The following is a 72,089-nucleotide window of genomic DNA, read 5'->3' on the forward strand; positions in this document are numbered from 1 at the left end:
AAATGGGAGATCAGGAGACTCAAAAAGAGAGGAAGACATCAGCAAATACCTTTTCCATGTCATTGTGACTTTTGTGTGTCTTCATGTGGTAGAAGTGACATAAATGGTCCATCAGTAAATCTGGATTTATATCATTATTAATCATTTGCATAAAGCAGAACATACTTATTACCTAATTATTTTCAACTGGCCATATTTTTAACACCATCAACTTAGTGTACATGTTTCAATGTAAATTTTGAGACAGCATTAACATTAGAACCTAATACCATGTGAAGGGATATAGTGCCTTATGCTATATCCCTTGAAACAATAGTTATGAAGATTTTGAAGCATCTGATATGCCCAGGGATATTACATTTTGACTTAAGTTTAATACTTGTATCATTATTAGCAAGAACTAAAATATTCAAGGCAAGGATCTATGAACACAAATATTTATTAGTGAGATAAGGGAGGGGAAAATGCAGGGATATAAGGTAAGACTCATAGATTTGATTAGGACTTGTTAAATGTATATAATATAGACTGAGGGCAAGGAAAACAATGTCCTTATACTTAAACCATACATTATGTTTTTGTCTAGTTGCTATAATAAACTATTGCAACAAAAGAAATTTAAGGGAGAAAGTTTACTTGGGATCACAGCTCAGGAATCAGGCCCACCATAAAAGAGAAGTCATGGCAGCAAGGGGTTGAGACATCTGAACATGTGGCAGTTTTAGTCAGGAAGCAGAGGAACTTGAATGATGGTGCTCAGCATGTTTCTAATTTTTATGTAGCTCAGGATGACTCAAACATAAAGCAGAGTGCTACCTCTACTTTTAGGATGGTTCTTCCCACATTCATTATTTTAATGAAATAATTTTCAACATGTGTGCCTAGAAGTTTCTCTCCTTGGTGATTCTAGATCTTATTAAACTTACAGTCAATACTACTCATCACATAAAGCTTATGAGCTAGATGTACACAAAAGAAAGCAATTAATAGTATATGCACTTCTATAACAAAATGTCTGATAGTTATAATTCAGTGTATAAATTCTTACATTCATAAGAATTTTGTAATAGTTATAAGTTTATAAAATCAACAAAGTCAAATAGTAGAAGCTAAATATTTCATGTGGGCTTTGATTTAACATTGTTTTAGCTCCAGGTAACAAAAAAAATTTTTACAATGTAAGTAAAAAGTGAGGAGCTTAATTCTTTCATTTCAAATGAAATGCCTCAGGTAAGGAAGTTCGGATATGGTAAATCCGGCTTTAACTTTGATTCCCTGTAATTTCATTAATTTTATTTAATGTTTTTTGTATTCAGCTTCAGGACAGTAGTAACAAGAACGATTTCATGTCACTGTCCCATGGAAACTCACAGCAGTATTTTTCTAAAGAATACAGGTAAGATGTGCATGTATGAGCAAGTGTTTGTGTGTTTGAATTTTTTATTTTTTTGTGCTTGTGTTCCTTTGTGAATTATACTGTATGAAGTAGATATTTGGCAGTGTATGTTTGCACATCTATATGCAGAAGAACAACATGAGTGTGTGTGTGTGTGTGTGTGTGTGTGTGTGTGTGTGTGAGTGTAGCTGCCAATCTGCCAATCCACGAAAATGATGGCAAGTATCTTTCTCTGATCATATTTTACTGTATTTTTGAAGCATGACCTCACAATATGCCCATAGCACATTAATCCAGCTAGACTAGCTGCTTAATGAGCTTCAGAAATTCCTGTTTTTTTCAAAAAAAAAATCTGAGCTTACAGACATATACCATGATAAGTAACATTTTACAGATTATAGAGTGTTCAAAGTTGCAGCCTAATGCTTACAGAGCAGGTACTTTACTAAGCCATTTTTTTTTTTTTGAAACAGGATCTCATTATGTAGCTCTGACTGTCCTGGAACTTGCAAAATAAATAAAACTGAACTCAGTCACTGAAATCCACTTCCCACTGCCTATTGAGTACCAGAATTAAATGTATACTTCACCATGCCCAGGTTCCATTATAAGAACGAGGAGAATTTTTTCTCTAGAGTTTACCATCTGACTATTGTACAAAAATGATATCACATACCATTGAATTTTCTAAATCAACCATTATTGGAGTGGGTTAATTTCTATAATAACTTAAATTATAGAATGGGTTTTTGTAGCCAAACAAAAACACATTGAAAAGACATGTTAGAGGAGCTTAATTATTGTGACAACAGACAAAGAACTGATGACTTTGAGATGAAAGAAACAAGGAGGAATTAATACCAAAATAATTAACATTTAATTATTTGAAGTAAAAAATTTTCTCGTTTGTTTTTTATTCTTTAACATTTTGGACAGTAGAGAATTTATTCCTCTTCTGCTCCACCCCCCACACCCACCCCCACACACACAGACCTCCTCAATCCCTGGGGACCCAAGTCTCTTGAGGGTTAGGTGAATCATCTCTGACTGAGTCCAGACACAGCAGGCCTCTGCTATATATGTTTTGGAGGCCTCATATCAGCTGGTGTATGCTGCCTTGTTGGTAGCTTAGTGTCTGAAAGATATTGGGGTCCAGATTAGTTGAAACTGCTGGACTTCCTATGGGATTGCCCTCCTCTACAGCTTCTTCCAGCTTTTCCCTAATTCAACCACAGGGGTAACCAGCTTCTGTTTATTGGTTGGGGTAAATATCTGCATCTGACTCTTTCAGCTACTTGTTGGGCCTTTCAGAGGTCAGTCATGATAGGCCCTTGATTGTAGACACATTATAGCAACAGTAATAGTGTCTGGCCTTGGGGCATCCCCCTGAGATGCATCTCAATATGGGCCTGTCACTAGACACCCTTTTCCTCAGGTTCTTCTCCATTTTTATTCCTACAGTTCTTTCATGTGGGAACAATTCTGGGTCAGAGGGGTTTTTTTTGTTTTGTTTTGTTTTGTTTTGTTTTTGTTGTTTTGTTTTTGTTTTTGTTTTTTTTGTTTTGTTTTTTGTTTTTTGTTTTTTTGGTTTTGTTTGTTTGTTTGTTTGTTTGTTTGTTTGTTTGTTTGTTTGTTTTTGACTGTGGAATGGTAACCTCATCCTTCCACTTGACTGTGGGAAGGTAATCTCATCCTTCCTGTCATTGTACTGGAAGTGGACCCTACAAGTTCCCTCTCCCCACTGTAGGACGTTTAATCTAAGGTTCCTCCTTTTGAGTCTTGAGAGTCTTTTACATCCCAGGTCTCTGATACATTCTAGAGGGTACCCCTAACCTCCATCGATATTCATAAGGGAAACTGGACTGAAGTTTTCTTTCTTTGTTGGATCTTTGTATGGTTTAGGTATCAGAGTAATTAGGGCTTCATAGAATGAATTGGGTAGAGTACCTTCTATTTCAATTTTGTAGAATAGTTTGAGGAGTACTAGTATTATGTCTTCTTTGAAGGTTTGATTGAACTCTGTATTATACCCATCTGGTGCTGGGCTGTTTTGGTTTGGAGACTCTATTGCTGACAGTTTCTATTTCCTTAGGGGATATGGGACTCTTTAGATCATTAATCTGATGCTGATTTAACTTTTGTACCTGGTATCTGTCTAGGAAATTGTCCATTCATCCAGGTTTTCCAGTTTTGTTGAGTACAGCCTTTTGTAGTAGGATCTGATGATGTTTTGGATTTCCTCAGGCTCTGTTTTTATGTCTCCTTTTTCATTTCTGATTTTGTTAATTAGGATATTGTCCCTGTGCCCTCTAGTTAGTCTGGCAAATGGTTTATCTATCTTGTTGATTTTCTCAAAGAACCAACTCCTGGTTTGGTTGATTCTTTGAATAGTTCTTTTTGTTTCCACTTGGTTGATTTCAGCCCTAAGTTTGATTATTTCCTGCTGTCTACTCCTTGTGGGTGAATTTCCTTCCTTTTGTTCTAGAGCACTTAGGTGTGCTGTTAGGCTGCTAGTATATGCTCTCTCTAGTTTCTTTTTGGAGGTACTCAATGCTATGAGTTTTCCTCTTAGGACTGCTTTAATTGTGTCTCATAAGTTTGGGTACGGTGTGGCTTCATTTTCATTAAACTCTAAAAAGTCTTTAATTTCTTTATTTCTTCTGTGAACAAGGTATCATTAAGCAGAGTATTGTTTAGCTTCCACATTAACATTGGCTTTCCATTATTTCTGCTGTTCTTGGAGATCAGCCTTAGTCCCTGGTGATCTGATAGGATGCATTCGATAATTTCAATATTTTTGTATCTGTTGAGGCCTGTTTTATGACCTATTATATGGTAAATTTTGGAGAAGGTGCCATGAGGTGCTGAGAAGAAGGTATATCTTTTTGTTTTAGGGCAAAATGTTCTGTATATATCTGTCAAATCCATTAGTTTCATAACTCCTCCTAGTTTCACTGTGTCTTTGTTTAGTTCCTGTTTCCAGGATCTGTCCATAGATGAGAGTAGGGTGTTAAAGTCTCCCACAATTATTATGTGCTGTCCAATGTGTGCTTTGAACTTTACTAAAGTTTCTTTAATGAATGTGGGTGCCCTTGCATTTGGAGCATAGATATTCAGAATTGAGAGTTCATCTTGGAAGATTTTTTCCTTTGATGAGTATGAAATGCCCCTCCTTGTCTTTTTTGATAATTTTGAGTTGGAGGTTGATTTTATTTGATATTAGGATAGCTATTCCAGCTTGTTTCTTTGGACCATTTGCTTGGAATTCTTTTTTCCAACCTTTTACTCTGAGGTAGTATATGTCTTTGTCCATGAGGTGGGTTTCCTGTATGCCGTAAAATATTGGGTCCTGTTTATGTAGCTAGTCTGTTAGTCTATGTCTTTTTATTGTGGAATTGAGTCCATTGACATTAAGAGATATTAAGGTAGAGTAATTGTTGCTTCCTGTTATTTTTGTTGTTAGAGTTGGGATTCTGTTCTTGTGGCTGTCTTCTTTTAGATTTGTTGAAGGATTACTTTCTTGCTTTTTCTAGGGTGTAATTTCTGTCTTTGTGTTGGTGTTTTCCCTTTACTATCCTTTGAAGGTCTGGATTCATGGAAAGATATTGTGTGAATTTGGTTTTGTCATGGAATACTTTAGTTTCTCCATCTATGGTAAATGAGAGTTTTCCTGTATACAGTATCCTGGGCTGGCATTTGTGTTCTCTTAGTGTCTGTATAACATTTGTCCAGGATCTTTTGGCTTTTATAGACTCTGGTGAGAAATCTGGTATAATTCTAATAGGGCTGCTTTTATATGTTACTTAACCTTTTTCTCTAACTGCTTTTAATATTCTATCTTCATTTAGTGAATTTGTCGTTCTGATTATTTTGTGTCAGGAGGAATTTCTTTTCTGGGGCAGTCTATTTGGAGTTCTGTAGGCTTCTTGTATGTCCATGGCGATCTCTTTCTTTAGGTTAGGGAGGTTTTCTTATATAATTTTGTTTGACGATATTTACTTGCCCTTTATATTGAAAATCTTCATTCTCTTACCTCTCAGGTCTCTGGTGCATTCTGGAGGCTCCTCCCAACCTTCTATTTCCCCGAGTTTGCGTTTCCCATTCCTTCTTCTGGCCTTCAGGGCTTCAGTCCTATTTTTTCACCCAATACCAGATCAGGTTCCCCTCTCCTCCCTACTCCCTACCTTGTCCACTTTGCCTCCCAGGTCCCTCCCTCCCCTCTTGTGATTGAAGGAATAAAGGAACCATGTTTTCTGATTCTTTTGTTGTGGGATATCTGTGTTTTTTTCAGCTTCTGGCTATCACAAATAAGGCTGATATGTACATAGTGGAACACCTGACCCTGTGGCATGGTGGGACATTTTTGGATATATGCCCAAGAGTGGTATACCTGGGTCTTCAGGTAGATCTATTTCCAGTTTGCTGAGAAACCTCCAGATTGTGTTCCAGAGTGGCTTTTCTACTTTGCAATCCCACCAGCAACGGATGAGAGTTACTCTTTCTCCATATCCTCGACAACTTAGAACTTGAAGTAGTATATTAGACAGGTACAGGCAGAGTGGGCATCCTTGTCTTGTCCCTGATTTTAATAAGATTGTTTCAAGTGTCTCTCCAATTAGTTTGATATTGTTTGTTGGTCTGATGTGTATTGTTTTTATTATGTTTAGGTATGGGCCTTGAATTCATGATCTTTGCAATAATATTAACTTGAAGGCCTGTTGTATTGTGTCAAATGCTATTTCAGCATCTAATGAAGTGATCATGTGATTATTTTCATTGAGTTTGTTTACATAGTATATTATGTTAGTGGATTTTCATATATTGAACCAAACTTGCATCCCTGTGATGAGGTCTACTTGATCATGGTGAATGATTGTTTTGATATGTTCTTGGATTCAATTTGGTAGAATTTTATTTAGTATATTTGCATCAATATTCCTAAATGAAACTGGTATGAAGTGCTCTTTGTTTGTTGGATGTTTATGTGGCTTGAGTATCAGAGTAATTATGGCTACACAGAATGAATTAGGTAATGTTTTTTTTTTTTTCAGTTTCTATACTATGGAATGGTTTGAAGAGTGTTGCTATTAGTTCTCCTTTGAATGTGTGATAGATCTTCACTCAATCAATCTAGCCCTGGGAGTGTTTTGGTTTGGAGGTTTTTAATAACTTCTATTTCCTTAGAGGATATGGATCTTTAAAGATAGTTTATCTGCTCTTGATTTAACTTTTGGTATGTGTGCTATCTGTCTAGAAAATCATCCATTTCATCTAGATTGTCCAGTTTTGTTGAGTATATGGTTTTGTAGTGGAATCTGATGATTTTTTTAAATTTCTACAGTTTCTTTTGTTATGTCTCCCTTTTTATTTCTGATTTTTAAAAATTGGACAGTGCCTCTGTGCCCTTTAATTAGCTTGGCTAGGGTTTTATCTGTCTGTTGATTTGTCTCTAAGAACCAGCTTTAAGTTTGGGTGATTCTTTGTATCAATTCTCTGTTTCTATTACACTGATTTTTGACCCTGATTTTGACTATTTCCTGCTGTCTACTTTTCTTAGCTGTGTTTGATACTTTTTGTTCTAGGGCTTTCAGGTGTGCTTTTAATCTGAAAATGTTTTGATCTCTTCAATTTCTTTATGAGAGCACTTATTGATATAAATTTTTCTCTTCCACTGCTTTTATTGTATCCCATAAGTTCAGGTATGCCCTGTCATCATTTTCATTGAATTCCATGAAGTCTTTAATATTTTATTTCTTTCTATATTTTCCTAACCAAGATATCATTGAGTAGAGAGTTAGTCGGGTTCTATAGGGATGTGGGTTTTCAGTTGTTTTTATTGTTATTCAAGTCTTGTGGGAAATTGCAGGTTGGTATCCAGTCCAGCTGAGGTCTGAACCCCGGTGGTCATAATTCACCATCATGACATGGTAGGTGTTCCCTCATGCTCCTGGAACTCTGGCCCCTTCCTAAGTTACCACCTCCCACATGCCCCACAAGAGAAGCATGGTCAGTAGTAACAGACAATTGCCCAAGCTTCTGACCTTCAAGATAAACTCCTCCCCAGTTACCTAGCAATAGTAAAGACCATAAAAAGGGCTGTTCTATAGGGATGTGGATTTTCAGTTGTTTTTATTGTTATTGAAGTCTTGTGGGGAATTGCAGGCTGGCATTCAGTTGAACTGAGATCAGAACCCTGATGGTCATAATTCACCTTTATGAAACGGTAGGCATTCCTTCATGCTCCTGGAACTCTGGCCCCTGCCTAAGTTACCACCTCCCACAGCCTCCACAAGAGAAGCATAGTCAGTAGTCATGTAGCCAATGGCCCAAGCTCCTGACCTTCAGGCTAAACTCCTCCCCAGTTATCTAGCAATAGTAAAAACCATAAAAAGGGCTGTTCAGCCCCCATCTAGCTCTCTTACTCTTACACTCTTACTTCTTATCCCTCACTCTCTCACCCTCTCTCTCCCCTCTCTTTGTCTTCTCTCCTCTCTCCTTTCTTTTTGTCTTCTCCTCTCTCCCTCGTACACTCTTTCTCTCTAGCCTTCTCTCTCTCTCTCTCTCTCTCTCTCTCTCTCTCTCTCTCTCTCTCTCTCTCCCTTCTCTCTTTGCCCCTGCATTTCTAAAATAACGCTTTTAAACCATAGAGAGTCTCTGCTCCCTCAAGATCTACTGTGCACTCAGGTCAGTGTTGGGAACCTTTTCCCTTATCCCTCTCTCCTATAGCCCTGGGACAAGAGGGTGTTGCCTCACGATCCCCAGTCGGGGGCTGCCCTTTGTCCACCCCACACTGAGTGGGTTCAGAGGCTTAGATGCCCACCCAAGGCCCAGAGGAAAGCACCTGGCAATACTTCCATGTCAGCCTGCCCAGAGCACGGGTACTCTGGCCGGACATGGCCTATTTCTCCCCCACCCCTTCTTCCCCAGGGCCTTACTAGGCCCCCTCTTTATTTTGTTCCCAACAAAGTCTAGCCTTATTCCCTGTTGATCTGATAGGATGCATGGGATTTATTCAGTCATGAACTGGTTAAGGCTTGTTTTGAGACCAATTATATGGTCAGTTTCTGAGAAGATTCCATGAAGTGCTGAAAAGAATATATATATACGTGTATATATATATATATATATATATATATATATATATATGAATGAGAGAGAGAGAGTGTATGTGTGTGTGTGTAGTTCATTTGCTTCATAACCACTGTTAGTTTCACTGTGTCTCTGTTTAGTTTCTATTTCAATGACCTTTCCATGGAAAAGAGTAGGGTATTGAAGTCTCACACTATTATTCTGTGGGTGTAATATGATTGTTGAGCTTCAGTAAATTTTCTTTTATGAAAGTGGTTGCCCTTACATTTGGTGCATAGATGTTCAGAACTGAGGCTTTTCTCTTGGTGTTTTTAACCTTTGATGATTATGAAGTGTCATTTCCCATCTTGCTTGATAACTTTTGGTTGAATATCTATTTTATTGGACATTTGGATGGCAACTCACGTTTATTACTTAGGATTGTTTGCTTTGAAGACATTTTTTTTCAGCCTTTTACTCTGAAGCAGTTTCTATTTTTGCCATTAAGCTGTGTTCCTTGTATGCATGAAATGCTGGATACTGTTTGCATATCCAGTATGTTAACTTATGTCTTTTTACTGTGAAATTTTGTCTGTTAATATTGAAAGATATTAAAGACAGATGATTGTTAGTTCCTGTTGCATGTTGTTGTAGGTGAATTAGGTCTATGAGATTCTTTCCTTTTGGTTTTGTTGTGAGATAATTAATACATTGTTTTTTCTTTGGTGTAGGTATTTTTGTTGTGTTTGAGTTTTCTTTCTAGAATCCTCTGTAGAGCTGGACTGGTAGATAGATATTGTTTAAATTTGGTTTTGTCCTGGAATATTTTGGTTTCTCCATCTATGTTGATTGAGAGTTTTGTAGTGTATAATAGACTGGGTTGACATTTGTGTTCTCTTAGGGTCTGTATGACTTCTATCCAAGATCTTCTGGCTTTTAGGGTTTCTGTTGAGAAGTCTGCCTTTATACGTTATTTGGCCATTTTACCTTATGGATTTTAATATTCTTTCTTTGTTTTGTGCATTTAGTGTTTTGATTATTACATGATGAGTGGATTTTCTTTTACAGTCTAATCTCTTTGCTGTTCTGTAGGCTTCTTGTACATTTATGGCTGTCTGTTTCTTGAGGTTGAGGAAGTTTTCTTCTATGATTTTTTTTGAAGTTGTTTACTGGAACTTTGAATTGGGAATCTTAAATCTATTCTATTCCTCTTAGGTTTGATCTCTTCATTGTGTCTTGAATTTCTAGGATATGGTCTCATAGGACCCAAGGAGTTATTTCAATCTTCTTTTATCCACTGAGGCTTGCTTTGTGACTAATTATATGGTCAATTTGTAGAATGTTCCATGAGATTCTGAGAAAAAAAGTTACATTCTTAATGTTTGCGTGAATAGTTCTGCAGGTATTTCTTAGGTACATTTGTTTCATAATATCTCTTATTTTCACTATTTCTCTGTTTAGTTTTTGTTTAAATGACCTATCCATTGGTGAGACTGAGGAGTTGAAGTCCTCCACTATCATTGTGAGGGGTATAATGTATGATTGTTATGAATGTAGAGCCTTTGAGTTTGGGGCATAGATTTCAGAATTTAGACTTCACCTTGCTGGATTTTTTTGATGAGTAGGTAGCATCGTTCTGATACGCCCACTCCAGTGAAGTCTTCTTGACAGGTTGAGAAGTCTGGACGCACTCACGAGGCAGAGTTTCAAGGAAACTATGCCTCCTGGAACCTTGGTATTCCTATAGCCCTTATGTCCCTGTGTTAGTCTGGTGTATGCTCTTTTTCAGTGTTGTTTTGAAAGAACCTAGTGGGGAAACCCCCACTCTGTTCCTGATTCAGCGTGCACCCAAGAATCACAAACAAACAGACCGTCTTGATGTAAAAACATGAAGTAGTTTAATGGCGGAGCTCCGGGTCAAAATGTGTCTCAAGCAGGAGACAGTGGACTCGACCATGAGTTTTGGAAGCTAGGGGTTTTTATAGAAAAGGGGATGGGGCTAGGGGAGGAATTGGAGCGGTTTCACATGATTGGTTCATTTAAACATCAGCAGACTGTACATGCAGATAACATTTAACCTAGGTCAGAAAGGTGGGAAATAAGGAGGGGCCAGGCCAGTCGGGACATGTCATTCTCTTTATCTTTATGGTCAAGCAGCCTCAGGAATGTCTTAATGACAGGCTTGCCCAGGCCTGTCCTGACCTATTGTGCTATATTCTCAGCCCCACGTTTCAAAGCTCACAAACAACATTTTGGGCTATTTGACATAAATTACATGAATCACAGGTCTCAAGTTTTATTTTCTTTCAGTTTTATTATAAGTTCCTTTAAAGATTGATTTTTGACATATAGCTAAGCCTCCACCAGTGTTCCAGGGGCTCCCAGAAAATCTTTGAAGACAATGGTGAGCTGGGAATTCAGTAAGAATGTTACCTATTCAGTAACATTCAAATTCACTTCTAGTAGAGACAGTGAAACCAATTACGCATTACAAAGAACAGAGCCAGAATAGCTCAGGGCTAGTCTGCATAGTGATTACTTAGGACAATAGCTAAGTGTCACCCAAACAAGGGAATACACAAAGGCCTAGTGAATAGGTGGGTTAACCACAAAGAGTAGGTGGAAGGGAATTCCCTGGGACAGGTTTCGTCACTAGGCCCTAAGGAAGAGCTTAATCAGGTATTTACTAAAGCAGCCCTGGTGGTGGGTTTAACAATAGACTAGCATTACATCAATACATTCACCTGGCTCCATTTTATGTGGTAAATGTGGCCTGGTCCCCGCCACCTTTCGATGTATGCATTCCTTTTTTTTGTGTCACTGTAACTTGGCAGATATGTCTGCCTGGCTTTTCTTGTTTTTCTTCTGTATTAAAAGGTCTGGTTTTCATTTGGGCAGTACATTCAAATCCAACACACTCTCTTGTGTCTGAGTCTGTCTGTCAATTCTTGCCAACTCTATGCCGATCTGTCCGAGACTCTGATTCCTATGGATTGAGGGGGGAAACAGAGCCCCCGATCCGTGGCATCCTTCCTTGTCTCTTTCAATTACTTTTGGTTAAAAAAATCTATTTTTTTAAATTAGAGGTCACTTCATCATGTTTCATGGGTCCATTTGTTTGGGAAACCTTTTCCCAGGCCTTTACTCTGAGATGGTATCTATCTTTGTTTCGGAGGTGTGTTTCTTATATGATGCATTATAACCGATCATGTTTGTGTATAAACTCTCTTAGCCAGTGTCTTATTATTAATGAATTGAGTCCATTGATGTTTTGAGATATTTATAACCAATGACTGCTAGTTCCTGTTATTTTGATGTTGGTAGTGATTGTGTGTGTGTGTTTCCTTTCTTTAGGTTTTTCTGGCATAAAATTAGCTGTTTCTTGTGTTTTCTTGGTATAGTAATCTTGACTGGGTTGGAGTTTTCCTTGTAATATCCTCTGTAGGACTTAATTAGTAGAAAGATATTTTTAATTCTTGTTTTGCCATGGAATATCTTAGTTTCTCCTTCTAGGGTGATTTTAAGTTTTGCTGTGTATAGTAGTCAGAACTGTCAGTTGTGGTCTCATAGGGTCTGGAAGATATCTGTCCATAACATTCTGTCTTTTGGAGTCTCTGTTGAGAAGTCTGGTATAATTCTGATGGTCTGCCTTTATATGTTTCTTGGCCTTTTTATCTTGAAGCTTTTAATATTCTTTCTATGTTCTACACATTTAAAGTTTTAATTTTTATGGGACAGGAGAATTTTCTTTTTATGTCCAATCTATTTGGTGTTCCATAATTTTATTTTATGTTTATACCCATCTCTTTTAGGCTACGGAATTTTCTTCCATGATTTTGTTGAAGATGTTTTCTGGACCTTTGAACTGGAAGTATTACCTTCTTCAATTCCTATTATTCTTAGGTTTGATCATTTCATAGTCTCCCAAATTTCGTGGAGCTTTTTTTGTGTTATAAACTTTTTATACTTGTTATTTTCTTTGACCAATGTATTATCTTTTACACCTGAGACTCCCTCTCTCTTCAATCTCTAGGATTCTGTTGTAGATACCTGTATCTTTAGTTCCAGTTCTCTTTCCTAGGTTTCCCATTCCCAGAGTTACCTCTGTTTGTGTTTTCCATATAGATTCTATTTCAATTTTCAGATCGTGAACAGTTTTATTCATTTCCTTCACCTGTTTGATTGTATTTTTTATATCATTAAGGGATTTATTGATTTATTCTTTAAGTACCTGTATCATCTTTGTAAGATAATAAAGTCACAGTCATATTCTTGTTCTTCATGTGTATTTAGATACCAAGGGATTGCTGTAGTAGAGGAGCTGGGTTCTGAAGTTACCATTTTAATCTAGCATTTGTTGATTGTAACCTGGAGCTTGCCTTTACCTGGTTAACTCTGGTGCCACATGACCTTAATCCCAGCACTCAGGAGTCAGAGTCAGTAAGATCTCTGTAAATTTAAAGTTCACTTAATCTTATTAAGTACGTCCCACAAAAGCTGAAGTTCCGCAGTGAATCTTTCACAAGAAACCAAGAAAATAAAATAAATTTTAAGAATAAATAGAAAATAACACATACAACATATGCAATACTTAACAAGACTATTAATTCAATCAAAAGTGATATTTGTAGAATATTTTCTTAAGCAAATTAGGTACATAATCACCTCTTTAAGTATAACATAGCTAATTTCTTACTTAGATATCAAATTATGAATTGTTTCTACCCAAAATTGGAATTTCTGTGTAGTAGACCACTTCAACAACTATTCAGTGTAACATTAGAAAATTTACCTTTGGCAAGAAAGTACAAAATGAAATGAAAGGAACAGTGATTTAAAACAATAAAATTTAACCATTTATACTTATAAACATATTGTGATTATAAACAAAATAACAAAATGTGTGTGGCATATTGGTGTTGAAAATAAAATCATAATGAAAGAAACTGAAGTGTATTGTGAATGAAATGAGACATATCATGTTCACTGTGTAGAAAAGTATAAATATTAGAGCTCTCAAATTGATATCTGAATTCAATATAGTCAATACAAATTTTCTACAAAAATTCTAGATATAATCTTAACGAAAAACTTCAGAAGAGTTTTTGTTGTATATAATCAAAACAGATATATAATTTATATAGAAATGCACATGTTTTAAAATTACCAAAACATTAAAAAAAAAAGAAACAATTCAGAAGATTAATTTGAAAAAAGTTTCAACATTTACTGGGAAGTAATGATCATGGCTGTGTAATAGTAACACAATGGTAAATATGTTGGTCAATGAAGACAATGAAAGACCAAGTACAAAATTATACCAAAGTGTCTTTTTTTTTTTTAAACTAAATTGTAAGTTCAGTAGAGAAACTATAGGCTTGTCAACAAATAGCAATGGAACAATTAAAGGTTCACAGGCAAAACCAAAATAAACAAATTGATCTATGGCTTCTATCTTATGAAAGCATAAAGTCAGAATCAATTCACAGTATAAATGTAAACTGTGAAACCTTAAGTCTTCTACTAGGGAATGAAGAGAAGGTTCAGAATTTAAAGAGCTTGTTGTGCAAACAAGAGGATCAAAGTTTTCATGAACAGAATCTATGTAAACATAAATTCAGGGTATGTATGATGCCTTGCCTGAAAATGTAGAGTGAAACACAATAACAGAGCCAGGGGACCTCCACAGAAGCTGGCTTAGGATTGGAAGTAAAGTAGGTTTGATTAAGAGACTTTACATTAAAAAAAAAAAATTATGTGGAAAAGAGAGGAAGAATCACATTATCAAGCATGAGCCTCCACATACATGTTCATTTATGTTTAACTTCACCTTCATGCATATATGAATACACATAAACATATACATTCAAAAATAACATTTTTCATAACAGGGAAAATAATGAAAAATGTTAGAAAGACACTCGCCTTTAGATAAGGACACTCTATAAATGCAAAGCACGAAAATTGAGATAAGTGAGCAATAATGGCACTTTCTTTAGATAATTATTTCAATTATTCATAGCTAATAATCTAGTTTCTTATTAAAATAAGAAAATTGAAGCACCCTAAATAAAATGAAAGCTCCTTCCTCCTAAATTTCCTTCCTGCTCCTTACACCTATACTTTTCTAAGTTCAAGTCAATAAGCTGTTCAGACTGTAAATTGAGATCATTCACTGAACTTCTGTGTAAGATCTAATCTTTTTTTTTTTTTTTTTACCCTACTCACAAAACCTCTGATTGAAAATTTGTCCTACAAGATGTGCAGGGATAATGATGAAGCAGAGACTGAGGAAATGGCCAACCAATTACTAGCCCAATTTGAGACTCACCCCACGGAAGAAAGTCAACATCTGACACTATTAATGATACTCTACTATGCTTGCACACAGGGACAAAGCACAACTGTCACCTGAGAGGATTCATCTAGCAGCTTATGGAAGCAGATGCAGATACCCACAGCCAAACATTAGGCAGAGCTCAGAGAGTCTTGTGGAAGAGTCAAGAGAAGGATTAAGGGAGGCAGAGGTGTCATTGAAACTCAAGATGACCTAGAGAGCGAAGTCACCTAGGCCCATGGAGGCTCACAGAGGCAGATCAACCAACCAAAGAATATGCATGAACTTGACCTAGGACTACTATACACATATAGCAGATGTGCAGCTTAGAATTCATTGGCATCCCCCCCCACACACACACACACGATGGAAATGGAGTGAAAGCTATCTCTGTCTCATACACTCTTGCCTGTCTTTGGATAAGTTTTGCTAGCTGGGCTGCCTTACCTGACCTCCATGGAAGAGAACACACTCACTTTTGATGAGACTTGATGTGTTAAGGTGGGTTGGTATTAATGAGGATAGGAGCCTCCCCTACTCTGTAGAGAAGCGGAGGGGAAATGAGAGAAGAGGGTGGAAGGGTGGATCTGGGAGGAGAGGAGGGATTGGGATTGCAATTGGGATGTAAATGAGGAAAGAAAGAAAGAAATGGAAAACTGCCTTATAGAAGTAGAAGTTGGCAAAAAGTATCACTCTTAGGGAAGACAATAATAGCTGTTGGGAGAAAAGGAACTTAATATTATTCAATGTGATTACACTGGCATATCAATCACATTCCCATGCCCCCAAATAGATGAAGAACAAAAAATGAACTCCTTCTTTTTGTTAATTTTTGATTTTATTTTTTATTTTTTTAAATAATTAATTTTCTATACTCCATATTTTATTCCATCCACTTTCTAACTGTTCCACATCCCATGCCTCCTCCCCACCCACCTGTCTTCATGTGGATGTCCCGAACACCGGCCCCACCTGACCTTTAAACTCCCTGGGGGCTACAGTCTTTTGCGGGTTAGGGGCATCATCTTTGAATGAACACAAACCTGAAAGTCCTTTACTCTATGTGTGTTGCGGGCCTCATATGTGGTGAATGCTGCTTGGTTGGTGTTCCAGTATCTGAGAGATCTCAGTGTTCTAGGTTAATTGAGACTGCTGGTCCTCCTATAGGACTGCCCTCCTCCTCAGCTTCTTTCAGCCTTCCCTAATTGAACAACAGGGGTCTGCTGCTTCTGGCCATTGGTTGGGTGCAAATATCTTCATCTGACTCTTTCAGCTGCTTGTTGAGTCTTTCAGAGGTCAGTCATAATAGATCAATTTTTTTGTCTGCTCCATAAGCTCAGTAATAGTGGCAGGCCTTGGTACCTCCCCTTGATGAGGATCCCTTTTTGGGCCTGTTACTGGACATTCTTTTCCTCAGGCTCCTCTCCATTTCTATCCCTGCAATTCTTTCAAACAGGAACAATTATGGGTCAGAGTTGTGACTGCAGGATGGCAACCCCATCCCATACTTGATGGCCTGGCTTCCTGCTTATAGAGGTGGTCTCTATAAGTTCCCTCTCCCTACTGTCAGGCATTTCATCTAAGGTCCCTACCTTTGAGTCCTGAGAGTCTGTCAATTTCCAGGTCTCTAATCACTAAGGACTTTGAACATTTCTTTAGTTGCTTCTCAGCCATTCCAGATTCCTCAGTTGTGAATTTTTTGTTTAGTTTTGTACCCCATTTTTATTGGGTTGGTTTTTTGGGGGGAGTGATTAACTTCTTGAGTTCTTTATATATTTTTGATATTAGATCTCTATCAGATGTGGGTTTAGTGACGATTTTTTTCCCCAATGTGTAGGTTGTGGGTTTCTTATCAACTATGTCATTTGCCTCACAGAAACTTTCCAGTTTCATGAGGTCCCACTTATCAAGTCTTGATCTTAGAGGATGAGCCATTGGAGTTCTGTTTAGGAAATTTCCCCTTGTGCCCATGAGTTCAAGGCTCTTTCCCACTTTCTCTTCTATTAGTTTCAGTGTATCTGGTTTTACATTGATGTTCTTGATCCACTTGGACTTGAGCTTTGTACAAGGTGACAAATATGGGTCTATTTTCATTCTTCTACATACAGACAACTATCACCATTTGTTTGAAGATGCTTGCTGTTTTCCATTGTTTATTTTGGCATCTTTTCAAAGATCAAGTGTTCATAAGTACATGGTTTTAGTTTTTTAGTTTTTATTTTTTGTTTTTGTTTTTTTGTTTTTGTTTTTGTTTTTGTTTTTTTAGTTTTTTTGAGACAGGGTTTCTCTGTATAGCCCAAGCTGTCCTGGAACTCACTTTGTAGACCAGGCTGGCCTCGAACACAGAAATCTGCCTGCCTATGCCTCCCAAGTGCTGGGATTAAAGGTGTGTGCCACCATTTTATTTCTGAATCTTCAATTCTACTCCATTGACCAACATGTCTGTCTTTGTACCAATAACATCTAGTTTTTATCACGTTTGCTCTGTAGTAAATCTTGAGGTCAGGGATTGTGATTCCCGCAGGTGTTCTTTTGTTGTTAAGAATTGGTTTTACTATTCTGATTTTTTTTCCAGATGAATTTGAGAATTGTTCTTCCCATATCTTTGAAGAATTTTGTTGGGGTTTTGATCGGCATTACATTGAATCTATATATTGCCTTTGGTAAGATGGCTGTTTTTACTATGATAATTCTACCAATCCAGGAGCATGGGAGATCTCTCCATTTTCTGAGATCTTCTTTGATTTCTTTCTTGAGAGACTTGAAGTCATTGTCATGCAGGTGTTTCATTTGATTGGTTAGAGTTCCAAGATATTTTATATTGTTTGTGGCTATTGTGAAGGGAGTTGTTTCCTTAGTTTCTTTCTCAGCCTGTTCATCCTGTGTATAAAGGAAGTCTACTGATTTGTTTGTGTTAATTTTATATCCAGCTACTTTTCAGAAGTTGTTTATCAGCTGGAGAAATTCTCTGGTAGAATTTTTGGGGTTGTTTATGTATACTGTCATATCATCTGCAAATAGTGATACCTCTATTCTTTACCAATTTGTATCCCCTTGATCTCTTTTCATTGTCTTATTGTTCTAACACTTCAAGCACTATGCTGAATATATATGGGGAGAGTAGGCATCATTGTCTTGTCCCAGATTTCAATGGGATTGCTTCAAGTATATCTCTATTTAATTTGATATTGGCTGTTGGTTTCCAGTAAATTGCTTTTATTATGTTTATGTATGGGCCTTGAATTCCTGATCACTCCTATACTTTTATCCTGAAGGGTTGTTGTATTTTGTCAACTGCTTTTTTTTTTTTTTTTTTTTTTTTTTTGCATCTAAGGAGATGATCATGTGATTTTTTTTCTTTGAGTTTGTTTATATAGTGGATTACTTTAATGGATTTTCATATATTAAACCAACTTTACATCCCTGAAATGAAGCCTACTTGATTGTGTTGAATGATGGTTTTGATGTGTTCTGGGATTCGGGTTGCAAGAATTATATTGAGTATTTTTGCATCGATATTCATAAGTGAGATTGGTTTAAAGTACTTTTTTGTTGGATCTTTGTGTGTTTTAGGTATCAGAGTATTTGTAGATTTATAGAATAAGTTAGGTAGTATCCCTTCTGTTTTAATATTATGGAATAGTTTGAGGAAAATTGGTATCATGTCTTCCTTGAGGTTCTGGAAGAATTCTGTGCTAAATCCATCTGGCCCTGGGCTTTTTTTGGTTGGAAGGTTTTTAATAAGTTCTTCTATTTCTGTGTATGATATGGGCCTGTTTAGATAGTTTACCTGCTCTTGATTTAACTTTGATATGTCGCATCTGTATAGAAAACTATTCACTTCATTTAGACTTTCCAGTTTTGTTGAGTATAAGCTTTTATAGTAGAATCTGATGACTTTTTTTTAAATTTCCTCCCTTTCCATTGTTATGTTTCCTTTTTATTTCTGATTTTGTTAATTTGGGTACTGCCTCTCAGCCCTTTAAGTAGTTAAGCTATGGGTTTGTCTATCTTATTGATTCTCTCAAAGAACCAGCTTTTGGTTTTGCTAATTCTTCATATTCTTTTCTTTGTTTCTATTTAGTTGATTTAGGCCCTGAGCTTGACTATTTCCTGTTCTCTATTCCTCTTGAGTGTGTTGGCTTCTTTTTCTTCTAGAGATCTCAGATGTCTTGATAAGTTGCTAGTGTATGATCTCCAATTTCTTTACCATGGCATTTAGTGCTATGTACTTTCCTCTTAGCACTACTTTCATTGAGTCCCACAAGTTTGGGTGTGATGTGTCAACATTTTCATTAATTTCCAGGAAGACTTTAATTTCTTTATTTCTTCCCTGGCCAAGATTTCACTTAGTAGAGAGTTGTTCAGCTTCCACATGTATGGGGACTTTCTGTTGTTTTTGTTGTTTCTGTTGACCAGCCTTAGGCCATGGTGATCTCATAGAAAGCATAGGATTATTTCAATCTTCTTGTATTAGTAGAATGTTGTTTTGTGAACAATTATCTGGTTGATATTTGAGAAGGTACCCTGAGGTTCTGAGAAAAAGGTATATTCTTTTGTTTTAGGGTGAAATGTTCTGTAGGTATCTGTTCAACTCATTTGGTTCATAACCTCTCTTAGTTTCTCTGTGCTTGTATTTAGTTTCTGTTTCAATGACCTGCCCATTGCTTAGAGTTTGAATTATCTGAATTTGTTTTGGACTGGAATACTTTGGTTTCTCCATCTATATTTATTGAGAGTTTTGCTGGTTATAGTAGCCTGGGCTGGCATTTGTGTTCTCTTGAAGTCTGCAGGACCTCTCACTAGGCTCTTCTGGCTTTCATAATCTCTGTTGAGTATTCTGATGTAATTCTGATATGTCTACCTTTTTATGTTACTTGGTCTTTCTCCCTTACAGCTGTTAGTATTCTTTCTTTGCTCTGGGCATTTAGTGTTTTGATAGTTATATGACAAGAAGATTTTCTTTCCTAGTTCCATTTAGTTGGAGTTCTATAGGCTTGTTGTACGTTTATGGTCATCACCTTCTTTAGGTTGTGTCTGTTTTTTTCTATGATTTTATTGAAGACATTTTCAGGTCCTTTGTGCTGGGAATCTTCATTTTCCTCTATTCTGATTATTCTTAGATTTAGTCTTATCATTGTGTGCCACCGACTGGACTCAGTTGGTCCTTCTACTCTCGGGGAATCAGGATTTCAGTAATCAGTTAGGCAAGAAGTCAGTGGAATAACAAACAGACATGGACACCAGAGAGAGTGCTATACCTGAATGTAATTTCTCAAAGCAAGCATCAGATTTTTAATACAGAAGAAAATAAGGAAGTAGGTGACACATCAGCCAAGGTACATTGAGGTTACCAGATGCTTAATGATTCTTACACAAAACAGAGGAATGTAAACATAAAGACTGGCAGGAACTGGGCAATAAAACAACTGAGACAAAGTCAGCTCTATCTAAGGTCAGCTATATTCTTAGAAGCCAGGTGTGAGGTCTTTCGACTCCCAGGGCAAGATCTTTGATATCTAAGCCATAGTTTTAATTAGGGAGTTCCACTCTTGCTAACCTTCTCATGAATAATGAGAACTCTAGTTCCTCCTTAAATCACAGCCCAATCTACTTCCTAAACCAAACCATTGTAAATTCCTGTATATGGGAGTGACTAGGCTTTCATTCTAAGTGATTTTATGGGGAGCTTTCTTCTATTAAGTAATGTAGTCTGCCATACAGGACTATAATAAGAATTCTAAACTTATTTTGCTAAGCATGCCCTGAGATTTCTAACTCTATGTAGTAGATAGTAATGCCTGATTTCTTTCACTATCTCACTTCTTTCACTAGAGGTAATTCTGAATGTTACTGAATAGGTAAAATTCTTACCCAATTCCAAGCCCAGGGTCAGCTCAAGGACATTGGTGAAGGCCAGGAAGCAAAGTTTAATTTTGCTTAGGTATTTGACAAATCATTGATTGGAGGCACCTATAATAAAACAATACTGAAAGAAAGCACACAGAACCATTCACCAACTAAATCAAGGATAGTTTTGGAGCATTTGTGCTACAAGATGCCAAGGTTCCAGGAGACTAAATTTCCATGAAAGTTTTTGGCTCAGGACTGTGTCCAAGCTTTTGGGCCTGCCATGCAGTCTTCACTGGAGTGGGTGTGGGAATTGTGTCCTAAATTTCCTGGATATTTTGGGTATGAAGTTTTTTATGTTTTGAATTTTCATTGACAATTGTGTCAATCTCTTCTAATTTATCTTCTACACTTGAGGTTTTCTCTTCTATTTCTTGTATTCTGTTTGGTAATATTTACATCTTATTTCCTGACCTCTTTCCTAGGTTTTCCATTTCCAGATTTGCCTCCATTTGTGTTTTGTTTATTGTTTCTACTTCTACTTTTAGGTATTGGATCACTTTATACAATTCCTTCACCTGTTTACCTGTGTTTCTTTCAATCAGTTATTGATATTCTCCTAAAGGACTCTATTATCTTCATGAGGTAGGATTTTAGGACAGATTATTAATTTTCAGTTGTGTTGGTGTATTTACAATGTGGTGGGAGAACTGGGTTCTGATGATTCCCACCTATTTTTCTTTCTGTTGCTTATGGTCCTGCTCTTGCTTTTCAACATCTGGATATCCCTGGGTCTTCTGGGTCTGAGTCACTGTCTGGAGTCTGCATCTTTTGTCTCTGGGTTGCTTCAAGTCTCCTGTTAGGCCTTCAGCCCTGTATATGTCAGACTACCTGTGGGGCCTTCCAACTGGGTATTCTTCTAGGGGCAGAAGAAGATGCTGTTCTGTTGCCCTGGCAGTAGTAGATCTTCTGGGATGCCTTTAGACTGTTGGGTCTTCAGTGGAGCAGTCAAGCTGCTGTCCAACTGCCCTGAGTGCAGCTGATCCTCAATTGCTCTGAGTGCAGAGGGTCCTCAACCTCTCAACTGCTCTGAGTGAAATGAGTCCAACTGCTCCGGGTGCAGTGGGTCCTAAACTGCTCGGAGTGCAGCAGATCCTCTAGAATGTATCAGGATATGCTGTCTTCAAGGAAGCAGACCAAATAGTAGACTGACCCAGAGGCAAGAACCAGACAGAAGGGCTATTTTTTTCCTTAAGAGATAGTAAACACATAAATCTGAAAGACTAGAAAATTAAGAGAAGATTAGGCAGTAGCTGAGAGAGGGAAAAGAATATGATCAAAATATATTGTGTGGACGTCTCCGAGTTAATAAAAACACTTTTATTATCATAGGAACAATTATATCTTATGACTAAGCAATGGTGAATATATTTCCTTTCATATTTGAACATAAAATAATTGTTTCAATGATCACATAATTTTTAGAATTCTAATTTTACATATGTGGTTTTCAAACTTACTCCTTTATATTGTATACTTTTCACCCAATTATAAATCAAATTGTATGTAATTGTCTGAATGAAATTAAATTTAACTTATACTGTCTTATTAAATGCTGGCATGTGTCTTGCAATTTTTCCAAAATCATTTTTGTGTATTACATGGATTTTACATTTGCATGATCATGTTATTTGAATATGGAAATATGATTATGGTTTCTTTCTTTATACTAATATAATTTATTTGACTTTCCTACCTATATTCATTTTCTTGGAAAGCCATCAAAATCATATATTGGTTGGCTTAAATCACAACTATGGATAATAGAAAGTATAGAAAAATTGTTTATGGTTTTGGCTTCTTCTTGGATACATCCTCTAGCATTGTTAATTGCATTCTACAAACTGCTATATGTTCATATGTAGTTTTGATATGGTGTCATTACTTAAAAGTTTTTCAATATTTTCTTTCACTCAGCAAGTTTCCTTTAAAATTGGTAGTTTTTTTCTGTTTGATTTTGGTTTTGTTTCATTTTGTTTTTTACAAGCAGAAAAGCATTGAGATCAATCTTGCTGTAACTACCTCTCTGGTATACACATCAGTGTATTTTAAACTTGTCTTTGTTCATGATATTTGTTTTGCAGAATTATAAAAGTTCATAAAACTGCTTCCTTGTTGGAACATAAAATTTGGGGTAACCCAAATCTGTGTTCTTGGGCAGTAGTCACACATAGTTGAAGTTGAAACTTCTAGTTCTTTGAAAAGTTATGTCAAATGATGTTTTACTGGAGCACACAGGTGAAAGGATGTCTTGTTAAAACAAACGTGTGAAAGACTGTTTTCCTGAAGCAGATACAGATGAAAGGATGTGTGGATATAACAAATACGTGAAAGGATGCTTAATGGAAATGTATAAATATGACCCTACAGACAGTGGGTCACGAGCACTGAGCCTTGGCTTGGATTGCTCTGTCTCACTATTCCTTGCTAAAGACAAGCATGCATTGGTTCTCATTACAAGTTGACCTCTACTTTGGTAATGCTGCCATTGAGAGAAACTAGCCCAAGAACTGCAGGCAAAGTTACTGAAGCAGCTTGGTGCCTCCATAACCTCAGCTTAGGCTAGTTTGTGAGCCTCATGGTTTCTTCAGGATTGAACTACAGTTGCTGGTTCTTACCTGATGTCTGCTTGCTGAAAGGACTGGACTGTAGCTGGTGGTTCATGTGTAATGTCTGCCTGCCTAGAGGAATAGTCCACAGCTGCTGAATCATATTTGGTGCTTGCTACAGGACTGAACTACTGCCAAAGAATGTTGAGCTTGCTCTCAAAGAAGTATTGTTGAACAGGTTCATTTTCCCTGTATTCTATTACTTTTTCTCTTCCACTACCTTTGCTGGGTTGTGGGCTAGAGAAGAGGTTGAACCCTTATTAAAAGTAGTTTCCAAAACATATATTGTATCCATAATAAATAAACACTTACTTCCTTAAACATCTTTTTTCCAGAAAAAAATATGAAAGAAAAATAAAAGTAACATAAAGTGCATGAATTATGAATATAAACAAAAGTAAAACAAATGGACTAACCAATTTGACTAACTAACAAATAATAAGGAGTTATTTTTATTGCATAAATACAAAATATAGATTTTGCTGTAAGGTGCTGTGTGGAGCTCTGAGCTCTCTTCTTTGGTAGCTGAGGCTGCGGTGGGCCGGGCTGGGGTCAGGACCAGGAGGAATTTTGTAGTCAGAGAATAACAGGAGGCTGTCCATAATTGACTTTAAGCAGCAAACAGTAAAACACTGAGCTCTTCAGCTCTGTATTTCTTGCTCTGAGAACTGGAAAGCCAAGAAGGTTTTGATGTTTTGTGTGGTGCCTCCTGAGTTAGAAACCAAAATGAACATAACCAAAGGAGGCCTCGTGTTGTTTTCAGCAAATTCCAATTCATCATATATGAAGTTTTCAAAGAAAATTGCTGAGCAGCTGGGGGTGGGGGGGGGGATAGAGATGGGCAAGATGCAGGTTTGTCAGGAACCAAACAGAGAAACAAAAGTTCAGATCCAGGAGTCTGTGAGAGAAAAAGATGTATTTATCATCCAAACCATCTCAAAGGATGTGAACACCACCATCATGGAGCTCTTGATCATGGTATATGCATGTAAGACCTCATGTGCCAAGAGCATCATCGGAGTGATCCCCTACTTTCCTTATAGCAAGAAATGCAAGATGAAAAAAAAAGGGGGCTCCATTGTTTCAAAATTGCTGGCTTCTATGATGTGCAAAGATGGTGTGCAAATCTCATGTTGTTTTCAGCAAATTCCAATTCATCATATATGGAGCTTTCATCTCATCACTATGGATTTACACAGGAAGGAAATCCAGGGCTTCTTCAATATTCCAGTGGATAATTTAAGAGCCTCCCCATTCCTGTTACAATATATTCAAGAAGAGATCCAAGATTATAGGAATGCAGTCATTGTGGCCAAGTCTCCAGCCTCAGCCAAGAGGGCACAATCTTTTGCAACGTGTCTACGTCTGGGTATGTCAGTGATCCATGGAGAAGCACAAGATGCTGAGTCTGACTTGGTGGATGGCTGTCACTCCCCACCAATATTTAGGAGTGTAGCTGCCATCCACCACAGCCTGGAGATCCCAATGCTGATTCCTAAAGAGAAGCCCCCAATCACAGTTGTTGGTGATGTCCGAGGAAGTATTGCCGCCGCCATCATCATCATGGGTGAAATTATTGGATAGTTTTCTTGCTACAGCAGAGACCCTGAAGGAAAGAGGTGCATATAAAATCTTTGTGATGGCCACTCACGGCTTGTTATCCTCTGATGCTACCAGGCTGATTGAAGAGTCTGCCATTGATGAGGTGTTGGTCACTAACACGATACCACAAGAGATACAGAAGCTGCAGTGTCCCAAGATCAAGACTGTGGACATCAGCATGATTCTCTCAAAAGCCATCCGCCAAATTCACAACGGGGAGTCCATGTCCAACCTTTTCAGAAACATAGGCTTAGATGACTGAACAGTTCTCTTATGGTAGAACTCCCACAGGTCAAGTGGGAGCCCAGCATGTACGCTGGGAGGGCCCATGCCCAGCCAGACACACTTGACCCACCCTTTCCTCACATCTTCCTCAGTGATTCCTGTGAAAGTACAAAGACCAGCTTTTTAATGTTGGTTTAGGTTTTTGTGAATTTTGGGGGTAATTTTTATAACAGAAAAATCTCCTCTTAAGTGAAAGAAGTTAAAACCTGATCATTTTTAGTGTAACCATTTTTAAATAATACACTTGTGAGATTTTTGAGCTCAGCTTTTTTTTTTTTTTTTTTTTTTTTTTTTTTTCCATTTTTTATTAGGTATTTAGCTCATTTACATTTCCAATGCTATACCAAAAGTCCCCCTTACCCACCCACCCCCACTCCCCTACCCACCCACTCCCCCCCTTTGGCCCTGGCGTTCCCCTGTACCGGGGCACACAAAGTCTGCGTGTCCAATGGGCCTCTCTTTCCAGTGATGGCCGACTAGGCCATCTTTTGATACATATGCAGCTAGAGTCAAGAGCTCAGGGGTACTGGTTAGTTCATAGTGTTGTTCCACCTATAGGGTTGAAGATCCCTTTAGCTCCTTGGGTACTTTCTCTAGCTCCTCCATTGGGAGCCCTGTGATCCATCCATTAGCTGACTGTGAGCATCCACTTCTGTGTTTGCTAGGCCCCGGCATAGTCTCACAAGAGACAGCTACATCTGGGTCCTTTCGATAAAATCTTGCTAGTATATGCAATGGTGTCAGCGTTTGGATGCTGATTATGGGGTGGATCCCTGGATATGGCAGTCTCTACATGGTCCATCCTTTCATCTCAGCTCCAAACTTTGTTTCTGTAACTCCTTCCATGGGTGTTTTGTTCCCACTTCTAAGGAGGGGCATAGTGTCCACACTTCAGTCTTCATTTTTCTTGAGTTTCATGTGTTTAGGAAATTGTATCTTATATCGTGGGTATCCTAGGTTTTGGGCTAGTATCCACTTATCAGTGAGTACATATTGTGTGAGTTCCTTTGTGATTGTGTTACCTCACTCAGGATGATGCTCTCCAGGTCCATCCATTTGGCTAGGAATTTCATAAATTCATTCTTTTTAATAGCTGAGTAGTACTCCATTGTGTAGATGTACCACATTTTCTGTATCCATTCCTCTGTTGAGGGGCATCTGGGTTCTTTCCAGTTTCTGGCTATTATAAATAAGGCTGCTATGAACATAGTGGAGCATGTGTCCTTCTTACCAGTTGGGGCTTCTTCTGGATATATGCCCAGGAGAGGTATTGCTGGATCCTCCGGTAGTACTATGTCCAATTTTCTGAGGAACCGCCAGACTGATTTCCAGAGTGGTTGTACAAGCCTGCAATTCCACCAACAATGGAGGAGTGTTCCTCTTTCTCCACATCCTCGCCAGCATCTGCTGTCACCTGAATTTTTGATCTTAGCCATTCTCACTGGTGTGAGGTGGAATCTCAGGGTTGTTTTGATTTGCATTTCCCTGATGATTAAGGATGTTGAACATTTTTTCAGGTGCTTCTCTGCCATTCGGTATTCCTCAGGTGAGAATTCTTTGTTCAGTTCTGAGCCCCATTTTTTAAGGGGGTTATTTGATTTTCTGAGGTCCACCTTCTTGAGTTCTTTATATATGTTGGATATTAGTCCCCTATCTGATTTAGGATAGGTAAAGATCCTTTCCCAGTCTGTTGGTGGTCTTTTTGTCTTATAGACAGTGTCTTTTGCCTTGCAGAAACTTTGGAGTTTCATTAGGTCCCATTTGTCAATTCTCGATCTTACAGCACAAGCCATTGCTGTTCTGTTCAGGAATTTTTCCCCTGTGCCCATATCTTCAAGGCTTTTCCCCACTTTCTCCTCTATAAGTTTCAGTGTCTCTGGTTTTATGTGAAGTTCCTTGATCCACTTAGATTTGACCTTAGTACAAGGAGATAAGTATGGATCGATTCGCATTCTTCTACATGATAACAACCAGTTGTGCCAGCACCAATTGTTGAAAATGCTGTCTTTCTTCCACTGGATGGTTTTGGCTCCCTTGTCGAAGATCAAGTGACCATAGGTGTGTGGGTTCATTTCTGGGTCTTCAATTCTATTCCATTGGTCCACTTGTCTGTCTCTATACCAGTACCATGCAGTTTTTATCACAATTGCTCTGTAGTAAAGCTTTAGGTCAGGCATGGTGATTCCACCAGAGGTTCTTTTATCCTTGAGAAGAGTTTTTGCTATCCTCGGTTTTTTGTTATTCCAGATGAATTTGCAAATTGCTCCTTCTAATTCGTTGAAGAATTGAGTTGGAATTTTAATGGGGATTGCATTGAATCTGTAGATTGCTTTTGGCAAGATAGCCATTTTTACAATGTTAGTCCTGCCAATCCATGAGCATGGGAGATCTTTCCATCTTCTGAGATCTTCTTTAATTTCTTTCTTCAGGGACTTGAAGTTTTTATCATACAGATCTTTCACTTCCTTCGTTAGAGTCACGCCGAGATATTTTATATTATTTGTGGCTATTGAGAAGGGTGTTGTTTCCCTAATTTCTTTCTCAGCCTGTTTATTCTTTGTGTAGAGAAAGGCCATTGACTTGTTTGAGTTAATTTTATATCCAGCTACTTCACCGAAGCTGTTTATCAGGTTTAGGAGTTCTCTGTTGGAATTTTTAGGGTCACTTATATATACTATCATATCATCTGCAAAAAGTGATATTTTGACTTCCTCTTTTCCAATTTGTATCCCCTTGATCTCCTTTTGTTGTCGAATTGCTCTGGCTAATACTTCAAGTACTATGTTGAAAAGGTAGGGAGAAAGTGGGCAGCCTTGTCTAGTCCCTGATTTTAGTGGGATTGCTTCCAGCTTCTCTCCATTTACTTTGATGTTGGCTACTGGTTTGCTGTAGATTGCTTTTATCATGTTTAGGTATTGGCCTTGAATTCCTGATCTTTCCAGAACTTTTATCATGAATGGGTGTTGGATCTTGTCAAATGCTTTTTCTGCATCTAACGAGATGATCATGTGGTTTTTGTCTTTGAGTTTGTTTATATAATGGATTACATTGATGGATTTTCGTATATTAAACCATCCCTGCATCCCTGGAATAAAACCTACTTGGTCAGGATGGATGATTGCTTTAATGTGTTCTTGGATTCGGTTAGCGAGAATTTTATTAAGGATTTTTGCATCGATGTTCATAAGAGAAATTTGTCTGAAGTTCTCTATCTTTGTTGGATCTTTCTGTGGTTTAGGTATCAGAGTAATAGTGGCTTCATAAAATGAGTTGGGTAGAATACCTTCTACTTCTATCTTGTGAAAAAGTTTGTGCAGAACTGGAGTTAGATCTTCTTTGAAGGTCTGATAGAACTCTGCACTAAACCCGTCTGGTCCTGGGCTTTTTTTGGCTGGGAGACTATTAATAACTGCTTCTATTTCTTTAGGGGATATGGGACTGTTTAGAAGGTCAACTTGATCCTGATTCAACTTTGGTACCTGGTATCTGTCCAGAAATTTGTCCATTTCGTCCAGGTTTTCCAGTTTTGTTGAGTATAGCCTTTTGTAGAAGGATCTGATGGTGTTTTGGATTTCTTCAGGATCTGTTGTTATGTCTCCCTTTTCATTTCTGATTTTGTTAATTAGGATTTTGTCCCTGTTCCCTTTAGTGAGTCTAGCTAAGGGTTTATCTATCTTGTTGATTTTCTCAAAGAACCAACTCCTCGTTTGGTTAATTCTTTGAATAGTTCTTCTTGTTTCCACTTGGTTGATTTCACCCCTGAGTTTGATTATTTCCTGCCGTCTACTCCTCTTGGGTGAATTTGCTTCCTTTTTTTCTAGAGCTTTTAGATGTGTTGTCAAGCTGCTAGTATGTGCTCTCTCCCGTTTTTTCTTGAAGGCACTCATAGCTATGAGTTTCCCTCTTAGAAGTGCTTTCATTGTGTCCCAAAGGTTTGGGTACGTTGTGGCTTCATTTTCATTAAACTCTAAAAAGTCTTTAATTTCTTTCTTTATTCCTTCCTTGACCAAGGTATCATTGAGAAGAGTGTTGTTCAGTTTCCATGTGAATGTTGGCTTTCTGTTATTTATTTTGTTATTGAAGATCAGCCTTAGTGCATGGTGATCTGATAGGATACATGGGACAATTTCAATATTTTTGAATCTGTTGAGGCCTGATTTGTGACCTATTATGTGGTCAATTTTGGAGAAGGTACCATGAGGTGCTGAGAAGAAGGTATATCCTTTTGTTTTAGGGAAAAATGTTCTGTAGATATCTGTCAGATCCATTTGTTTCATCACTTCTGTTAGTTTCAGTGTGTCCCTGTTTAGTTTCTGTTTCCATGATCTGTCCATTGGTGAAAGTGGTGTGTTGAAGTCTCCCACTATTATTGTGTGAGGCGCAATGTGTGCTTTGAGCTTTACTAAAGTTTCTTTAGTGAATGTGGCTGCTCTTGTATTTGGAGCATAGATATTCAGAATTGAGAGTTCCTCTTGGAGGATTTTACCTTTGATGAGAATGAAGTGTCCCTCCTTGTCTTTTTTGATGACTTTGGGTTGGAAGTCAATCTTATCAGATATTAGGATGGCTACTCCTGCTTGTTTCTTCATACCATTTGCTTGGAAAATTGTTTTCCAGCCTTTCATTCTGAGGTAGTGTCTATCTTTTTCTCTGAGATGAGTTTCCTGTAAGCAGCAAAATGTTGGGTCTTGTTTGTGTAGCCAGTTTGTTAGTCTATGTCTTTTTATTGGCGAGTTGAGACCATTGATGTTAAGAGATATTAAGGAAAAGTAATTGTTGCTTCCTGTTATTTTAGTTGTTAAAGGTGGCATTCTGTTCTTGTGGCTGTCTTCTTTTAGGTTTGTTGAGGGATTACCTTCTTGTTTTTTCTAGGGCGTTGTTCCCGTTCTTGTATTGGTTTTTTTCTGTTATTATCTTTTGAAGGGCTGGATTCGTGGAGAGATAATGCGTGAATTTGGTTTTGTCGTGGAATACTTTGGTTTCTCCCTCTATGATAATTGAGAGTTTGGCTGGGTATAGTAGCCTGGGCTGCAGTTTGTGTTCTCTTAGTGTCTGTATAACATCTGTCCAGGCTCTTCTGGCTTTCATAGTCTCTGGTGAAAAATCTGGTGTAATTCTGATAGGCTTGCCTTTATATGTTACTTGACCTTTTTCCCTTACTGCTTTTAGTATTCTATCTTTATTTAATGCATTTGATGTTCTGATTATTATGTGTCGGGAGGAATTTCTTTTCTGGTCCAGTCTATTTGGAGTTCTGTAGGCTTCTTGTATGTTCATATGCATCTCATTCTTTAGATTTGGGAAGTTTTCTTCAATAATTTTGTTGAAGATGTTTGCTGGACCTTTGAGTTGAAAATCTTCATTCTCATCCACTCCTATTATCCGTACGTTTGGTCTTCTTATTGTGTCCTGGATTTCCTGGATATTTTGAGTTAGGATCTTTTTGCATTTTCCATTTTCTTTGATTGTTGTGCCGATGTTCTCTATGGAATCTTTTGCACCTGAGATTCTCTCTTCCATCTCTTGTATTCTGTTGCTGATGCTCAAATCTATGGTTCCAGATTTCTTTCCTAGGGTTTCTATCTCTAGTGTTGCCTCGCTTTGAGTTTTCTTTATTGTGTCTACTTCCCTTTTTAGGTCTAGTATGGTTTTGTTCATTTCCATCACCTGTTTGTATGTTTTTTCCTCTTTTTCTGTAAGGACTTCTACCTGTTTGATTGTGTTTTCCTGTTTTTCTTTAAGGACTTGTAACTCTTTAGCAGTGTTCTCCTGTATTTCTTTAAGTGATTTATTAAAGTCCTTCTTGATGTCCTCTACCATCATCATGAGATATGCTTTTAAATCTAGGTCTAGGTTCTCAGGTGTGTTGGGGTTCCCTGGACTGGGCGAAGTGGGTGTGCTGGGTTCTGGTGATGGTGAGTGGTCTTGGTTCCTGTTAGTAAGATTCCTCCGTTTACCTTTCGCCATCTGGTAATCTCTGGAGTTAGTAGTTATAGTTGACTCTGTTTAGAGATTGTTCTTCTGGTGATTCTGTTACCGTCTATCAGCAGACCTGGGAGACAGATTCTCTCCTCTGAGTTTCAGTGCTCAGAGCACTCTCTGCTGGCAAGCTCTCTTACAGGGAAGGTGCGCAGATATCTTGTATTTGGACCTCCTCCTGGCCGAAGAAGAAGGCCCAAAACAGGACCTTTCTCAGACACTGTGTTGCTTTGGCAGTTCCCAGGTGGTACAGACTCTCACCTAAGCAGACTAAATTCCTAAGTTCCTTGGAGTCCCGGGACCAAGATGGCGACCGCTGCTGCTGTGGCTTAGGTCGCCTCCCCAGCCGGGCGGGCACCTGTCCTCTGGTCCGGAAGGTGGCCGGCTGTCCCCGGCCCACACAGGGTGCTGCCTCAGCGCCTCTGTGCTTCTGCCTGTTCCAGAAGCTGTCAGGTTCTCTGGCGCACCCTCTCACCTGTTCAGACTAATTTCCTAAGTTCGGCGGGTCCCGGACCAAGATGGCGACCGCTGCTGCTGTGGCTTAGGCCGCCTCCCCAGCCGGGTGGGCACCTGTCCTCTGGTCCGGAAGGTGGCCGGCTGTCCCCGGCCCACGCAGGGTGCTGCCTCAGCGCCTCTGTGCTTCCGCCTGTTCCAGAAGCTGTCGGGTTCTCTGGCGCACCCTCTCACCTGTTCAGACTAATTTCCTAAGTTCGGCGGGTCCCGGACCAAGATGGCGACCGCTGCTGCTGTGGCTTAGGTCGCCTCCCCAGCCCGAGCTCAGCTTTTTTTTAATGTTGCTTGATCCAACTGTTCAAAAGAATTAAATAAAATGATCTACTATCTACTTAAAAATAAAAACCTACAAAATATATTTTCCTTGCAAAATCTAGCCATAAAAATACTTTATCCGGCAATTAAAGGGTAAATATAAGTGATTTAATAATTACATGTTGAAATATATATCCAGATTAAATTAAAATGTCAAGGAATATATATTACCAGAAGTAGAAAATATTACAAGTAAATAAATAAGTAAAAAAAATAAGTTCATAGTGAAATCCTCATTTTTTATTTTATAACCTGAAAAAAATAATTGACAGTCTCTTATTTACTAAGCAGGACATCAAAATGGAGTCATGTTTCCAAATAAAAGACGCAATATGATTGAATGCTTGTAACTGTAGGTTAGTAAGTTCATTTATATATTTTAGTCTCCAAAATAAAATATTTGGAAAATATATGTAAGTTATTTTAGAATTCACTACTGCAGCACAGAATATATTGAATTCCTGGTGTCATCACTAAGTCCTCACTTTCTAAGGCCCCACATTTTTTGTAGAGATTATTAGAGGATTTTAATATATAAAAATATCTATCATCCCTGTCTATTATATAGCCATTGCTTTCTTAAGAAGATGTAAGTGTCTAGTGTTTTATTGAATCCATATGTAAACAATTATACTTAAATACAGTTGATTACATAGGCTGGGTTTTATGCTCCAATACAATACTGACTACCATTGGCTTATTTTACTTATTTTTTTAAATAAAAAAAGAACACAACATGTTTCTGTCGATTTACTAAATTACTTTAAATGCTTTAAGTTTCAGCTACTAAAAGAAACATCTGAATGGTGAAAAAACAGTGTATTGTCACTCTGAAATGCCTTTTTTAACAACATAATTTCACCTTTTACAAGTATTATAAAATATTCTAAAATTAAGAAGTGACCTATCTTGTAGAGTGCTTAATTTTCTATTAAAGAAAAAATATTCAGCTGCTCCAGTTGCTCAAGACCAACATAAAGCCCAAGCTGCATCCATCTGCCCCTGGAGCGGATCCTGTGCCACTGCTCTCCTTACCCCAGTCCTACCCAAAGAGAGATTGCCTCCCAGGAGTACTGACATACCTAAGATCACAGATGAGACCAACACTCTGCCCTAATATCTGGCCCAAGTGGGACCTGCCCAGGGCCCACAGGACCCAGGAACAGCAGAGCACCCAGGGACTTGATCCTTCCAACTTCCATCTGCACCCCAGAACTGACCTTATGCCACAGCTCTCTGCACCCCAATTTTGCCCATAGAAAGCTTGTCTCACAGGAGTGCTGATACACCTAAGATTACAAGCTCACAGGCTCACAAGGAAGGACAAGCTCCAGTCAGAGACAGCAAGACCAGCTAACACAAGAGATAACCAGATTGTGGAAGGCACGAAGAACACAAGAAACAGAAACTAAGGCTACTTGGGCATCATCAGAACCCAATTCTACCACAACAGCAGTTGCATTCAGCACAGTTCAGTTTTTAGAGTTCACGGGCAGTTTGCCAAGCAGAGCAATTCAGTCAGAATCCAAGAGAAGCTAATTTGAATTGTTCAGGTTGGAGGGGAGTTGGAGATGTATAAACTTAACTGTTCTTGTTCAAATTCCTATCTAAGCTGACTGATTAAATCTGGCTTCTCACTGCATTGAACTGTGCTGAACTACAATGCTCTGCTTCAAACTAAACTCAGCACAACTGTAATGAACTGCACTCTATGAAGTGAACAGAACAGAACTAAACTGAATGTCATTGCGTTGTCTGAACTCTACTGAATTGCCCACCTACAATTAGATGTCACTTTCAAATAATATATGTAGAATAGTCATAATAATCACAAATTATACTATTAACAGTAAAGCTGATTTAGTTAAATCATTAATAATTAGAATAATAGAATATACTAATCCACTAAGTGAATCTATGTTATACCAAACCAAACACACAAATTTTGTAAACCTTCCATAAACAAAGTCAGAGCATGAATATTATATCAAGAATAAATATTAGAAAATTAAATGACTCTTAGAAACTGAGAAGAGCAAATAATACTCTCCAAACACTATACTGACCAAAAGAGTATAGTGAATATAATAAAACACACCTAACACATCACTGGAGTCCAGATCTTCAAACACCAAGAAGCTCCTTCTGTTTGTTTTACAAAATGCTTGAGTTTATAAGACTTCAAGTATGTTTGTACAAAGATGATATGCCAGAATCCTGAAAATATAGAGATGGATAGTGTCTTAGTCAGGGTTTCTATTCCTGCACAGACATCATGACCAAGAAGCAAGTTCGGGAGGAAAGCTTCTTGGTCATGATGTCTTACAATTCAGCTTACAATTCCATACTACTGTTTATCACCAAGGAAGTCAGGACTGGAACTCAAACAGGTCAGGAAGCAGGAGCTGATGCAGAGGCCATGGAGGGATGTTCTTTACTGCCTTGCTTCCCCTGGCTTGCTCAGCCTGCTCTCTTATAGAACCAAGACTACCAGCCCAGAGATGGCATCACACCCACAAGGGGCCTTTCCCCCTTGATCACTAATTGAGAAAATGTCTTACAGTTGAATCTCATGGAGGCATTTCCTCAACTGAAGCTCCTTTTTCTGTGATAACTCCAGCTGTGTCAAGTTGACACAAAACTAGCCAGTACAGATAGGAAGAGAAAAGGAAATGAGAGGTAAGAAAAAGGGGAAACCCTGTTGGGTAGACTTCAAGGGAAAAACATGTAAGTAAAAACATTGGATCCCTTAGGCAGAGTTTTCTGTTAGCTGAGTGTCAGTTAACATCACGTATTCATAAAGCAATGTTCTTTTTCCCAATTTTACTTTATTTTTTAAAATTTTTGTTACATCCTGACAACAGTTACTCCCCCTCTCTGTCCTCAAGGCTTACCATCTGAATCCCCATCTACCTAATTTACTCCCAGTCACCTCCTCTCAAAAAAGAGAATACCTTCCAGGGACAAATACCAAATACAGCATAATAAGCTACAAATATGAGCAAGAGCATATTCTTCTGTCAATGCTAGATGAGACAACCCAGTAGGAAGAAACGGTATTCAAAGATAGTGAAAAGAGTCAAAGACGGCCCATGTTCCCACAGCTAGGAATCCCATAAGAATACCAAGCTTTATATTGATGACATATATACCGAGGACTTAGGTCAGGTCCTTCCAGGCTTCCTGATCTCCATGAGTCCATTAAAGTCCAGATGACTTGATTCTGTGGGCAGTACTCTTATGGTGCTCTTAAACACTCTGTCTCCTGTAATCCTTTCTACCTCTGCTCTGCAAGATTCCCCAAGATCGAATTTGGCTTTGGAACACTGGATCTGGTACCAGCAGTTACTGGATGAAGTGAAAGCATAGAGCAACAATCTCTAAATTAAAGATAATCATTATATTTGTGTGTATGCATGTACACAATTCTTGTGCGCGCTCGACTGGCCAGGAAGAACGACGCTGCAACAGGATCCTTCTGCACATGTTTATTGGGAGAGCTTGACTGTAGAGGCAAAGAGACCCCAGCCCAGAACTGGTGCTGCTTACATAGGCCTAGGAGAGGCGTGTCTCACATCTGATTGGTTAACTTGTCTCTCATCTGGCAAAAGAACCTTCACTGCCTATGTATGTGTGGTGGCCAGCAGTAGCCAACTGCCACTCTGCAACTGCCACTCTGCAACGGCTTCCCACACACAATGACCATGTAATCACTGTTATAATAGGAGGCCAAAGAAAAGCTGAAATTCAAATAATATACAACAGAAGAGAAGACAATCATAATTTCATTGTCTATCAATTTTCTGGTAAAGTTATATTTGTTTTATAGGAAATTTTTATTTTAACAAATAACTTCACATATTTGCTCTCATTTTCCTTTCTTTTTTAAATTCTTTTTTATTGGATATTTTCTTCATTTACATTTCAAATGCTGTCCTGAAAGTCCCCTATACACTCCCCTCTCCCTTGGCTGTTCCCCAACCCACCTACTCACATTCCCTGGCTCTGGATGGGGAATATAATCATCTGGATTGGGGAATATAATCATCACAAAACCAAGGGCCTCTTCTCCCAATGCTACATATGCAGCTAGAGACATGAGCTCTGGGGGTACTGGTTAGTTCATATTGTTGTTCCTCCTATAGAGTTGAAGACGCCTCCAGCTCCTTGGGTAGTTTCTCTAGCTTCTCCATTGGGGGCCCTGTGTTTCATCCAATAGATGACTGTGAGCATCCACTTCTGTGTTTGCCATGCACTGGCATTGCCTCACAAGAGATAGCTATATCAGGGCCCTGCCAGCAAAATCTTGCTGGCATATACAATAGTGTCTGTGTTTGTTGGATGTTTATAGGATGGATCCCTAGGTGGGGCAGTCTCTGGATGGTCCTTCTTTCTGTCTCAGCTCCAATATTTGTCTCTGTAACTCCCTCCATGGGTATTTTGTTCCCCATTCTAAGGAGGGACGAAGTATCCACACTTTGGTCTTCCTTCTTCTTGAGTTTCATGTGTTTTGCAAATTGTATCTTGGGTATTCTAAGTTTCTGGGCTAATATCCACTTATCAGTGAGTACATATCATGTGAGTTCCTTTGTGATTGGGTTACCTCATTCAGGATGATATCCTCCAGACCCATCCATTTGCCTAAAACTTTCATAAATCCATTGTTTTTAATAGCTGACTAGTATTTCGATTGTGTAAATGTACTATATTTTCTATATCCATTCCTCTGTTGAAGGACATCTGGGTTCTCTTAAGCTTCTGGCTATTATAACTATGGTTCTCATGAACATAGTGTAGTATGTGTCCTTGTTATACATTGGAGCATCTTTTGGTTATATGGCTAGGAGTAGTATGTATAGCTGGGTCCTCAGAACCTAGCTATGTCCAATTTTCTGAGGAACCACCAGACTGATTTCCAGGGTGTTTGTACCAGCTTGCAATTACACCAACAATGGGAGAGTGTTTCTCTTTTATCATATAATCACCAGCATCTGCTGTCAACTAAATTTTTGAACTTAGGCATTCTGACTGGTGTGAAGTGGAATCTCAGGGTTGTTTTGATTTGTGTTTCCCAGCTTACTAAGGATGTTGGACATTTCTTTAGGTGCTTCTCAGCCATTGGATAGTCCTCAGTTGAGAATTCTTTGTTTAGATCTGTAACCCCATTTTTAAAAGGGTCATTTGATTTTCTGGAGTTTAACTTCTGGAGTTCTTTGTATATATTGGATATTAGCCTTCTTTCAGATGTAGGGTTGGTAAAGATCTTTTCTGAATTTCTTGGTTGCCATTTTGTCCTATTGACAGTGTCCTTTGCTTTACAGAAGTTTTATAATTTTATGAGGTGCCATTTATTCATTGTTGATCTTAGAGCATACGCCGATGGTGTTCTGCTCAAGAAATTTTCCCCGTGCCAGTGTGTTTGAGGCTCTCTCTATTTTCGCTTCTACTAGTTTCAGTGTAACTGGTTTTATGTGGTGGTTCTTGATCGACTTGGACTTGAGCTTTGTACAATAAGACAAGAATGGATTGATGTGCATTCTTCTACATGCTGACTTCTAGTTGAACCAGCACCATTTGTTGAAAATGATATATTTTCTCCACTGGATGGTTTTAGCTACTTTGTAGAAGATCAAACGATTATAGATGTGTGGGTTCATTTCTGGGTCTTCAGTTTTATTCCATTGATCTACCTGCCTGCCTCTGTGCCAATACTATACAGTTTTTTATTACTATTGCTCTGTAATATAGTCAGGGATGGTGATTCTCCAGAAGTTCTTTATTGTTGAGAATGGTTTTTGCTATCCAAAGTTTTTTGTTATACCAAATGAATTTGCAAATTGCTCTTTATTATTTTATGAAGAATTGAGTTGGAATTTTGATGAGGTTGCAGGGAATCTGTAGATTGTTTTTGACAAGATGGCCATTTTTCCTATACTAATCTGGCCAATCTATGAGCATGGGAGGTCTTTCCATCTTCTGAGCTCTTCATTTCTTTCTTCAGAGACATGAAGCTCTTGTCATACAGATCTTTTACGTCCATGGCTAGAATTCTACCAAAATATTTTATGTTATTTGTAATTTTTGAAGGGTGTCGTTTCCATAATTTCTTTCTCATCCTGCTTATCCTTTGAGTAGAGGAAGGCTACTGATTTGTGTGAGCTAATTTTATATGCAGCCTCTTTGCTGAAGTTTTTTATGAGGTTTAGGAGTTATTCTCTGTTAGAAATTTTGAGGTCACTTAAGTATACTATCATATTATCTGCAAATAGTGATATTTTGGCCTCTTCCTTTCCAATTTGCAGCACTTTTGTTGTGTATTTTCTTTGGCTAAGGAGACCTAATACCCATATTCTCCATACTATTCCACAAAATAATAACGACGAACACTGCACAATTCGTTCTATGGATCCACAATTGTGCTTATACCTGAACCTCACAAAGACCCAACAAAGAAAGACAACTTCAGACAAATTTCACTTATGAATATCAATGCAAAAATACTCAATCAGATTCTCAAAAAAAAAAAAAAACCGAATCCCAGTATACATCTGTCTTAGTCAGGGTTTCTATTCCTGGGCAAAACATCATGACCAAGAAGCAAGTTGGGGAGAGAAGGGTTTTTTTCAGCTTACACTTCCAAATTGCTGTTCATCATCAATGAAGTCAGGACTGGAATTCAAGCAGGTCAGGAAGGAGGAGATGATGCAGAGGCCATGGAGAGATGTTCCTCACTGGCTTGCTTCTCCTGGCTTGCTCAGCTTGCTTTCTTATAAAACCCAAGAATACACCAGCCCAGAGATGGTACCACCCACAAGGGGTCCTCCCCCCTTTATCACTAATTGAGAAAATGCCCCACAGCTGGATCTCATGGAGGCAGTTCCCCAGCTGAAGCTCCTTTCTCTGTGATAACTCCAGCCTGTGTCAAGTTGGCACATAAAACCAGCCAGTACAATATCAAAACAATAATCCATCATGATCAAGAAGTCTTCATGCCAGGGATGCAGGGATGGTTCCTTATATGAAAATCCATCAACATAATCCACTATATAAACAAACTCAAAGGAAAAAAAACTCACATCATTATCTCATTAGTTGCTGAGAAGGCATTTGACAAAATTCAACACCCTTTCATGGTAGATATCTTGGAAAGATCAGGAATCCAAGGCCCATACTTAAACATAGTAAAATCAATATATAGCAAATCAGTAGCCAACCTCAAACTAAATGGAGAGAAACTTGAAGCAATCACATTAAAATTAGGTAGTGGTCAAGACTGCCCACTCTCTCCTTACCTACTCTATATAGTACTTGAAATTTAAGCCAGAGCAATTGCTCTCATCTTATTATATAAGTTATAGTAAACATCACTTTTTACCTTCCTTCTAGTCTAGAAAATGTAATCTCTCTATCATACATAACATATTGCTCTAACAGTTTTGTAGACCATACAAGTCATAATAAATTTTATTTTATTTGGTTCACATATATTAATATATATCTAAGACCCAGAGGCCAACATCTTGTTAATGCCATTTTCTGTGCTATAATATTATATAAGGAATCAAATATGTATGGGATAGCAAGGGTTCTAATTCACAATTATACAAATATCCTAATACTGGGGTGACAGCAATTATCCATTAATGAGGATCAATCCCACACAGCCGAATACCTTAAGTATTAAGTATTACTACAATCTTTTAATTCAGTTTTTCAATACTATCACACTAGAAATCAAGTTTCTAATGCATGCACTTTGGAGGACACACAAACAATAGAAATTGTTCTTCAAATTCCATAATCCAATTTAATATCTACTTTCCAAGTCATTGGGCAAACTTTCTAGATATGGCCTTCCAGGTAAAAGGTGATAGAGCTTCTTTGGTGAGTATTTTATAAATTTGTTAGCTATCTGTGATAATTGTTTATGACTTTATTACTGTCTCAAAGATTCCACATATTATTGCATTATAGGTTTCCAGTGAATATTTGCTACTTTAAGAACAAAAAGTAAGCCTCTTTCCATTTACTATATTGGCTAAATCATAAGAATACAACATTGTTTTAAAATGTTGGGAAAAGCCTGGTGTTGGTAGTGCAGGCTCTCAGGAGGCAAAGGCAGGCAATCCTCTGAGTTTGAAGCAAACTGATCTACACATAGAGAAATTTTGGATAGCTATAGCTACAGAGAGAAACCCTGTCTTGTAGCATTAAAAAAATTGTCACATAAACGGCTTTTAAACCAAAAACCAAATCCATAGAGAAAGAAAGAAAGAAAGAAAGAAAGAAAGAAAGAAAGAAAGAAAGAAAGAAAGAAAGAAAGAAAGAAAGAAAGGAAAGAAGGAAGGAAGGAAGGAAGAAACCATGAAATAAAAGAAGAAGAAAAGAAAAAATGTTAGAAAGATATAGTAATACTGGAAAGCCACTTCAAACATTATTAAGATAAACCATCATTTAAAGGTATTTGGATAAGGACAATTACTAACATAATCCTGAAAAAAACTCACTGTAAATTCCTAAAACTGTATCCTTTAACATGGCTGTGATTTTTAGAACATTAATGTTCCTTGTTGAATTCACCAAGATTGTTCCTATGCTGTTGCTACATGGAACTAGTATCTAAGTGATTTGAACAATTACTTTCATCAAATGTTTCCTACTGCTTTCCTAAAAGAAAAAGAAATGATTGAGATAATACATTACTAATAACTCATGTCATATAGTAAAATATATTCTTATGAACTTGATTCTATAATCAAGAATAAATGAATGCGCCTGAATTATTCAATGAACCTAAAATTATACCTAAAATTATACAAATTGTACTCAAATTGAATATTTTGAATATTCTATTGAAAATTTTAACAAAAGAGATCACTCTTCACAGTAACCTGCACTTTTTATAAGTTAGTAGTCAGGTTCTTACTTGAAACATTTAAGAGTATATTCTTTATGAATTAGAATGAAAAGAAAATCTTACAATTTATAATTTGCATGAAATGTAAACTAGAAAATAAGCTATCTTAATATTATGAGGTTATATTATATTGTGTTGAAACTCATGGGGTCCGATTCCAAACACCCCTTTATCTTCAGGCAAATTTCAATTAATGTTGCTTTGATAATGTAAAATATTTGCATGTTAAATGATTATATTTTTCATGGAGGTTCTCAGTGAGTTCTTTAAAAATTATCAAAAAATGCAACACAAAAGAAAATTGATATCTTTCTTTAGTGTACCACACTTTTGAAAGAGTGGTAAAATTTTTACTCTACCTATATTGGGTTGTTACCATCAAGTATTAGAGTGAAGTTTCTTTGCAATAACTAAGATTTATTTTACCTCAAGATTAGACTATGTAGTGAATATTTCAAATGTATCTCAATAAAAAATTATATTGATGACCTTAATTCACAAAAAAAGTTTTGTTGAAGATTGCGTGAATATTTGAATTGTAATATTTTTATCTTATAATAAAATATAGCCTTACTGTAGAGATTAAATTACTCCAAAGATAAGAATTATAATGATTTTCAAATATTAATGTATTTGTTCTTACAAGTATAAGGCACTTATATACTGTGGTGTTTGTAATGCTCCTGCTGCATCTTGAATATTTCAGTATTTGGTCCATAGTTGATAGCAGTTTACAGAGAATTAGGAACTGTGGCCTTACTGGAGGAAACAGTTCACTGGGGTTGGCATTTGTGTTTTCAAAAGACTCTTGTCATATCCAACGTTCTTATTGCAGATATGATATCTTAGCTGTTGTAGCCACCTACCATGTCTTTGGTCTATCATGGACTCTGACACTATGGAACTGTAAGATCAATTAAATGTTTTATTTCATAAGTTGCCTTGATAAAGGAATTTGTATTACATATTTAGAAAAGTAATACATATATATATGCATATATATATATATGCATATATATATATATATATATATATATAACTTTAAAATTTCTTTAAGATTTCTACCTACCATATATGCTATCTATATGATATGCCTATATTATGCTTTCCATTATAGGACATCCATATTTCTAAGGGTACGCTTCATATTGTATCATTTCTTTCACAGACCATCACAAACCCACAAAAATTCACAGTGACAATTAAAATATGTCTGGGTGACTATGCCCACTTTTAAAAACTAAAGTAGTTATTACAATGACTAAAATCAGAGATTGAATTTCTCTTAGAGATAAGCTTTTCCTAGATCATCAATGTTTAAAGTAATTATCTTCTTTAGAGCTTTGTCAAATGGTAACATTGTTTTTATAATACATAAGAGACTTTTAGGGAAAATATTTGGCTACTAATAAAATGTTGAATTTATGTAATAATACAAAAATGTTAGTTTTACTCCTGTTTGAAAAAAGAAAGCTATAGCTTTTGCTGTGCAGATTATATGACTAGAAAAATTTCCAATAATAGAAATATAGGCTATACACATATTCCACATCTGTGAGTTCCAGTGGATGTGTATGTACCAATCTAATGGAAGATTTCATGCCAATCCGAGAAAACCATAAGCTTAGCTGAAGAAGCCATAAATTATTTATGTACATAGAGCTCCTAAGGATCTTTTAATTCTTTGCTCATGACCATAAGTATAATCTGGGCTTTTGAAGAAAACTAGAAATGAAATAGCTTTTAAATTAATTAATGAACTACAATTAATGCAATCTGTCTATTACTGACATAGTAATAGAGACTAGAATTACTTTTTTGTCTGAGTCAACCAAAACTAAAATATCATACATGAACATGTTTTAAAAACATTAGAATCTAGGCATGATATGATAGCATTTATGAGAAATGTAAAAATGAATAAAATATGTTTTCTAAATTATTTAGCTTAGTATAAGTGTAAAAATTCTTGGATATAGTTAGGAAGAGAAGAGAGAAGACAGAGGTATCATTTTATAGTTACAGAGTGTTGGGAGCCGCCCCCACATTCGCCGTTACAAGATGGCGCTGACAGCTGTGTTCTAAGTGGTAAACAAATAATCTGCGCATGTGCCAAGGGTATCTTATGACTACTTGTGCTCTGCCTTCCCCGTGACGTCAACTCGGCCGATGGGCTGCAGCCAATCAGGGAGTGACACGTCCGAGGCGAAGGAGAATGCTCCTTAAGAGGGACGGGGTTTCGTTCTCTCTCTCTCTCTTGCTTGCTTTTCTCTCTCTCTTGCTTTTCTCTCTCTCTTGCTTTTCTCTCTCTTGCTTTTCTCTCTCTCTTGCTTTTTCGCTCTCTTGCTTCTCGCTCTCTCTTGCTTCTTGCTCTCTTGCTTCTTGCACTCTGTTCCTGAAGATGTAAGAATAAAGCTTTGCCGCAGAAGATTCTGGTCTGTGGTGTTCTTCCTGGCCGGTCGTGAGAACGCGTCTAATAACAATTGGTGCCGAATTCCGGGACGAGAAAAAAACTCGGGACTGGCGCAAGGAGGATCCCTCATTCCGGAACCAGAACTGCGGATCACGTTGATAAAGGTTCCCGTAAAGCAGACTGTTGAGAAGGATTCAACTGCCGAATTCAGAACTCATCAGCTGGGGAACGACGGTGATAAAGGTTCCCGTAAAGCAGACTGTTAAGAAGGATTCAACTGTATGAATTCAGAACTTTTCAGCTGGGGAACGAGGTAAGTCTGATCTTGAACTTTCTAACGAAATTCAAGACAGTCTATCAGAAGTAAAGTGGAATATGTTTGGCCTTGAATTTTTTCTAGTGTTAGGAGCCCTTTTGTTCCTTTTCACATGTTATATAGTGGTTAAGGCAGGGCTGAAAATTCTAGAGGAAATTCAGGACAAGCTATCAGAAGTAAAGCGGGGAGAGAGAGTAGGAACAAAAAGGAAATATGGTACACAAAATAAGTATACAGGCCTTTCCAAGGGTCTTGAACCCGAGGAAAAGTTTAGGTCAGGTAAGAATACCTGGAGAGAGATTAGAAGAAAAAGAGGAAAAAGGGAAAAGAAGAAAGATCAATTAGCGGAGGTCTCTAGGAAAAGGAGCCTGTGCTCATCGCTGGATGGGCTCGGGGAGCCAGCTCTTAGTAGCTCTGAAGCAGGTGAAGAATTCTCCTCTGAGGAAACAGACTGGGAGGAAGAAGCAGCCCATTACCAGCCAGCTAATTGGTCAAGAAAAAAGCCAAAAGCGGCTGGCGAAGGCCAGTTTGCTGATTGGCCTCAGGGCAGTCGGCTTCAAGGTCCGCCCTATGCGGAGTCCCCGCCCTGCGTAGTGCGTCAGCAATGCGCAGAGAGGCAGTGCGCAGAGAGGCAGTGCGCAGACTCATTCATTCCCCGAGAGGAACAAAGGAAAATAGAACAGGCATTTCCAGTCTTTGAAGGAGCCGAGGGTGGGCGTGTCCACGCTCCGGTAGAATATGTGCAAATTAAAGAAATTGCTGAGTCGGTTCGTAAATACGGAACCAATGCTAATTTTACCTTGGTGCAGTTAGACAGGCTCGCTGGCATGGCACTAACTCCTGCTGACTGGCAAACGGTTGTAAAAGCCGCTCTCCCTAGTATGGGCAAATACATGGAATGGAAAGCGCTTTGGCACGAAGCTGCACAAGCGCAGGCCCGAGCAAACGCAGCTGCTTTGACTCCAGAGCAGAGAGATTGGACTTTTGACTTGTTAACGGGTCAGGGAGCTTATTCTGCTGATCAGACAAACTACCATTGGGGAGCTTATGCCCAGATTTCTTCCACGGCTATTAGGGCCTGGAAGGCGCTCTCTCGAGCAGGTGAAACCACTGGTCAGTTAACAAAGATAATCCAGGGACCTCAGGAATCCTTCTCAGATTTTGTGGCCAGAATGACAGAGGCAGCAGAGCGTATTTTTGGAGAGTCAGAGCAAGCTGCGCCTCTAATAGAACAGCTAATCTATGAGCAAGCCACAAAGGAGTGCCGAGCGGCCATAGCCCCAAGAAAGAACAAAGGCTTACAAGACTGGCTCAGGGTCTGTCGAGAGCTTGGGGGACCTCTCAGCAATGCAGGTTTAGCGGCTGCCATCCTTCAATCCCAAAACCGCTCCATGAGCAGAAATGATCAGAGGACATGTTTTAACTGCGGAAAGCCTGGGCATTTTAAGAAAGATTGCAGAGCTCCAGATAAACAGGGAGGGACTCTCACTCTTTGCTCTAAGTGTGGCAAGGGTTATCATAGAGCTGACCAGTGTCGCTCTGTGAGGGATATAAAGGGCAGAGTCCTTCCCCCACCTGATAGTCAATCAACTGATGTGCCAAAAAACGGGTCATCGGGCCCTCGGTCCCAGGGCCCTCAAAGATATGGGAACCGGTTTGTCAGGACCCAGGAAGCAGTCAGAGAGGCGACCCAGGAAGACCCACAAGGGTGGACCTGCGTGCCGCCTCCGACTTCCTACTAATGCCTCAAATGAGTATTCAGCCGGTGCCGGTGGAGCCTATACCATCCTTGCCCCCGGGAACCATGGGCCTTATTCTCGGCCGGGGTTCACTCACCTTGCAGGGCTTAGTAGTCCACCCTGGAGTTATGGATTGTCAACATTCCCCTGAAATACAGGTCCTGTGCTCAAGCCCTAAAGGCGTTTTTTCTATTAGTAAAGGAGATAGGATAGCTCAGCTGCTGCTCCTCCCTGATAATACCAGGGAGAAATCTGCAGGACCTGAGATAAAGAAAATGGGCTCCTCAGGAAATGATTCTGCCTATTTGGTTGTATCTTTAAATGATAGACCTAAGCTCCGCCTTAAGATCAACGGAAAAGAGTTTGAAGGCATCCTTGATACCGGAGCAGATAAAAGTATAATTTCTACACATTGGTGGCCCAAAGCATGGCCCACCACAGAGTCATCTCATTCATTACAGGGCCTAGGATATCAATCATGTCCCACTATAAGCTCCGTTGCCTTGACGTGGGAATCCTCTGAAGGACAGCAAGGGAAATTCATACCTTATGTGCTCCCACTCCCGGTTAACCTCTGGGGAAGGGATATTATGCAGCATCTGGGCCTTATTTTGTCCAATGAAAACGCCCCATCGGGAGGGTATTCAACTAAAGCAAAAAATATCATGGCAAAGATGGGTTATAAAGAAGGAAAAGGGTTAGGACATCAAGAACAGGGAAGGATAGAGCCCATCTCACCTAATGGAAACCAAGACAGACAGGGTCTGGGTTTTCCTTAGCGGCCATTGGGGCAGCACGACCCATACCATGGAAAACAGGGGACCCAGTGTGGGTTCCTCAATGGCACCTATCCTCTGAAAAACTAGAAGCTGTGATTCAACTGGTAGAGGAACAATTAAAATTAGGCCATATTGAACCCTCTACCTCACCTTGGAATACTCCAATTTTTGTAATTAAGAAAAAGTCAGGAAAGTGGAGACTGCTCCATGACCTCAGAGCCATTAATGAGCAAATGAACTTATTTGGCCCAGTACAGAGGGGTCTCCCTGTACTTTCCGCCTTACCACGTGGCTGGAATTTAATTATTATAGATATTAAAGATTGTTTCTTTTCTATACCTTTGTGTCCAAGAGATAGGCCCAGATTTGCCTTTACCATCCCCTCTATTAATCACATGGAACCTGATAAGAGGTATCAATGGAAGGTCTTACCACAGGGGATGTCCAATAGTCCTACTATGTGTCAACTTTATGTGCAAGAAGCTCTTTTGCCAGTGAGGGAACAATTCCCCTCTTTAATTTTGCTCCTTTACATGGATGACATCCTCCTGTGCCATAAAGACCTTACCATGCTACAAAAGGCATATCCTTTTCTACTTAAAACTTTAAGTCAGTGGGGTTTACAGATAGCCACAGAAAAGGTCCAAATTTCTGATACAGGACAATTCTTGGGCTCTGTGGTGTCCCCAGATAAGATTGTGCCCCAAAAGGTAGAGATAAGAAGAGATCACCTCCATACCTTAAATGATTTTCAAAAGCTGTTGGGAGATATTAATTGGCTCAGACCTTTTTTAAAGATTCCTTCTGCTGAGTTAAGGCCTTTGTTTAGTATTTTAGAAGGAGATCCTCATATCTCCTCCCCTAGGACTCTTACTCTAGCTGCTAACCAGGCCTTACAAAAAGTGGAAAAGGCCTTACAGAATGCACAATTACAACGTATTGAGGATTCGCAGCCTTTCAGTTTGTGTGTCTTTAAGACAGCACAATTGCCAACTGCAGTTTTGTGGCAGAATGGGCCATTGTTGTGGATCCATCCAAACGTATCCCCAGCTAAAATAATAGATTGGTATCCTGATGCAATTGCACAGCTTGCCCTTAAAGGTCTAAAAGCAGCAATCACCCACTTTGGGCAAAGTCCATATCTTTTAATTGTACCTTATACCGCTGCACAGGTTCAAACCTTGGCAGCCGCATCTAATGATTGGGCAGTTTTAGTTACCTCCTTTTCAGGAAAAATAGATAACCATTATCCAAAACATCCAATCTTACAGTTTGCCCAAAATCAATCTGTTGTGTTTCCACAAATAACAGTAAGAAACCCACTTAAAAATGGGATTGTGGTATATACTGATGGATCAAAAACTGGCATAGGTGCCTATGTGGCTAATGGTAAAGTGGTATCCAAACAGTATAATGAAAATTCACCTCAAGTGGTAGAATGTTTAGTGGTCTTAGAAGTTTTAAAAACCTTTTTAAAACCCCTCAATATTGTGTCAGATTCCTATTATGTGGTTAATGCAGTAAATCTTTTAGAAGTGGCTGGAGTGATTAAGCCTTCCAGTAGAGTTGCCAATATTTTTCAGCAGATACAATTAGTTTTGTTATCTAGAAGATCTCCTGTTTATATTACTCATGTTAGAGCCCACTCAGGCCTACCTGGCCCCATGGCTCTGGGAAATGATTTGGCAGATAAGGCCACTAAAGTGGTGGCTGCTGCCCTATCATCCCCGGTAGAGGCTGCAAGAAATTTTCATAACAATTTTCATGTGACGGCTGAAACATTACGCAGTCGTTTCTCCTTGACAAGAAAAGAAGCCCGTGACATTGTTACTCAATGTCAAAGCTGCTGTGAGTTCTTGCCAGTTCCTCATGTGGGAATTAATCCACGCGGTATTCGACCTCTACAGGTCTGGCAAATGGATGTTACACATGTTTCTTCCTTTGGAAAACTTCAATATCTCCATGTGTCCATTGACACATGTTCTGGCATCATGTTTGCTTCTCCGTTAACCGGAGAAAAAGCCTCACATGTGATTCAACATTGCCTTGAGGCATGGAGTGCTTGGGGGAAACCCAGACTCCTTAAGACTGATAATGGACCAGCTTATACGTCTCAAAAATTCCAGCAGTTCTGCCGTCAGATGGACGTGACCCACCTGACTGGACTTCCATACAACCCTCAAGGACAGGGTATTGTTGAGCGTGCGCATCGCACCCTCAAAGCCTATCTTATAAAACAGAAGAGGGGAACTTTTGAGGAGACTGTACCCCGAGCACCAAGAGTGTCTGTGTCTATGGCACTCTTTACACTCAATTTTTTAAATATTGATGTTCATGGCCATACTGCGGCTGAACGTCATTGTACAGAGCCAGATAGGCCCAATGAGATGGTTAAATGGAAAAATGTCCTTGATAATAAATGGTATGGCCCGGATCCTATCTTGGTAAGATCCAGGGGAGCTGTCTGTGTTTTCCCACAGAATGAAGACAACCCATTTTGGGTACCAGAAAGACTCACCCGAAAAATCCAGACTGACCAAGGGAATACTAATGTCCCTCGTCTTGGTGATGTCCAGGGCGTCAATAATAAAGAGAGAGCAGCGTTGGGGGATAATGTCGACATTTCCACTCCCAATGACGGTGATGTATAATGCTCAAGTATTCTCCTGCTTTTTTACCACTAACTAGGAACTGGGTTTGGCCTTAATTCAGACAGCCTTGGCTCTGTCTGGACAGGTCCAGACGACTGACACCATTAACACTTTGTCAGCCTCAGTGACTACAGTCATAGATGAACAGGCCTCAGCTAATGTCAAGATACAGAGAGGTCTCATGCTGGTTAATCAACTCATAGATCTTGTCCAGATGCAACTAGATGTATTATGACAAATAACTCAGCAGGGATGTGAACAAAAGTTTCCGGGATTGTGTGTTATTTCCATTCAGTATGTTAAATTTACTAGGGCAGCTAATTTGTCAAAAAGTCTTTTTCAGTATATGTTACAGAATTGGATGGCTGAATTTGAACAGATCCTTCGGGAATTGAGACTTCAGGTCAACTCCACGCGCTTGGACCTGTCGCTGACCAAAGGATTACCCAATTGGATCTCCTCAGCATTTTCCTTCTTTAAAAAATGGGTGGGATTAATATTATTTGGAGATACACTTTGCTGTGGATTAGTGTTGCTTCTTTGATTGGTCTGTAAGCTTAAGGCCTAAACTAGGAGAGACAAGGTGGTTATTGCCCAGGCGCTTGCAGGACTAGAACATGGAGCTCCCCCTGATATATGGTTATCTATGCTTAGGCAATAGGTCGCTGGCCACTCAGCTCTTATATCCCATGAGGCTAGACTCATTGCACGGGATAGAGTGAGTGTGCTTCAGCAGCCCGAGAGAGTTGCAAGGCTAAGCACTGCAATGGAAAGGCTCTGCGGCATATATGAGCCTATTCTAGGGAGACATGTCATCTTTCAAGAAGGTTCAGTGTCCTAGTTCCCTTCCCCCAGGCAAAACGACACGGGAGCAGGTCAGGGTTGCTCTGGGTAAAAGCTTGTGAGCCTAAGAGCTAATCCTGTACATGGCTCCTTTACCTACACACTGGGGATTTGACCTCTATCTCCACTCTCATTAATATGGGTGGCCTATTTGCTCTTATTAAAAGAAAAAGGGGGAGATGTTGGGAGCCGCCCCCACATTCGCCGTTACAAGATGGCGCTGACAGCTGTGTTCTAAGTGGTAAACAAATAATCTGCGCATGTGCCAAGGGTATCTTATGACTACTTGTGCTCTGCCTTCCCCGTGACGTCAACTCGGCCGATGGGCTGCAGCCAATCAGGGAGTGACACGTCCGAGGCGAAGGAGAATGCTCCTTAAGAGGGACGGGGTTTCGTTCTCTCTCTCTCTCTTGCTTGCTTTTCTCTCTCTCTTGCTTTTCTCTCTCTCTTGCTTTTCTCTCTCTTGCTTTTCTCTCTCTCTTGCTTTTTCGCTCTCTTGCTTCTCGCTCTCTCTTGCTTCTTGCTCTCTTGCTTCTTGCACTCTGTTCCTGAAGATGTAAGAATAAAGCTTTGCCGCAGAAGATTCTGGTCTGTGGTGTTCTTCCTGGCCGGTCGTGAGAACGCGTCTAATAACAACAGAGATTTACACAGAATTCAAGGAGTATATGGTGACTACAATTCATAAGCCAGCATATCCAAGAAGAAAGGTCTATACACACACACACACACACACACACACACACACACACACACACACAAACATTACTGAGCTCAAAGTCCAGTGAAGCCCACGGGTTGAAAGACACTACTGAATGCAAAAAACAAAAACAAAAACAAACAAAAAACAACAACAAAAAACGACTCATGAAGAGGAAGATAAATTAAAACATTTTAGATGAAAATGAAGAAAAGGTTTAAGAAAACAAGAGTAGAACACAGGAGAACTTTAGTATGGTATTAAAATTAAAAAAATTAGGAACCATGTGCTTAAAAGAATAGCTACAACAAAAAAAGATAGAAGACATATTCAATAAAATAGCCAACAACTTTCCACATCACTGAAAAAATATACATGTTGTTGTATAAATATTTTAGGATTCTAAACATACATGAAAAAGACAGAACCTACTGATAATATCTTATGTTTCAAACATTAGCTTTCCGGGAATAAGAAAGAATATTGAAGTCATATGACACAGAAAGTGTAATATATGTACCTATCCAAAAGAATGGCATATTTTAAAAAAAATGCTTTTAAAAAACTGAGACCCTTTGAGGTATTTTTCTTTTTTATTTTTTTTTCATTTTTATTGGTTATTTTATTTATTTACATTTCAAATGTTATTCTGCTTTCCAGTTTCACCTCCAGAAGCCCCCTCTCCCCTTCTCCCTCCCCTGCCTTTATGAGGATGCTCCCCCACTTTCCCACCCACTCCTGCCTCAGCGGCCTAGTGTTCCACTATCCTGGGTCATCAAGTCTCCACAGGAACAAGGGGCTTCCCTCCCAGTGATGCCAGAAAAGGCAATCCTCTGCTACATATCCAACTGGAATCCTCTGCTACATATCCAACTGGTTCTTCTTAGTTGATATTGTTGTTTTCCTATGAGGTAGCAAAACTCTTCAGTTCCTACAGTCCTTGACCTAACTATTCCATTGGGGTCTCCATGCTCAGTCCAATGTTTGGCTGTATATATCCATATTTGTATTGGTCCAGCTCTGGCAGAGTCTCTCAGGAGACAGCAATACCAGACTCCTGTCAGTAAGCACTTCTTGACATCAGCAATAGTGTTGGGGCTTGGTGTAAACAGATGTGATGCATCCCTAGGTGGGACAGTCTCTGTTTGGCATTTCCTTCATTTTCGGCTCCACTCTTTGTCCCTACATTTCCTTTTGACAGGAGGAATCTGGATTAATAATTTTGAGGTAGGTGGGTGGCCCCATCCCTCAACTGTGGGTTGTGCCTATCCACTGGATATGGTCTCTTCAGGTTCTATCTCCCCTTTGTTATTTTTGCTAAAGTCCTTCCTATATTTTTCATTAAAAGTTGGCAGGCTCAAGCTTACACAAGGCTTGTGAAGGTACATACAACTGCTATGAGTTCAAGCGTGCAGTTACCATGGACCACATCTTGTCCAGAAGACAATTTCTCAGAACTTCACCCCATTTTCTAAGTTTTGCTATGTTCCTGATTTCTTTGTTAAATAATCTGTGAGTCTTGCAAGTGACATTTAGATTTCAGTAATCAACAGTCACTTATTCGTATAACTTCAAATATTTATAATTTCTATATTACCTGATGAACTATACAAAGACACACTTTGCTGACCAGGGCTGAGAACAGTACTAATCTATAGATATAAAAAGGCAGTTTTAGTCGGGCATGGTGGTGCAACCCTTTAATCCCAGCACTCGGGAGGTAGAGGCAGGTGGATTTCTGAGTTCGAGGCCAGCCAGGTCTACAAAGTGATTTCAAGGACAGCCAGCGCTATAGAAAGAAACCCTGTCTTTAAAAACAAAAACAAAAAAACAAAAGCAAAAACAAAAGAAAGAAAAAGGCAGTTTTATAGCAGGTCATTTCTCTTCTAGTATCCTGTAGAATTTTCTAGCTGAAAGTTAGCAATCTGATAGAATGATTCCAACTCAGTTCACACAACTTCACTTCATCTTGATATCTCTATATCATACAACCAAATTTTGTGATGTCTTCTTCAGTAGAGCCAAGGGAAATATCAAAAGTCTATAAGTGATTTAGAGGACTGTGGAAGCTCTTTGAACAGCTTCATCAGAAGTAACAAAACCTCAACTAAGTATATATCCCAACAGAACTATCCCAGGAGGATATTGAATGCTTCAAGTTTTGAAAACAAATGTCAACCTTTATTAATGTATTGGCTGAAACTGCCTCCAATTTTAAGGTCAATATGAAAAGCATCAATATTGTACTCAAGCTATGTAATCCATGATTACTAGGCAAGTACTTCTTAAGGTATTTATTTTTTTATATTTTTATTACATATTTTCCTAAATTACATTTCCAATGCTATCCCAAAAGTCCCCCACACCCTCCCGCCCACTTCCCTACCCACCCATTCCCGTTTTTTGGCCCTGGTGTTCCCCTGTACTGGGGCATATAAAGTTTGCGTGTCCATTCGGCCTCTCTTTTCAGTGATGGCCAACTAGGCCATCTTTTGATACATATGCAGCTAGAGTCAAGAGCTCCAGGGTACTGGTTAGTTCATAATGTTGCATCTACAGGGTTGCAGATCTCTTTAGCTCCTTGGATACTTTCTCTAGCTCCTCCATTAGGGGCCCTGTGATCCATCCAATAGCTGACTGTGAGCATCCAATTCTGTGTTTGCTAGGCCCCAGCCTAGTCTCAGAAGAGACAGCTAAATCTGGGTCCTTTCAGCAAACGCTTGCCAATGTATGCAATGGTGTCATCGTTTGTAGGCTAATTATGGGATGGATCCCTGGATATGGCAGTCTCTAGATGGTCCATCCTTTTGTCTCAGTTCCAAACATTGTCTCTGTAACTCTTTCCATGGGCGATTGTTTCCAATTCTAAGAAGGGGCAAAGTGTCCACACTTTGGTCTTCATTCTTCTTCAGTTTCATGTGTTTTTCACATTGTATCTTATATCTCAGATATACTAAGTTTCTGGGCTAATATCCACTTATCAGTGAGTACATATCATTTGAGTTCTTTTGTGATTGTGTTACCTCACTCAGGATGATGCCCTCCAGGTCCAACCATTTGCCTAAGAATTTCATAAATTAATTCCTTTTAATAGCTGAGTAGTATTCCATTGTGTAAATGTACCACAATTTTGTATCCATTCCTCTGTTCAGGGGCATCTGGGTTCTTTCTTGCTTCTGGTTATTATAAATAAGGCTGCTATGAACATAGTGGAACATGTGGCCTTCTTACCGGTTGGGACATCTTCTGGATATATGCCCAGGAGAGGTATTGCAGGATCCTCCAGTAGTACTATGTCCAATTTTCTAAGGAACCTCCAGACTGATTTCCAGAGTGGTTGTACAAGCTTGCAATCCCACCAACAATTGAGGAGTGTTCCTCTTTCTCCACATCCTCACCAGCATCTGCTGTCACCTGAATTTTTGATCTTAGCCATTCTGACTGGTGTGAGGTGGAATCTCAGGATTGTTTTGATTGGCATTTTTCTGATAATTAAGGATGCGGAACATTTTTTCAAGGTGCTTCTCAGGCATTCAGTATTCCTCAGATGAGAATTCTTTGTTTAGTTCTGAGCCCCATTTTTTAATGGGGTTATTTGATTTTCTGGAGTCCACCTTCTTGAGTTCTTTATATATATTGAATATCAGTCCCCTATCTGATTTAGGATAGATAAAGATACTTTCCCAAACTCTTGGTGGCCTTTTTGTCTTATTGGCGGTGTCTTTTGCCTTGCAGAAGCTTTGCAGTTTCATGAGGTCCCATTTGTCAATTCTCGATCTTACAGCACAAGCCATTGCTGTTCTATTCAGTAAATTTTCCCCCGTGCCTATCTCTTCGAGGTTTTTCCCCACTTTCTCCTCCATAAGTTTCAGTGCCTCTGCTTTTATGTGAAGTTCCTTGATCCACTTAGATTTGACCTTAGTACAAGGAGATAGGAATGGATCGATTCGCATTCTTCTACATGATAACCACCAGTTGTGCCAGCACCAGTTGTTGAAAATGCTGTCTTTCTTCCACTGGATGGTTTTAGCTCCCATGTCAAAGATCAAGTGACCATAGGTGTGTGGGTTCATTTCTGGGTCTCAATTCTATTCCATTGGTCTACTTGTCTGTCACTATACCAGTACCATGCAGTTTTTATAACAATTGCTCTGTAATAAAGCTTTAGGTCAGGCATGGTGATTCCACCAGAGGTTTTTTTATTCTTGAGAAGAGTTTTTGCTATCCTAGGTTTTTTGTTATTCCAGATGAATTTGCAGATTGCTTTTTCTAATTCGTTGAAGAATTGAGTTTGAATTTTGATGGGGATTGCATTGAATCTGTAGATTGCTTTTGGCAAGATAGACATTTTTACAATCCTGCCAATCCATGAGCATGGGAGATCTTTCCATCTTCTGAGATCTTTAATTTCTTTCTTCAGAGACTTGAAGTTCTTATCATACACATATTTCACTTGCTTAGTTAGAGTCACGCCAAGATATTTTATATTATTTGTGACTATTGAGAAGGGCGTTGTTTCCATAATTTCTTTCTCAGCCTGTTTATTCTTTGTATAGAGAAAGGCCATTGACTTGTTTGAGTTAATTTTATATCCAGCTACTTCATTGAAGCTGTTTATCAGGTTTAGGAGTTCTCTGGTGGAATTTTTAGGGTCACTTATATATACTATCATATCATCTGCAAAAAGTGATATTTTGACTTCATCTTTTCAAATTTGTAACCCCTTGATCTTCTTTTTTTGTCGAATTGCTCTGGCTAGGACTTCAAGTACTATGTTGAATAGGTAGGGAGAAAGTGGGCAGCCTTGTCTACTCCCTGATTTTAGTGTGATTGCTTCGAGCTTCTCACCATTTACTTTGATGTTGGCTTCTGGTTCTCTGTAGATTACCTTTATCACGTTTAGGTATGGGCCTTGAATTCCTGATCTTTCCAAGTCTTTTATCATGAATGGGTGTTGGATATTGTCGAATGCTTTTTTTGCCTCTAATGAGATGATCATGTGGTTTATGTCTTTTAGTTTGTTTATATAATGGATTACGTTGATGGATTTCCGTATATTAAACCGTCCCTGCATCCCTGGAATAAAACCTACTTTGTCAGGGTGGATGATTGCTTTAATGTGTTCTTGGATTTGGTTAGCGAGAATTTTATTGAGTATTTTGCATCTATATTCATAAGGGAAATTGGTCTGAAGTTCTCTATCTTTGTTGGATCTTTCTGTGGTTGAGGTATCAGAGTAATTTTGGCTTCATAGAATGCAGTGGGTAGAGTACCTTCTATTTCTATTTTGTGGAATAGTTTGTGCAGAATTAGGATTAGATCTTTGAAGATCTGATTGAACTCTGCACTAAAGCCATCTGGTCCTGGGCTTTTTTGGCTGGCAGACTATTAATGACTGCTTCTATTTCTTTAGGGGATATGGGGCTGTTTAGATCGTTACCTTGATCCTGATTTAACTTTGCTACCTGGTATCTGTCTAGAAATTTGTGCATTTCGTCCAGGTTTTCCAGTTTTGTTGAGTATAGCCTATTGTAGAAGGATCTGATGGTGTTTTGGATTTCTTCAGGATCTGTGGTTATGTCTCCCTTTTCATTTCTGATTTTGTTAATTAGGATGTTGTCCCTGTGCCTTCTAGTGAGTCTAGCTAAGGGTTTACCTATCTTGTTGATTTTCTCAAAGAACCAGCTCCTTGTTTGGTTTATTATTGGAATAGTTCTTCTTGTTTCCACTTGGTTGATTTCGCCCCTGAGTTTGATTATTTCCTGCCGTCTACTCCTCTTGGGTGAATTTTCTTCCTATTTTTTTCTAGAGCTTTTAGACATGTTGTCAAGCTGCTAGAGTGTGCTCTCTCTAGTTCCTTTTTGGAGGCACTCAGAGCTATGAGTTTCCCTCTTAGAAATACTTTCATTGGGTCCCATAGGTTTGGGTATGTTTTGGCTTCATTTTCATTAAACTCTAAAAAGTGTTTAATTTCTTTCTTTATTCCTTCCTTGACCAAGGTATCATTGAGAAGAGTGTTTTTCAGTTTCCACATGAATGTTGGCTTTCCATTATTTATGTTGTTGTTGAAGATCAGCCTTAGTCCATGGTGGTCTGATAGGATGCATGGAACAATTTCAACATTTTTGTATCTGTTGAGGCCTGTTTTGTGACCAATTATATGGTCAATTTTGAAGAAGTTCCTGTGAGGTGCTGAGAAGAAGGTATATCCTTTTGTTTTAGGATAAAATGTTCTGTAGATATCTGTTAAGTCTATTTGTTTCATAACTTCTGCTAGTTTCACTGTGTCCCTTTTTAGTTTCTGCTTCCACGATCTGTCCATTGATGAAAATGGTGTCTTGAAGTCTCCCACTATTATTGTGTGAGGTGCAATGTGTGCTCTGTGCTCTGAGCTTTACTAAAGTGTCTTTAATGAATGTGGCTGCCCTTGCATTTGGGGCATAGATATTCAGAATTTAGAGTTCCTCTTGGAGGATTTTACCTTTGATGAGTATGGAGTGTCCCTCCTTGTCTTTTTTGATAACTTTGGGTTGGAAGTCGATTTTATTTGATATTAGAATGGCTACTCCAGCTTGTTTCTTCAGACCATTTGCTTGGAAAATTGTTTTCCAGCCTTTCACTCTGAGGTAGTGTCTGTCTTTTTCCCTGAGATGGGTTTCTGGTAAGCAGCAGAATGTTGGTTCCTGTTTGTGTAGCCAGTCTGTTAGTCTATGTCTTTTTATTTGGGGAATTGAGTCCATTGCTATTAAGAGAAATTAAGGAAAATAATTGTTGCTTCCTATTATTTTTGTTTTTAGATTTGGCATTCTGTTTTTGTGGCTGACTTCTTTTTGGTTTGTTGAGGGATTACTTTCTTGCTTTTTCTAGGTCATGGTTTCCATCCTTGTATTTTTTTTTTCTGTTATTATCCTTTGAAGGGCTGGATTCATGGAAAGATAATGTGTAAATTTGGTTTTGTCGTGGAATACTTTGGTTTCTCCATCTATGGTAATTGAGTTTGGCCCGATATAGTAGCCTGGGCTGGCATTTGTGTTCTCTTTGTGTCTGTATAACATCTGTCCAGGATCTTCTGGCTTTCATAGTCTCTGGTGAAAAGTCTGGTGTAATTCTGATAGGCCTGCCTTTATATGTTACTTGACCTTTCTCCCTTACTGCTTTTAGTATTCTATGTTTACTTAGTGCATTTGTTGTTCTGATTATTATGTGTCGGGAGGAATTTCTTTTCTGGTCCAGTCTATTTGGAGTTCTGTAGGCTTCGTGTATGTTCATGGGCATGTCATTCTTTAGGTTTGGGAAGTTTTCTTCTATAATTTTGTTGAAGATATTTGCTGGCCCTTTAAGTTGAAAATCTTCATTCTCATCAACTCCTATCATCTGTAGGTTTGGTCTTCTCATTGTGTTCTGGATTTCCTGGATGTTTTGAGTTAGGATCTTTTTGCGTTTTGTATTTTCTTTGATTGTTGTGCAGATGTTTTTCGTGGAATCTCCTGAACCTGAGATTCTCTTTTCCATCTCTTGTATTCTGTGGCTGATGCTCACAACTATGTTTCCAGATTTCTTTCCTAGGGTTTCTATCTCTAGCATTGCCTGACTTTGGGTTTTCTTTATTGTGTCTACTTCCCTTTTTATGTCTTGGATGTTTTTATTCAATTCCATCACCTGTTTGTTCTTGTTTTCCTGCAATTCTTTAAGGCATTTTTGTGTTTCCACGTTAAGGTCTTCTACCTGTTTAGCTGTGTTCTCCTGTATTTTTTTAAGTGAGTTATTAAAGTCCTTCTTGATGTCATCTACCATCATCATGAGATATGCTTTTAAATCCGGGTCTAGCTTTTTGGGTGTGTTGGGGTGCCCAGGACTAGGTGGGGTAGGAGTGCTACGTTCTGATGATGGTGAGTGGTCTTGATTTCTTTTAGTAGGATTCTTAAGTTTGCCTTTTGCCATCTGGTAATCTCTAAAGCTAGTTGTTATAGTTGTCTCTGGTTAGAGTTTGTTCCTCAGGTGATTAAGTTAGCCTCTATCAGCAGACCTGGGTGACTAGATCTCTCCTTAATTTCAGTGGTAAGAATACTCTCTGCAGGGAAGATCTCGTCTTGCATGGAAGGTGCCCAGATATCTGGTGTTCGAACCTGCCTCCTGGCAGAAGTTGTGTTCCACTCACCAGCAGTCTTAGTATCCCGTGGGGGTTCCTGTGTGGGTCCTTGTGGTTTTCCGGAGACTCCACAGGCAAGGAACCCCGGTGCTGGTGTGAACTGGAAGGGATTTGTCATGATTACTGTTTCAAATGATCATGGAATATAGATATAACTGCATCATGGTAGTATGCAGTTTCATATCATGTCACATATTCTATAGTCAGATCCATGTTGGCATATCTTTTTCATCTCTTATATTTGACTGGTTAAATGTTCATCTGTAATTCATGCTCTATTCCCTAGGTATTTTATCTCCAGTATTCCCTCAATTTGTGTTTTCTTTAGTCCTTCTATTTCCATTTTCAGTTTTTAAACAATTGTATTCATTTCTTTCACCTTTTTATTTATATTATCTTGAACTTCCTTAGAGGATTTATTGAATTCCTCTTTAAGGCTTCTACTTGTTTTATAAGATTGGATATAAGATCATCTTCTTTTGCTTCAGTAGAGGTAGTGTATTCATGGCATGTTGTAGTAAGATTGCTGGCATCTGTGGTGCCATCTTGCCCTGGCTCTTATTGATTGTGTTCTTATCTTGCCCTATAGCCATCTGGGGATCCCTGATAATGGCTGGATGTTCCTGATACAAGCAGGAGTCCTTAGGGAGGCAGACAGAGCCTGAAAATGGATCTCAGAAGACAGGACATTGCTCAACTTTGTTTGCAATGACAAGAGAGGGACAGGCTGGGATAAAGTCTAGACTGGATGTCCCCCTGCCCCCATAATGCTTCTGCTTCTGGCAGGAAAACCCAGACACCAAAAATATTGGTCAGTGTGCAGTGTGCTGACTGTTCCCTAGGTGAACTAACTGGCAGGAGACTGGCTGGGGAGGGATCTAAGATGGATGTACCTAGAACCCCTACAGGCCTCTTTGGTATATAGGGAGAATAGTGGGTCAGAAGATGGCACTCATGGGAAAGCATGCAATTTATCTCTGTTGGCTGTGTCCCAGTGGACCTGACTAATGGGATTGGTGGAGGAAGAGTCTAAGTTGAATGTTTCTGGGGTCTTTTACAGGTTTCTTCATGGAAGTGGGAAGTTCCTGAGGATCTTTAAACCTCCTCAGGGCAACAGGAAGTGCTATGGGCCAGAGTTCAGGGCATGCCATGCAGCTCACCTTTGCTTGCTGTGCCTCAAGTAGACTTGTGGCCAGAAATCTTAAATAAACTATTACCATCACTCTATTATACCAGTAAAATTTCCAAGTGAATTTTAATTATGTATTCTTATACATACAGATGAGTGTAGCTGTCACTCCCAATTAACAAAGCTCCACTTTGATGCAGACAGAAACCATACAGAAAGGCATAGCCGGTCAAACTGTAGAGAAGACCTGACTGTTGGATGCCTGTCCCAATGGATTAATTTACAACAGACCCTTTATACTCAAAGCTTGAGAACTTTGCATAAGATGCTCAGAAATATTGTAATAGACAGGACCAGAAAGTCTGCTATGAGATTGTATCTCCTAGAAATGACAAAGAATTTCTAACCATGATTTCTCAATAATACTGCCTCTTAAATAAGAATGTACATGTTTATATGAAAGGAACTATTCCCATTTAGTCCTACCACTAGATGAGGAACTACAATCAGCTAATAACAGCTTAGAGCAGAATTAGTCTTTCCCAGAAATAAGTCTCCAAATTAGTTTTCCAACAGAGTTCAGCACTGAAATCATATGCATATAAGTAACACTGCATAGACTCGGCAAATTGTACTAATATAAATTTGTGAATATATAAATAATAAAGAATAAGAAGATTTAAATTTAAAGGGCAGAGTATATGTGGAGGTGGAAATTGGATGGGTTAGAGGGAAGAAATGAAGCAAATGATGTAATTATATATCAATTAAAATATTTAGAAAATAATAAAAATGAATTAGTTAAACATTATTTAACTAAACTAAGATAGGATAAATAATTTAAATAGATCTATAATCAGCAATCAGATTGGACAAATAAGAAGAAAAATCTTGCCACTTGCCACTGGTGCAGACCAGAAGGACTCAGTCCAAAATTCTACAGTCTCACAATAAGCTGTTTGTAGTTTGAGTTGGCTTGCTGGCTCCTTGCAAGTAGGTCCAGGTGAGAGGAGAGAGATCCTGGTCCTGATGGGGTCTCTCAGGGGCTGAGCAGGATGGCAAGTATCAACAGCCCAAAAGAAACACACCCAGGCCAGGAGTCTGTCAAAGCAGGAGTTCAACTTTATGGCATCACTCTCTTGCTTTTATAAGTTCGGAATATAAGAGGGGGTGGGGGATTGGTGGGGTAAGATGATGTAGGAGGCAGGGAATGGTAAGGTGTGGAGTGACTGACAGAGCCAACAATAAAAGCTGTACATAAGCAATGGGAGGGGTAGAGGCAAGGTTAAACAGGCCTTGCTGAGTCCCTCTGCTATGGAAGTGACTGAGACGGAAGTGACTGAGACAGATCTCAAAACTCGATCCAAGCTCAGGTTTGTCCTCAAAGCCCAAACTAGGGCCCAAATGGGGCCCAACATTGGCCTATGGGTATACCTGTGAGTAACTGAGTTAAACTAAGGAATATGAGAAGACCTACCCCACTATGAAGATTACAAGTCTTTAGGTAAAGAGTTCTCAATGGTATAATAACTAAGTGATTGTACTGAGCCAAAGAAAGTATGAAAATAAGCATATGCATACAGTTTCTTCAGCTCTTAACTAAGGATGCTATGAGACTAGCTCTTTGACATTCCTACCTTGGTTTACCTACAGTGATATAATATAGCTGGAAATTAATCTTTCTCTCTTAATTTGCATTTACTCCAAGTAATTTATCACATCACCAGAAATAAAATTAAGGTAGAAATTAAAACCAGAGTTTGTGTTGTTTTTCTGATGAGCCTCTTAATGTGCCTTTTAAGCCTTGGAACTGTGAGATGAATGACATATGTAAGGCTTATTGGGCCATTCTTCCAGAAGTTTGTATGGCAATAATTCTAAGAGAAATACAGACATTAAAGACCTGGCTCATGAAGTTTCAGAGGTGAACAATGACTCAATCAGAAACTGGGAAGTAGGCCATTCAAATGATATTTTGGCCAAAAGTCTGGCATTATTCTGGCTCTTTCCTGAAACTGTGAGTGAACCTAAATGTAAAGATAATGGACAGAATTATTTGGCAGATAAAAGTTCATAATTAAAGAGGTTCCAACCCAGTGCTGAGAGAGTAAGTATAATTGTTGTAGAGACAAACACCACTGAAATGTAATCTCCTGTGTTTGTTTCACTTAGGTAATAAAGAAGTATTTTCTTAGGTTTACCACACAAATAGCTGTAGATGATCTTGAAAGATGATGGGCTATATTTTGGGTTGTCAGAAAAAAAATTGGCAATGTTGTAGGTATCATCCATTTTGTACTAGTGTTGAAAATATAAAAGATGATAGATTGAAAGGATCATGGAAGACATCTCAAACCTGGCCTTATATGGCAGAGTCAGCGTCACTGTGGAGAAGAGCTATAAGATGATTATATGAAGCTGTTAAGGTAAAGCCTCTTTAACAAATGAGAACCTCACTAGATTGGATATGATAGAACTTGAGAGTATATATGTGGAGTAGAGTCTTCTGAAGCTTGTGAGAGAAATTGAGTGTGCTGCAGGTAGCAGAGCAGGGGTCTTGGGGGCAACCAAAATTTTGGGGAACAAAGATTGTTAAGAGCCTCACCTGTTGGACACTGGGGTTTTGTAGAGGAATTTGAATCCAGAAACATGGCTGTTCTGATAAAAATAAAGACTTATCCATGTCTGTGTCATCTAGCTGGAATACAGACATGGTACACATATTTAATCATTCGGATTGAAATGTAGATATGCCCTTACTACAGAGCTTTTCTCAAACAATGGCATTTAATTGAGGCTCAGACAAAGAGACTAATTAGAGAAAAGCTTGAAAGAATGAGTCTACATGCTAGCTTCCAACATTTGTTGAACCAGCACCATTTGTTGAAAATGCTGTCTAGTTTCCACTGGATGGCTTTAGTTCCCTTGTCAAAGATCAAGTGACCATAGGTGTGTGAACTATGTGTTCATTTCTGGGTCTTCAATTCTATTCCATTGATTTACCTGCCTGCCTCTGTACCAATACCAAGCAGTTTTTATACCAAGTGCTCTGTAGTACAGCTTGAGTTTAAGGATGGGATTCCATCAGATATTCTTTTATTGTCGAAAATAATTTTCACTCTCCTGGGTATTTTGTCATTCCAAGTGAATTTGAGAATTCCTCTTTCTAATTCTATGAAGAGTAGAATTGGAATTTTGATGTGGGTTGCATTGAATCTGTAGATTGCTTTTGGAAAGATGGACATTTTTTGCTATATTAATCCTGTCAATCCATGAGATTGGGAGATCTTTACATCTTCTGAGATCTTCTTTAATCTTTTTTCTCCAGAGAATCAAAATCCTTGTCTTATAGATCTTTCACTTGTTTGGTTAGCATCACAACAAGATGTTTTATATTGTTTGTGACTATTGTCAAGAGTGTCATTTCCCTAATTTTTTCTCAGCCTGTTTATCCTTTGAGTATGAGTTATTTTTATATCCAGCCACTTTGTTGACGTTTTTATCAGCTGTAGGAGTTCTCTGGTGGAAATTTTGTGGGCACTTAAGCATACTCTCATATCATTTGCAAAAAAATGATATTTTCACTTCTTCCTCCCCAATTTGTATCACTTTGACCTCCTTTTCTTGTCTAATTGCTCTCACTAGAACTTTAAGTACTATACAAGATAGATAGGGAGAAGAAAGTTGGAAGCCTTGTCTAGTCCCTGATTTTAGAGTAATTTCTTCAAGCTTCTCTCCATTTAGTTTGAAGTTGGCTACTGGTTTTCTCTCTCTCTCTCTCTCTCTCTCTCTCTCTCTCTCTCTCTCTCTCTCTCTCTCTCTCTTTCTCTCTCTCTCTCTCTTTTTTTTTTTTACTATGTTTAGGTATGGACCTTGAATTTTGAATTCCTGATCTTTCCAAAACTTTTAACATGAATGGATATGGAATTTTGTCAAATACTTTTTCAGCACAGAATGAAATGACGATGTGTTTCTTACTTTGTTTATGTAAAGGACTGCACTAATGGATTTCAGTATATTGAATCATCCCTGCATCTCTGGGATGAAGCTTACTTGATCGTGGTAAATGATCATTTTGATGTGTAATTCAATTCAGTTTGCTAGAATTTTATTGAGTATATTTACATTGATATTCATAAGGGAAATTGATCTGAAGTCCTCTTTCTTTCTGGAATCTTTGTGTGCTTTTGGTATCAGTGTAACTGTGGCTTCATAGAACCAATTGAGTAGTGTTCCTTTTGTTTCTATTTTGTGGATAGTTTGAGAAATATTGGTATTAGGTCTTCTTTGAAGGGCCTGTAGAATTCTGCAGTAAACCAATCTGGTCCTGGGCTTTTTGTTGTTGTTGTTGTTGGGAGAATTTTAATGACTGCTCCTATTTCTTTTTAGATAGTTTATCAGATCCTGATTCAAATTTGATACCTGATATCTGTCTATAAAATTATCTATTTCATGCAGGTTTTCCTATTTTGCTGACTATAGGCTTTTGTAGTAGGATCTGATGATTTTTTTTTAATTTCTGTGATTTCTGTTCTTATATCTCACTTTTCTTTTCTGATTTTTAAAATTTGGATACTGTCTTTGTGCCCTCTGGTAAGTCTGACTAAGTTTGTTTATTTTCTTTAAAAAAAACTTTTTTAAATGATTATTTTATAATTCTTTTTGTTTCTATTTGGTTAATTTCAGCCCTGATTTTGGTTATTTCCTGCCATCTACTCCTCTTGGGTGTATTTGGTTCCTTTTGTTCTAGAGCTTTCATGTGTGCTGTTAAGCTGCTAGTATATTTTTTCGACAGTTTCTCTTTGGAGGCACTCAAAGCAAGGAGTTTTCCTCTTAGCTCTCCTTTCACTGTTTTCCATAAGTTTGGGAATATTGTACCTTCATTTTCATTAAATTCTAAAGAGTTTATAATTTCTTTCCTTATTTCTTCCTTGACCAAGTTATCATTGAGTAGAGAGTTGTTCAGCTTCCATGAGAAAGTGGACACTCAATTGTTTTTGTTGTGACCAAAGACCAGCATTAGTCTATGGGGATATGATAGGATGTATAGGATTACTTCAAACTTCTTATATTTGCTGAGGCCTGTTTTGTGATGGATTATGTGTTCAATTTTTCAGAAGGTACCATGATATGCTGAGAAGATGGTATATTCTTTTAATTTAGGATGAATGTTCAATAGATATCTGTTAAATACATTTGGTCCATAACTTCTGTCAGTTTCACTGTGTCTCTGTTTAGTTTGTATTTCCATGATTTGTCCACTGATGACAGTGCAGTGTTGAATTCTCCCATTATTATTGTGTGAGGTATGATATGTGTTTTGAGGTTAATTAAGGTTTCTTTTATAAATATGGATACACTTGCATTTGGAGCACAGATGTTCAGAATTGAGAGTTCTTGTTAGATTTACCTTTGATTTGTATTAAGTGTCCCTTATTATCCATTTTGATAACTTTTGTTTGAAAGTCGATTTTATCTGATATTAGAATGGTTACTCCAGCTTGTTACTTGGGACCAGTTGCTTAGAAAATTGATTTTCAGGCTTTACTCTGAGGTAGTGCCTGTCTTTAACATTGGGGTGTGATTCTTGTAATTTAACACTGGGGTGTGATTCTTGTACACAGAAAATGCTGTGTCCTGTTTACATATCTAGTATGTTTCGTGTGTATGTCTTTTTTTTTTATTGGGGAATTGAGTCCATTGATGTTAAGAGACATTAAGGAACAGTGATGGTTGCCTCCTGTAAATTTTATTTATTTATTCATTTTAATTTATTTACATTTCAAGTGTTGTCCCCTTACCCTGTTCCTTCAGTCCTAGAACCCTATCCTATCATCCCTCCCCCTGCTTCTATGTGGGTGTTTCTACCCCCAATCACCAATTCCAGTCTTCCCACCCCCAATTCCCCTACAATGTGGCATCTATTGAGCCTTCATAGGACCAAAGACATCTCCTTCTGTTGATGCCTGACAAGGCCATTCTCTGCTCCATATGCAGCTGGAGCCATGTGTATTCCTTGGTTGGTGACTTAGTCCATGGGAGCACTGGAGGGGCTGGTTGGTTGATATTGAAGTTCTTCTTCTGTGGTTACAAACCCCTTCAGCTCCTTCAGTCCTTTCTCTAACTCCTCCACTGGGGTCCCTGCACTCAGTGGAATTGTTGGCTGTAAACATCTGAATCTCTATTCATAAGACTCTGGCAGGGCCTCTCAAGGAGACAGCTATATCAGGCTCCTTTCAGCAAGCATTTTTTAGCATATACAATAGTATTAGTTTGGTGATTGTATCAGGCATGAATCCCTAGGTGGGACAATACCAGGATGGCCTTTCCATCAGTCTCAGCTCTGCACAGAGAAATGGATACAGAAAATGTGGTACATTTATACAATGGAGTGCGATGGAGTACTACTCAGCTATTAAATACAGTGAATTAATGAAATTCTTATGCAAATGGATGGAAGTAGAAAAGTATCATCCTGAGTGAGGAAACTCAAACATAAAAGAGCACACATGGTATGCACTCACTGATAAGTGAATATTAGCCTAAAAGCTCCAAATAATGAATATAAAATTCACAGACCATATGAAGCTCAAGAAGAAGGAAGAAAAAATTGTGGGTGCTTTGACTGTTGTTAGAAAGGGGAACAAAATACTCAGAGAAGAAAATGTGGAGACAAAGACCTTGTTATTTTTGATGTTATTTATTTTATTTTATTTTTTAACAATTTTTATTAGATACTTTCTTCATTTACATCTCAAATGCTATTCCAAAAGTTCCCTATACACTCACTCCACCCTGCTCCCCCACACACCCATTCCTGTTTTCTGGCCCTGGCATTCCCCTGTACTGGGGCATATAATCTTTGTAAGACAAAGGGCCTCTCCTCCCAGTAATGGGTGACTAGGCCATCATCTGCTACATATGCAGCTAGAGACACGAGCTCTGGGGGTATTGGTTAGTTCATATTGTTGTTCCTCCTATAGGGTTACATACAACTTCAGCTCCTTGGGAACTTTCTATAGCTCTTCCATTGGGGACCCTGTATTCCATCCAGTAGATGACTGCGAGCATTAACTTCTGTATTTGTCAGGCACTGGCTAAGTCTCGTAAGAGACAGCTATATCAGGGTCCTGTCAGCAAAATCTTGCTGGCATATGCAATAGTGTCTGGATTTGGTGGCTGATTATGGGATGGATCCCCCGGGGCAGGGGGAAGTCTCTGGATGGTCCTTCCTTCCATCACAGCTCCAGACTTTGTCTCAGTAACTCCTTCCATGGGTATTTTGTTCCCCCATTTGAAGGAGAAACAAAGAATCCACACTTCGGTCTTCCTTCTTGAATTTCATGTGTTTTGCAAATTGTATCTTGGATATTTTAAGTTTCTGGGCTAAAATCCACTCACACATCAGTGAGTGCATATCATGTGTGTTCTTTTGTGATTGGGTTACCTCACTCAGGATGATATCCTCGAGATCCATCCATTTGCCTAAGACTTTCATAAATTCATTGTTTTTAATAGATGAGTAGTACTCCATTGTGTAAATGTACCACATTTTTTATAACCATTCCTCTGTTGAGGGACATCTGGATTCTTTCCAGCTTCTGGCTATTATAAAAAAGGAGTCTATGTACATAATAGAGCATTAAAAGTTGGAACATCTTCTGAGTATATGCTCAGGAGTGTTATAACTGGGTCTTCCAGTAGTACTATGTCCAATTTTCTGAGGAACCTCCAGACTGATTTCGAGAGTGGTTGTACCAGCTTGCAATCCCACCAGCAATGATGAAGTGTTCCTTTTTCTCCACATCCTTGCCAGCATCTGCTGTCACTTGAATTTTTGATCTTAGCTATTCTGATTGGTGTGAAGTGGAATCTCAGGATTGTTTTGATTTGCATTTCCTTGATGATTAAGGATGTTGAAAGTTTTTTTTTTTCAGGTGCTTCTCATCCATTTTGTATTCCTCAGTTGAGAATTCTTTGTTTAGCTCTATACCCCATTTTTCAACAGGGTTATTTGATTTTCTGGAGTCCAGCTTCTTGAGTTCTTTGTATATATTGGATATTAGTCCCCTATCAGATTTAGGATTGGTAAAAAATTTCCCAATTTCTTGGTAGCCTTTTTGTCTTATTGACACTGTCTTTTACCTTACAAAAGTTTTGCAATTTTATGAGGTCCCATTTGTCTATTCTCAATCTTATAGTGCAAGCCATTGCTGTTCTGTACAGGAATTTTTCCCCTATGCACATATCTTTCTTCAAGGCTTTTCCCCACTTTCTACTCTATAAGATTGTGTCTCTGGTTTTATGTGGAGTTCCTTGATCTACTTGAGCTTCGTAGAAGGATATATGAATGGATCAATTTGCATTCGTCTACATGCTAACCACCAGTTGTGCCAGCACCATTTTTTGAAAAGGCTATTTTTTTTCCACTGGATGGTTTTAGCTTCTTTGTCAAAGATCAAGTGACCATAGGTATGTGGGTTCATTTCTGGGTCTTCAGTTCCATTCCACTGATTTACCTGTCTGTTGCTGTACCAGTACCATGCAGTTTTTTATCATAATTGCTCTGTAGTACAGCTTGATGTCAGGCATCGTGATTCCACCAGATGTTCTTTTATTGTTCAGAAGAGTTTTTGCTATCCTAGGTTTTTTGTTATTCCGGATGAATTTGCAAATTGCCTTTTTTATCTCGATAAAGAATTGAGTTGGAATTTTGATGGGGATTGCATTGAATCTGTACATTGCTTTTGACAAGACAGCCATTTTTAATATATTAATCCTGCCAATCCTTGAGCATGGGAGATCTTTCCATCTTCTGAAATCTTTGATTTCTTTCTTCAGAGACTTGAAGTTCTTACCATACAGATCTTTCACTTCCTTAGTTAGAGTCAAACCAAGATATTTTATTTTATTTGGGACTATTGTGAAAGGTGTTGTTTCTCTAATTTCTTTCTCAGCCTGATTATATTTTGTGTATTTTGTGTAGAGAAAGGAACCTGATCTGTTTGAGTTAATTTTATATCCAGCTACTCCACTGAAGCTGTTTTTCAGGTTTAGGAGTTCTCTGGTGGAATTTTTGGGTCACTTATATATACTATCATATCATCTGCAAAAAGTGATATTTTGACTTCATCTTTTCTAATTTGTATCCCCTTGATCTCCTTTTGTTGTCGAATTGCTCTGGCTAGGACTTCAAGTACTATGTTGAAGAGGTAGGGAGAAAGTGGGCAGCCTTGTCTAGTCCCTGATTTTAGTGGGATTGCTTCCAGCTTCTCACCATTTACTTTGATGTTGGCTACTGGTTTGTTAAATATTGCTTTTTTATGTTTAGGCATGTGCCTGGAATTCCTGATCTTTCCAAGACTTTTATCATAAATGGGTGTTGGATTTTGTCAAATGCTTTCTCAGCATCTAACAAGATGGTCATGTGGTTTTTGCCTTTGAATTTGTTCATGTAGTAGGTTAGGTTGATGGATTTCTGTACATTAAGTCATCTCTGCAGCCCTGGGATGAACCCTACTTGATCATGTTGGATGATCATTTTGATGTGTTTTGCATTCAGTTTGTTAGGATTTTATTGAGTATATTGCATTGATATTCATAAGGCAAATTGGTCTTAAGTTCTCTTTCCTTGTTGGGTCTTTGTGTGGTTTAGGTATCAGAGTAATTAGGGCTTCATAGAATGGATTGGGTAGAGTACCTTCTATTTCTATTTTGTGGAATAGTTTGAGGAGAATTGGAATTAGGTCTTCTTTGAAGGTCTGGTAGAAATCTGCACTAAACCCATCTGGTCCTAGGCTTTTTTTGTGTTGGGAGATTATAAGTGACTGCTTCTATTTCTTTAGGGGAAATGGGTCTGTTTAGATTATTAATCTGATGCTGATTTAACTTTGGTACCTGGTATCTGTCTAGGAAATTTGTCCATTTCCTCCAGGTTTTCCAGTTTTGTTGAGTATAGCCTTTTCTAGAAGGATCTGATGATGTTTTGGATTTTTTTATGCCCTGATGTTATGTCTCCTTTTTCATTTCTGAGTTTGTTAATTAGCATATTGTCCCTGTGCCCTCTAGTTAATCTGGCTAAGTGTTTATCTACCTTGTAGATTTTCAAAAAAAAAAAAAAACCCAAAATGAAAAAACAAAAACAGAAAAAGAGTTTCTGGTTTGTTTGATTCTTTGTATATAATTCTTTTTGTTTCCACTTGGTTGATTTCCTCCCTAAGTTTGATTATTTCCTGCTGTCTACACCTCTTGGGTGAATTTGCTTTCTTTTGTCCAAGAGATTTTAGGTGTGCTGTCAAGCTGCTAGTGTATGCTTAATTTCTTTTTGGCAGTACTCAGAGCTATGAGTTTTCCTCTTAGAAATGCTTTCATTGTCTCCCATAAGTTTATTTATGTTGTGGCTTCATATTCATTAAACTCTAAAATGTCTTTAATCTCTTTCTTTATTTTTTCCTTGTCCAAGGTATCATTGAGTAGAGGGTAGTTCAGCTTCCACATGTGTTGACTTTCTATTATTTATGTTGTTATTGAAGATCAGCCTTATTCATTGGTGATCTGATAGGATGCATGGGATAATTTCAATATTTTTATATCTGTTGAGGCCTGTTTTATGACCAATTATATGGTCAATTTTGGAGAAGGTACCATGAGGTGCTGAGAAGAAGGTGTATCCTTTTGTTTTAGGATAAAATGTTCTGTAGATATCTGTTAAATCCATTTGCTTCATAATTTCTGTTAGTTTCAATGTTTTTTCTTTAGTTTCTGATTCCAGGATATGTCCATCGATGAGAGGTAGGTGTTGAAGTCTCCCACTATTATTGTGTGAGGTTTAATGTGTGTGCTTTGAGCTTTACTAAAGTTTCCTTAATGACTGTGGAATCCCTTGCATTTGGAGCATAGATATTCAGAATTGAGAGTTCATCTTGGAAGATTTTAACTTTGATGAGTATGAAATGCCCCTCCTTGTCTTTTTTGATAACTTTGGATTGGAATTCAATTTTATTCTGTATTAGAATGGCTACTCCAGCTTGTTTCTTCAGACTGTTTGATTGGAAAATTGTTTTCTAGCCTTTTACTCTGAGGTACTGTCAGTCTTTGTCCCTGAGGTATGTTTCTTGTATGCAGCAACATGTTGGGTCCTGTTTATGTAGCCAGTCAGTTAGTCTAAGTCTTTTTATTGGGGAATTGATTCCATTGATATTAAGAGATATTAAGGAAAAGTAATTGGTGCCTCCTGTAATTTTTGTTGTTAGAGTTGGGATTCTGTTCTTGTGGATATCTTCATTTAGGTTTGTTGAAACATTACTTTCTCATTTTTTTCTAGGGCATAATTTCCCTCCTTGTTTTGCAGTTTTCCCTTCATTGTCATTTGAAGGACTGAATTCATGGAAAGATACTGTTTGAATTTGGTTTTGTTATCAAATACCTTGGTTTCTCCATCTATGGTAATTGAAAGTTTTGTTGGGTATAGTATCCTGGGCTGGCATTTGTGTGCTCTTATGGTATATATAGCATCTGTCCAGGATCTTCTGGCTTTCATGGTCTCTGGTGAGAAGTATGTTGTAATTCTAGTAGGCCTGCCTTTATATGTTACTTGACCTTTTTCACTTACTGCTTTTAATATTCTATTTATTTACTGCATTTGTTGTTCTGATTATTATGTGTCTGGAGGAATTTCTTCTCTTGTCCAGTCTATTTCGAGTTCTGTAGGCTGCTTGTAAGTTCATGGGCATCTCTTTCTTTAGGTTAGGAAAGTTTCCTTCTATAATTTTGTTGAAGATATTTGCTGGCCCTTTAAGGTGAAAAATCTTCATTCTCATCTACTCCTATTATACATAAGTTTGTTCTCTTTGTGTCCTGGATTTCCTGGATGTTTTGGGTTAGGATCTTTTTGTATTTTACATTTTCTTTGATTATCGTGTCCATGTGTTCTACGTAATCTTCTGCAACTGAGATTCTCTCTTACATCTCTTGTATTCTGTTGCTGATGCTCACATCTGTGATTCTTGATTTCTTTCCTAGGATTTCTATCTCCAGAATTGTCTCCCTTTGTGTTTTCTTTATTGTTTCTACTTCCATTTTTAGATCTTGGATAATTTTGTTCAATTCTATCACCTGTTTGGTTGTGTTTTTCTGTAACTCTTTAATGGATTTTTGTGTTTCCTCTAAGGACTTCTACCTGTTTAGCAGTGTTGTCCTGTATTTCTTTAAGTGAGTTATTAATGCCCTTCTAAAAATCCTCTACCAGCATCTGGAGATATTATTTTAAATCTGAATCTTGTTTTTCGAGTGTGTTGGGGTATCCAGGGCTCACTGTAGTATGTTTACTGGGTTCTGATGATGCCAAGTGGTTTGGTTTCTGTTAGTAAGATTCTTACATTTGTCTTTCACCATCTGATAATCTCTGATGTTAGATGTTCTTGCTGTCTTTGGCTGGAGCCTA

The 72,089-nt window shown here is 38.4% G+C and overlaps 1 pseudogene; it reads left to right on the forward strand.

Moving 5' to 3' along the window:
* On the forward strand, positions 23,797-32,049 carry Gm4993 (predicted gene 4993; annotated as a pseudogene).

Source organism: Mus musculus, chromosome X (assembly GCF_000001635.26).
Source record: "Mus musculus strain C57BL/6J chromosome X, GRCm38.p6 C57BL/6J".
NCBI lineage: Eukaryota > Metazoa > Chordata > Mammalia > Rodentia > Muridae > Mus > Mus musculus.